This window comes from Rana temporaria, chromosome 7 (assembly GCF_905171775.1).
Source record: "Rana temporaria chromosome 7, aRanTem1.1, whole genome shotgun sequence".
Classification (NCBI taxonomy): Eukaryota; Metazoa; Chordata; class Amphibia; order Anura; family Ranidae; genus Rana; species Rana temporaria.
Genome location: NC_053495.1, coordinates 205,206,120 through 205,267,336, shown reverse-complemented (window position 1 = coordinate 205,267,336; position 61,217 = coordinate 205,206,120). Strand labels below are relative to the sequence as shown.

Sequence of the window (61,217 nt, the reverse complement as noted above, 5' to 3'; positions counted from 1 at the left end):
AAATGCGTCCAGCGCCATTCACGAACGTCTTACGCAAACGACGTAGAATTTAAATTTCGACGCGGGAACGACGGCCATACTTAACATGGCTTAAGAGAACTAGGGCTCAGCCCTAGTTTTACGCGGCGTAACTCGACGTAAACGACGTAGATTTAGAGCGACGGGCCCGTCGGAACGTTCGTGGATCGCCGTAAGTGTTCATTTGCATATTTTAGGCCGGCCGCAATGGCCTCGCCACCTAGCGGCCGGCCTAGAATTGCATCCTTAAGATCCGACAGTGTAATTCAATTACACATGTCGGATCTTCTGCCTATCTATCGTAAACTGATTCTGTGGATCAGTTCCAAAGATAGAAACAGGGATACGACGGTGTATCCCTTTTGTGGATTACCCCCTTGTATTTTTTGCTTTTATATGTCCTCTGGAGCCCAATATTTGGTTCCTATATTTTTGAGTGCAGCACTTCACTTTTTATTTTTTATCACTATTTATATTCAACACTATTCAATTGTACTTTTTGGGAGTAGCGCGGATTGATCTGTGCCTTTAGGGTTGGCTGTACTGCCTGGTAAGCAGCCTTGCAGAGGGGATCCTAGCCTCTGAGAGCAAAAGAGCGCTCCATATTCCATATTCTATATTCCATATTTTGAGCACAAGCGGTGAAGGAATTTGGAAAATTGCATTGGAATATCTTTTTGGTGTTGTGATTATATCACATTTGACTCTAATACAATTTAAATTTCACTTTTCACTTTGTGTTATCATATTGTATTTAAGTGCCATACCTTTATTATGTTTATCAGTGCCGGGACAAGATCAGCCAGTGCCCAGGGCAAAGATGGCAAATTGCGCCCCCCCCCGCCATTTATTATGTGTGAGCTTATGAAGAGGAGGGGGAGAGAGAGCACAGCCCACACCTCCTCCCGTCTCTCTCCTCCTCTCCATGATGCTTTCAGTGCCGGTCTGACAGAAGTAGTGATTCCGCTGTCACTACTCCTGCCGTCCCTTCTGCCCACCCCTTGTCCCGGGCCTGATGTTTATGTTATACGTGGATTCATTCCATCTAAAGGGGCAGCTACATTTTATATATTTTCAGATTCTATATTTTATAATTAGGCGCCATACACTGGTTTAATATTATTTCACTTTATTAGGAATAAAATTTGCTATAAATAAGATTAATCATCATAAATATCGGGTGCCATGTCCAGACATGTTCCCATAATTTCACAAAGATACATGGTATAAAATATATATATAAAAATAAAGTCAAGCTTTAAAAAATAAATAAAAATACATTCGCTAAGTAAACACATTCAATAAATGAGTATTATAGTTAGGCAGCATTGTGTTACATTAAAAAGGAAAAAATACGTATATCAGAATACCGATCATTGGCTGCATTCGTTTTTTTTTTAGGCTTTTTTCCCTGCAATAGGCGTATGACCTTAATAGAAAGAAAAAGTGCATAAATAAGGCATTTACTGCCACCTGAAAAAGAACCACTGCTCCTAACTGTCCATAGGCACCCAGGTTCATAGGCATGCGCACAGGGTGTGCCGAATGTGCCTTGGCACACCCTAATCTGGGGCTCTATAACCCATCAATCACAGTCTACACGTCAATTACGGGCAGGTTTTTGCACTTGTGTGACTGGTAGGGTGCCGGTCTTCAGGCCCGCCTTAAAAAGTCTTGGGAGGGGGTGGACATGGCCTTCTGGCTTGGTTTGCCCTCTCTCATGGGGTCTCCCTTCGGGGGGAGCCCCACCTAGTACTTGGGTGGGTCTCTTTCGGCTTTAAAAAAAAAAGAATTACGGGGAGGTAATGGGTCCTTCCCAACCCCCAGAATTTTTGGGTGGGTCTCTTTCGGCAGACCCTCCAGAGAAAGGGGTCTGTCTGGTTTCGGCCAGATGGACCAAGTGTAAAGTATCCTTGTCCCCATCTGGAGCCTAATGCCCCGGGGGGATTCAGGGCAAGGCCCTCTGATTTTAGAGGGCTTTTGTACACCCGTTGCGCGTTTTTTGTGTCACCTCTTTATGTTGTGCAAATTTTTTTGGCACCGGGTGAAGTTTTTGAGTGTGCTTCACACGCCATGAGCTTTAAAAAATAAATTACAAAAAATGAATTACGGGGAGGTAATGGGTCCTTGCCAACCCCCAGAATTTTTGGGTGGGTCTCTTTCGGCAGACCCTCCAGAGAAAGGGGTCTGTCTTGTTTCGGCCAGATGGACCAAGCGTAAAGTATCCTTGTCCCCATCTGGAGCCTAATGCCCCCAGGGGGATTCAGGGCAAGGCCCTCTGATTTTAGAGGACTTGTGTACATTCGTTGCATGTTTTTTGTGTCACCTCTTTATGTTGTGCACATTTTTTTGGCACCGGGTGAGGTTTTTGAGTGTGTTTCACACGCCATGAGCTTTTAAAAAAAAAAAATTAATTACGGGGAGGTAATGGGTCCTTGCCAACCCCCAGAATTGTTTTTATATTGTAAAGAATTATAAAAAAAAGAAAGCTGGAGACTGCTTTGTGCTTTTATGTATAGGGCAGAGCTGCATTCCTTTGCAGAGCAGCTGAAACGCGTTGTCATACGAGGACAGGATAATAATTCAGATTGGGGGGGGGGACAGGATCACCAGGTAAACATATTAAGGCTTTCAACAATGAGCATACTGTCAGTGTACACAAAAGTTTGCCAAGGATAGCTTATAATTTTTTTGGCTGGAAAAACACGTCAAGCTGTTCCTAGCGGTGCCCTGGATCTCAACCAGGCTGAGTAATTAGACAGATTCCGTCTGTACTGATATACATGAGTCTTTTTCCACCGCAAAGAGTGGCGTAGGAGGTAAAGTTCAGTGCATTTCCATTTTTCATAAATATGTCCGGTGTGCCGGAATTCCAGCAGGGATGACAGAATTGTAAACAGATCCACCACATGGCTTCATTATTGGTGACCCCTGCAGGGTGGCTAAGGGATGACAGTATAACAGTTTCTTTTTGCACGTGGCCCCCGGATAAAGTTCAGACATTCTGATTTCTCCCAGAGTATTCCGATGAGGCCGGTGGTCTTGGGCTAGTAGGTTGGTCTATCTGGGTAGATTATACCTTCCAGTCTGTGAAAAGAGGAAATCATTAATAGGTGTGGGGGAAAAAAATACCAGTTCTGCCGAAACAAACCCATAAAAAATACGGTAAGTTTTAGGGGTCTAGGTACTTAGGGGTTCATACAATTCAATGACACGATCGTGGGACACCTGCGGACATCGAGTCTATGTGTCCCGGAGCTCGCGGCGGGGGCGCACATGCCACCGGCGCAAAATTCAAAGCAACGTATATATACGTTGCTTTGCGCAGCCGTGCCATTCTGCCGACGTACATGTTTGTGACATGGTCGGCAAGCTGTTAAGGCAAGGATTCTACCTCCCAGAACAGCTTGACGAATCCTAGAAGTGTGTGACAATTTGGAGGCAAAGGGTACCAGATTGTATCTACCTGTGTATGGCCAGCCGGCTAGCTATGTAGAGAATGGTGGCCTAGATATCGAAGGCTGTGAAACCTGTTTCACCGCTGGCTTTACCTTCCTGGAATAAGCTTATTGCAGGAAAGTAAAGCCAGCGGTGAAACAGGTTTCACAGCCTCACAGCAGATTTCGTAGCCTCATTTCTCCTCCACCAAATAAGGGTCTCGCCTCAGTTGCTGCAGGCCTGTGTTCTTGACCTATGGGTAGTTCTCTTCCCCCTACCTTTTGTTACAATAAGAGCCTCTGATCTTCAAAGATGCCCTTTTCACCAGATTGGGGGGTATCTTTGGGAATGTGTGCCCATTTGTAAAGTCAGGTACTAACGTTGGATAAAAAGACCTGGCTTACAATCGTTGTTCCAGTTCATCCCAAAGGTGTTCAGTAGAGTTGAGGTCAGGGCTCTGTGTAGGATACATGAGTTCCTCCACGCCAAACTGGTCACAACACGTCTTTATGGAGCTGGCTTTGTACACAGGGAACAGTCAGTCATGGTGGAACAGAAAAGGGTCCTTACCAAACTGTTACCACAAAGATGGAAGACCTTGGGGGTACTGATGTTGGATGAGAAGATCTGGCTCGCAATCAGCATTTTAATTCATCCCAAAGGTTTTCAGTAGAGTTGAGGTCAGGGCTCTTTGTAGGACACACAAGTTCCTCCACACCAGACTGGTCACACCCATCGGCGTCCGCTCCATAGGGCAAGGGGGGGCAATTGACCCCCCCCCTGGAAAATCGAGAAGGTGTTGAAGAGTCTTGCGGCCATGGGCTGTCTGAGTGTTCCCGGGCCGGATGTCACACAGACACAGCGAGCAGAGTGAAGCTGCCTCCCCCTCCAGTGTTTATGTGTACACAGGGGGAGGGAACCTGCTGTGACCCGGCCGTGCTGATGGCTGATCTGAGGTACTGAATGGGATGGGGGATGGGGAGGTGTGTCTGTGCTGAAGGGGGGGTTTGTGCTGAATGGGGGTCCATCTGTGCTGAATGGGGGGTCTGTGCTGAATGGAGGGGTCTGTGCTGAATGGAGGGATCTGTGCTGAATGGAGGGGTCTGTGCTGAAGGGGAGTCTGTACATTCTCTAGGCTATATTTATATGGGCATGGATTGAAGCTGAATTATCTCAAGAGCTATTTCACACTGCCAACTGCCCGCGTTATCGGTAAAGCGCCGCTAAAAAGTGCCGCTTTACCATCGTTTTAGCTGCGCTATTCGGCCGCTAGTGGGGAGCTTTTAACACCTGCTAGGGTTAAATGAGTATCGCCGCTGCGGAAGCGCCCCCCCCCCCCTGAAAAAAATTCAGTGGACGCCCCTCTTTATGGAGCTGGCTTTCTACACAGGGGACAGTCATGGTGGAACAGAAAAGGCTCTCCACCAAACTGTTACCACAAGGTTGGATGAGCACAAGAAAAGGGTCTGTGGTGCAGGTCTGCATAGAAACCAATCAGCTTCCAGGTATTTTGTCAAAGCTTAATTGAACAAGCTGAAGTTAGGAGCTGATTGGCTACCATGCAGAGTTGCACCAGATACTGGGTGTTCCAGCTTTAGCAACCCCCCCCCCCCGTCTCACCAGTGAGCCCCCTACAAATATTGTATATGGGACTAAATGCAGTCCATACACTTTGATCAGTCAATTTATAACCCACTCAGCATGTGCAAATTCTAAATTTAAAGATAAAATGAGTCTTGTTACCCTGGATGTTGGCATTCGCAGTTCGAAATGTCGCAGCCTCATTCCAGTCTCTGGAAAGTTATATAACGGGACCTCTCTTGGAACGAAGGTGGCAAAAAATCCCAATTTGGCTACCTGTGGAATAAAAATTGACGAGGGTGAGCGAGCAAAACAAATTGTATAAAGTTGTACAAACTTCTAAAATTTCATAATTAATTTGCGTGCATATGCGAACGCATACTTGAGCAGCGCCGCATATGAAAACAGTGTTGAAACCACACATGTGAGGTATCGCCGAGATCGGTAGAGGGAGAGCAATAATTCTAGCCCTAGACCTCCTCTGTAACTCAAAACTTGCAACCTGTAGAATTTTTTTAAATGTCGCCTATGGAGATTTTTAACGGTAAATGTTTGATGCCATTCCACAAGCGGGCGCAACTTTAAAGCGTGACATGTTGGGTATCAATTTACTCGGTGTAACATTATCTTTCACATAATAAAAAAAAATTGGGCTAACTTTACTGTTGTCTTATTTATTTTATTCAAAAAAAGTGTATTTTTTTTAAAACAAAGTGCGCTTTTGCGCAATAACCACCAATTTATTCTCTAGGGTGTTAGAATTTTTTTTATAATGTTTGGGGGTTCTAAGTAATTTTCTAGCAAAAAAATTGTTAGACAAAAGACATATGATTTTTTATTTTTTCAATACATTTTTTTCTATGTAGTCTGTATAGGGAAATGAGAAGCTACTTTGAGATAAGGTCCAAATTAGCGATATTCTAGCAAAATCTACCGTATTTATCGGCGTATACCGAGCACCTTTTTCCCCTTAAAATCAGGGGAAAATCATAGGTGCGCAATATACGCCGATCCCCGCTGTCTCTCCGAGAGCCAAGCCGAGCCGAGTGTACTGCGCACTTGGCTAGGCTCGGCCACGCTCGGCTCCGCCCGCCCGCCGCAGCCTTGAGCCGACCTGAGTGTACTGCGAACTCGGCTAGGCTCGGGTCCACCCGCAGCCATGCGAGAGGAGCCGAGAGAAGCCGAGAGGAGCCGAACACACAGGAAATCCGGCTCCTCTCGGCTCGCGCCAAAATCCAAAAACGAACACCGGACACGCTCACCTGGATGGAGGCCGCAGACGGACACGCTGGACGGAGACGGACACCTGGATGGACACCTCCAAAGACGCAGACGGACCCCGCGCAAGGAAGCAAGGAAGCTGCAGACGGACACCCACAAGGCCGCAGACGGACGCCGGACAAGGCCGCCGATAGACGCAGGGCATAAATTTAAGTTTTCTTTTTTTTCCTTTTTTACCTTGCTAAGCTTGGGGTGCGCGGTATACGCCGGGGCGTGGTATACCCCGATAAATACGGTATTTTGTCTAAATCACTGTAGTACACACTACCGGTACACACTACCGGTATGTGCCATACCGGAATGTTGACACTTACCAGATATGCCACTATGGGTATGGCAACCATCACAACAGCTATCACTGCAATGAGAGCAATAGCATAACCTGGGATAGATCCAGATATACCACTTCCAACAGTTTGTGCTAGATGGGAAAAAATAGAAAAAAAAAAGTTGTGTTAAGTCTTATACAAAGAGACATTTTAAAAAGACCTATTTATGAAAAAAAAAAATACAAAACCGTTTTATATTTTGTTATAAAATTTTGCAAACAGGTAATTTTTCTCCTTCATTGATGTACACTGATGAGGCTGCACTGATAGGCACTGATGGGCACCGAAAGGGTGGCACTAAAAAGGCGGCACTGAGAGGCGGCACAGGTGGGCACTGATCGGCAGCATTGGTGGGCATTGAGAGGTGACACTGAGAGGTGGCACTGATGGGTTGCACGGAAGGGCATTGATAGGTGGCACTGGTGGGCACTGAGAATTGGCACTAATAGGTGGCACTGATCGCTTGCAGTGATGGGCACTGATAGGTGGCAGTGATGGGCACTGATCATCACTGGCAGGTGAGACTGATAGGCAGCACTGCTAGGTGGCACTGATGAGGCACTGACTGGAACCACTGGTGGGCATTGATAGGTGGCAGTGATGGGAACTGATAGGTGGCACTTTATTGCACTTGTGGACACTGGAAGGGGGTACTGACAGGCGGTACTGGTGGGCAGTAATGAGGCTGATGTGCCTCTTCCATTGGGGACCGATGTCCCTTACACAGGAGCCGGTGATCGGCTTTTTTTTTCTCCTCGCGCTATAAAAAGATTACAGAGCTTTGTTTACATCACGTGATCAGCTGTCATTGACTGACAGCTGATCACGCGGTAAGGGGTCGGATCTGTGATCACTCAAGTCTCAGTGACTCGGGTGATCCCAGCGCGCTTGCGGGGGGCGCGCGTGCAAAGAGGAGGACGTCCCGGCATTTGGGGTCCGCACTGTGGCCTGTTATTCGGTTATAGCGCGGATTCCTAGTGGTTAAATTATTGACACCCCAAAAACTGATTCCAAAACGCAATACAATTGTAAGAATTGGGTCACATGGGTGTGAACACCCCATGCAATCCGATTCCGGTGCAGAAAACAAAAACAGAAAAAGACGCCTGCCCATTTTTCGTGCAGTGCGGTGTGAATTGAGCCCATCCAAAATGAATTTGCTCAAATCGCACTGCAAAGAATAGCATGTGATTTCAATAGGAATTGGTGTCTGAATCACAAGCGGTGTCCGGAACCGCATATGTGTGTACCAAGCCTAAGGAAAGCCCACTCCTCGGTTCAGCTTCTACCAGGTACTTGACATAGTCATTTTAATGCTATATGAGATTCTAGTGATCGGGTTAAGATCTAGAATTGGAGAAAACTGCAAAGAGTGGCAACACTTCATTAGGTGGTGCTGCTCTGTGCGGCATTTAGATCTGTCCACCACTGGTGGGAGAAAAGGATGGAGAGGACCGGTGACATTGTGAGCAAAGGCCGCGTACAGACGAGCATACATGTACGATGAAACCGGTCCGCCGGACCGTTTTCACCGTACATGTCTGCTCGGGGATTTCTGTATGGTGGCTGTACTCACCATCATACAGAAATCCGCACGTAAACAATACGCGGGGCGTGTCCGCGCCGTCGCCGTGACGATGACGCGGCGACGTGGGCGGCCCTGCCAGTTTAATGCTTCCACGCATTCGTCGAAGTCATTCGACGCATGCGAGGGATGGCGGGCGCTCGGACATGTACGGTAGGTCTGTACAGACGACCGAACATGTCCGAGCGGGCAGGATTCCAGCGGGCTGTTTTAAAACAAGTCCAGAAATATTTGCCCGCTGGAAAAAGGCCCGGCGGGCAAATGTATGCTGGAATCCTGTCCGCTCGGGCCTACACACGACCGAACATGTCTGCTGAAACTGGTCCGCGGCACATGGAAAAAGGTTTGTACTGTATGGGAGTTTTATTTTTTTATGAGGTACAGGGGTACGTCTATGAGGAGCAGGGATAAACAGCAAAATAAATCCTGAGCCCAATTTTGGGTTTAACTCACTGACAATAACTCCATCATACAATACACTGCTTACTACAAACTGTATCCACATACTGTACATGTTCTAAATGAGGGTGTGGGACAAACCAAAGGGTACCTTGTGTAGTAGTGTTTTGCGATGTTGCACTGGCTACAGTTGTATTGGCAGAAGTTGTGCTTGCTCCCGATACTGCTGTACTCGATCCAAGTGTTGTACTAGATCCAGGTGCTGTACCGGTTCCTGGAGTTGTGCTGGTTCCAGATGTTGTACTGGTGTTTGGTGTTGTACTGGCTTCTGGAGTTGTACTGGATAAAGGAATTGTACTGGCTTCCAGAGTGGTACTGGATCCAAATGTTGTACTGGTTCCTGGAGTTGTACTGGTTCCAGGTATTGTATTGGATCCAGGTGTTGTATTGGACCTGGATGTTGTACTGGCTTCTGGAGTTGTACTGGTTCCTGGAGTTGTACTGGATTGAAGTGTTGTACCGGCTACTGGAGTTGTACTGGGTTCAGGTGTTGTACTAGTTAATGGAGTTGTACTGGATCCAGGTGTTGTACTGGCTCCTGGAGTTGTACTGGATCCAGGTGTTGTACTGGCTCCTGGAGTTGTACTGGATCCAGGTGGTGTACTGGTTCCTGGAGTTGTACTGGATCCAGGTGTTGTACTGGATCCAGGTGTTGTACTGGCTACTGGAGTTGTACTGGATTCAGGTGTTGTACTGGCTCCTGGAGTTGTACTGGATTCAGGTGTTGGACTAGATCCAGGTGTTGTACTGGTTTCTGGAGATGAACTTAATCCAGGTGTTGTGCTGGTTCCTGGAGATATACTGGATCCATGGGTACTGGTTTCTGGAGTGATACTGGATTGAGGTGTTGTACTGGCTGCTGGAGCTGCACTGAATCCAGATGTTGTGCTGGTTTCTGGATTTGTACTGGATCCAGGTGTTGTACTGGCTTTTGGAGTTGTACTAGATCCAGGTGTTGTAGTCGATTCAGGTGTTATACTGGCTTCTGTAGTTGTACTGGATCCAGGTGTTGTACTGGTTCCTGGAGTAGTACTGGATCCGGTTGTTGTTCTGGCTTCTGGAGTTGTACTGGATCCAGGTGTTGTACTGGTTCCTGGAGTTGTACTGGATCCAGGTGTTGTACTAAATCCAGGTGTACTGGTTCCATGTGTTGCACTGGCTTCTGGGGTTGTACTGGATTCATTTGTTGTACTGGTTCCTGGAGTTGTACTGGTTCCTGGAGATGTACTGGATATAGGTGTTGGACTAGATCCAGGTGTTGTACTGGCTCCTGGCATTGTACTGGATCCAGGTGTTGTACTGGTTCCTGGAGATGTACTGGATCCAGGTGTACTGGTTTCTGGTGTTGTACTGGCCTCTGGAGCTGTACTGAATCCAGGTGTTGTAATCGTTCCTGGAGCTGTACTAGATCCAGGTGTTGTACTGGTTTCTGGCATTGTACTAGATCCAGGTGTTGTACTGGCTTCTGGAGTTGTACTGAATCCAGGTGTTGTACTGCTGCCTGGAGTTGTCCTGGATTCATTCGTTGCACTAGTTCCTGGAATTGTACTGGATCCAGGTGTTGTACTGGCTCCGGGAGTTGTACTGGATCCAGGTGTTGTACTGGTTTTTGGAGTTGAACTGGATCCAGGTGTTGTACTGCTGCCTGGAGTTGTCCTGGATTCATTCGTTGCACTAGTTCCTGGAATTGTACTGGATCCAGGTGTTGTACTGGCTCCGGGAGTTGTACTGGATCCAGGTGTTGTACTGGTTTTTGGAGTTGAACTGGATCCAGGTGTTGTACTGGCTTCTGGAGTTGCACTGAATCCAGACGTTGTACTGGATCTGGGGGCTGTACTGGATCCAGATGTTGTACTGGCTCCTGGAGTTGTACTGGATCCAGGTGTTGTACTGGTTTCTGGAGTTGTACTGGATCCAGGCGTTGTACTGGCTTCTGGAGTCGTACTGAATCCAGATGTACTGGATCTGGGGGCTGTACTGGATCCAGGTGTTCTGGCTTCTGGAGTTGTACTGAATCCAGGTGTTGTACTGGTTCCTGGAGATGTACTGGATCCAGGGGTACTGGCTCCTGGAGTTGAACTGGATTGAGGTGTTGTACTGGCTTCTGGAGTTGTACTGGATCCAGGTGTTGTACTGGCTGCTGGAGTTGCACTGGATCCAGGTGTTGTAATCATTCCTGGAGTTGTAGTGGATCCAGGTGTTGGACTAGATCCATGTGTTGTACTGGTTCCTGGAGTTGTACTAAATCCAGATGTACTGGTTCCATGTGTTGTACTAGTTCCTGAAGTTGTACTGGATCCAGGTGTTGTACTGCTGCCTGGAGTTGTACTGGATTCATTTGTTGCACTAGTTCCTGGAATTGTTCTGGATCCAGGTGTTGTACTGGCTCCTGGAGTTGTACTGGATCCAGGTGTTGTATTAGTTCCTGGAGTTGTACTGGATCCAGGTGTTGTACTGGTTTCTGGAGTTGTACTGGATCCAGGTGTTGTACTGGCTTCTGGAGTCGTACTGAATCCAGATGTTGTACTGGATCCAGGGGCTGTACTGGCTCCTGGAGTTGTACTGGATCCATGTGTTGTACTGGTTTCTGGAGTTGTACTGGATACAGGTGTTGTACTGGCTTCTGGAGTCGTACTGAATCCAGATGTTATACTGGATCCGGGGGCTGTACTGGATCCAGGTGTTCTGGCTTCTGGAGTTGTACTGAATCCAGGTGTTGTACTGGTTCCTGTAGATGTACTGGATCCAGGAGTACTGGTTTCTGGAGTTGAACTGGATTGAGGTGTTGTACTGGTTGCTGGAGTTGCACTGGATCCAGGTGTTGTAATCATTCCTGTAGCTGTAGTGGATCCAGGTGTTGGACTAGATCCATGTATTGTACTGGTTCCTGGAGTTGTACTAAATCCAGATGTACTGATTCCATGTGTTGTACTAGTTCCTGGAGTTGTACTGGATCCAGGTGTTGTACTGCCTTCTAGAGTTGTACTGGATCCAGGTGTTGTACTAGATCCAGGTGTTGTACTGGCTTCTGGAGTTGTACTGGATCCAGGTGTTGTACTGCTGCCTGGAGTTGTACTGGATTCATTTGCTGCACTAGTTCCTGGAGTTGTACTGGATCCAGGTGTTGTACTAGTTCCTGGAGTTGTACTGGATCCAGGTGTTGTACTAGTTCCTGGAGTTGTACTGGATCCAGGTGTTGTACTAGTTCCTGGAGTTGTACTGGATCCAGGTGTTATACTGGTTTCTGGAGTTGTACTGGATTCATTTGTTGCACTAGTTCCTGGAATTGTTCTGGATCCAGGTGTTGTACTGGCTCCTGGAGTTGTCCTGGATCCAGGTGTTGTACTGGTTTCTGGAGTTGTACTGGATCCAGGTGTTGAACTTGTTCCTGGAGTTGTACTGGATCCAGGTGTTGTACTGGCTTCTGGAGTCGTACTGAATCCAGATGTTGTACTGTATCCGGGGGCTGTACTGGATCCAGGTGTTGTACTGACTTCTGGAGTTGTACTGAATCCAGGTGTTGTACTAGTTCCTGGAGATGTACTGGATCCAAGGGTACTGGTTTCTGGAGTTGTACTGGATCCAAGTGTTGTACTACTGGCTGGAGTGGTACTGGATCCAGATATACTGGTCCCATGTATTGTACTGGTTTCTGGAGGTGTACTGATTTCATTTGTTGTTCTAGTTCCTGGAGTTGTACTGGATTCAGGTGTTGTACTGGCTTCTGAAGTTGTACTGGATATAGTTGTTGTACTGGCTTCTGGAGTCGTACTGAATACAGATGTTGTACTGGATCCGGGGGCTGTACTGGATTCAAGTGTTGTGCTGGCTTCTGGAGTCATACTGAATGTAGATGTTGTACTGGTTCCTGGAGTTGTACTGGACCCGGGGGCTGAACCGGATCCAGATGTTGCTATGGTTGCTATAGTGGTGGGTGTGGACTCAGCAGCTGTTGTTGCTGTCGTGGTAGTGGTTGGGGATTCCCTACTGGTTGCTATAGTGGTGGTTCTGGACTCAGCAGCTGTTGTTGCTGTCGTGGCAGTGGTTGGAGTTTCACTACTGGTTGCTATAGTGGCGGTTGTTGACTCAGGAGCTGTTGTTGCTGTCATGATAGTGGTTGAAGTTTCGCTACTGGTTGCTATAGTGGTGGCTGTAGACTCGGCAGCTGTTGTTGCTGTCATGGCAGTGGTTGGAGTTTCACTACTAGTTGCTATAGTGGCGGTTGTGGATTCAGGTGTTGTACTGGCTTCTGGAGTTGTACTGGATATAGGTGTTGTACTGGCTTCTGGAGTCGTACTGAATACAGGTGTTGTACTGGATCCGGGGGCTGTACTGGATCCAGGTGTTGTGCTGGCTCCTGGAGTAATACTGAATCCAGGTGTTGTACTGGTTCCTGGAGATGTACTGGATCCAGAGGTACTGGTTTCTGGAGTTGAACTGGATTGAGGTGTTGTACTGGCTTCTGGAGTTGTACTGGATCTAGGTGTTGTACTGGCTGCTGGAGTTGCACTGGATCCAGGTGTTGTAATCATTCCTGGAGCTGTACTGGATCCAGGTGTTGGACTAGATCCATGTGTTGTACTGGTTCCTAAAGTTGTGCTAAATCCAGATGTACTGGTTCCATGTGTTGTATTAGTTCCTGAAGTTGTGCTGGATCCAGGTGTTGTACTGGTTTCTGGAGTTGTACTGGATCCAGGTGTTGTACTGGCTTCTGGAGTCGTATTGAGTGTTGTACTGGATCCAGGGGAACTGGTTTCTGGAATTATAATGGATTGAGGTGCTGTACTGGCTTCTGGAGTTGTACTGGATCCAGGTGTTGTAATTGTTCTTGGAGCTGTACTGGATCCAGGTGTTGGACTTGATCCAGGTGTACTGGTTCCTGGTGTTGTACTGGATCCAGGTGTTGTACTGGCTTCTGGAGTTCTACTGAATTCATTTGTTGTACTAGTTCCTGGAGTTGTACTGGCTTCCTGAGTTGTACTGGATCCAGGTGTTGTACTGACTTCTGGAGTTTTACTGGGTCCAGGTGTTGTACTGGCTTCTGGAGTCATACTGAATCCAGATGTTGTACTGGATCCGGGTGTTGTACTGGACTCGGGGGCTGAACTGGATTTAGGTGTTGTACTGGCTTCTGGAGTTGGACTGGATCCAGGTGTTGTACTGGCTTCTGGAGTCGTACTGAATGTAGATGTTGTACTGGTTCCTGGAGTTGTACTGTATCCGAGGGCTGTACTGGCTCCTGATGTTGCTATGGTTGCTATAGTGGTGGGTGTGGACTCAGCAGCTGTTGTTGCTGTCGTGGTAGTGGTTGGGGTTTCACTACTGGTTGCTATAGTGGTGGTTCTGGACTCAGCAGCTGTTGTTGCTGTCGAGATTGTGGTTGGAATGTCACTACTGGTTGCTATAGTGGTGGCTGTAGACTCAGCAGCTGTTGTTGCCGTTGTGGCAGTGGTTGGAGTTTCACTACTGGTTGCTATAGTGGTGGTTGTGGACTCCGCAACTGTTGTTTCTGTCGTGGCAGTGGTTGGAGTTTCACTACTAGTTGCTATAGTGGCGGTTGTGGACTTAGCAGCTGTTGCTGCTGTCATGATAATGGTTGAAGTTTCGCTACTGGTTGCTATAGTGGTGACTGTAGACTCTGCAGTTGTTGCGGTCGTGGCAGTGGTTGGAGTTTCACTACTGGTTGCTATAGTGGTGGCTGTAGACTCTGCAGCTGTTGTTTCTGTCTTGGCAGTGATTGGAGTTTCACTACTGGTTGCTATAGTGGTGGGTGTGGACTCAGCAGCTGTTGTTGCTGTTGTGGCAGTGGTTGGAGTTTCACTACTGGTTGCTATAGTGGTGGTTGTGGACTCAGTAGCTGTTGTTTCTGTTGTGGCAGTGGTTGGAGTTTCACTACTGGTTGCTATAGTGGTGGTTGTGGACTCAGTAGCTGTTGTTTCTGTTGTGGCAGTGGTTGGAGTTTCACTACTGGTTGCTATAGTGGTGGTTGTGGACTCAGTAGCTGTTGTTTCTGTTGTGGCAGTGGTTGGAGTTTCACTACTGGTTGCTATAGTGGCGGTTGAGGACTCAGTAGCTGTTGTTTCTGTTGTGGCAGTGGTTGGAGTTTCACTACTGGTTGCTATAGTGGTGGGTGTGGACTCTGCAGTTGTTGTTGCTGTTGTGGCAGTGGTTGGAGTTTCACTACTGGTTGCTATAGTGGTGGGTGTGGACTCAGCAGCTGTTGTTGCTGTTATGGCAGTGGTTGGAGTTTCACTACTGGTTGCTATAGTGGTGGGTGTGGACTCTGCAGTTGTTGTTGCTGTTGTGGCAGTGGTTGGAGTTTCACTACTGGTTGCTATAGTGGTGGGTGTGGACTCAGCAGCTGTTGTTGCTGTTATGGCAGTGGTTGGAGTTTCACTACTGGTTGCTATAGTGGTAGCTGTAGACTCTGCAGTTGTCGTTGCTGTTGTGGCAGTGGTTGGAGTTTCACTACTGGTTGCTATAGTGGTGGTTGTGGACTCAGTAGCTGTTGTTTCTGTTGTGGCAGTGGTTGGAGTTTCACTACTGGTTGCTATAGTGGTGGCTGTAGACTCAGTAGCTGTTGTTTCTGTCGTGGCAGTGGTTGGAGTTTCACTACTGGTTGCTAAAGTGGTGACTGTAGACTCTGCAGTTGTTGCTGTTGTGGCAGTGGTTGGAGTTTCACTACTGGTTGCTATAGTGGCGGTTGAGGATTCAGTAGCTGTTGTTTCTGTTGTGGCAGTGGTTGGAGTTTCATTACTGGTTGCTATAGTGGTGGTTGTGGGCTCAGTAGCTGTTGTTTCTGTTGTGGCAGTGGTTGGAGTTTCACTACTGGATGCTATAGTGGTGGGTGTGGACTCTGCAGCTGTTGTTGCTGTTGTGGCAGTGGTTGGAGTTTCACTACTGGTTGCTATAGTGGTGGCTGTAGACTCTGCAGTTGTTGCTGTTGTGGCAGTGGTTGGAGTTTCACTACTGGTTGCTATAGTGGTGGCTGTAGACTCTGCAGTTGTTGCGGTCGTGGCAGTGGTTGGAGTTTCACTACTGGTTGCTATAGTGGTGGTTGTGGACTCAGTAGCTGTTGTTTCTGTTGTGGCAGTGGTTGGAGTTTCACTACTGGTTGCTATAGTGGTGGCTGTAGACTCAGTAGCTGTTGTTTCTGTCGTGGCGGTGCTTTTAGTTTCACTACTGGTTGCTATAGTGATGGCTGTGGACTCAGTAGCTGTTGTTGCTGCCGAGGCAGTGGTTGGAGTTTCACTACTGGTTGCTTTTGTGGTGGCTGTAGACTCTGCAGCTGTTGTTGCTGTCGTGGCAGTGGTTGAAGTTTCACTACTGGTTGCTCTAGCGGTGGCTGTAGACTCAGCAGCTGTTGTTTCTGTCCTGGCAGTGGTTGGAGTTTCACTACTGGTTGCTATAGTGGTGGGTGTGGACTCAGCAGCTGTTGTTGCTGTCGTGGCAGTGGTTGGAGTTTCACTACTGGTTGCTATAGTGGTGGCTGTAGACTCTGCAGTTGTTGCTGTTGTGGCAGTGGTTGGAGTTTCACTACTGGTTGCGATAGTGGCGGTTGAGGACTCAGTAGCTGTTGTTTCTGTTGTGGCAGTGGTTGGAGTTTCACTACTGGTTGCTATAGTGGTGGGTGTGGACTCAGCAGCTGTTGTTGCTGTTGTGGCAGTGGTTGGAGTTTCACTACTGGTTGCTACAGTGGTGGCTGTAGACTCTGCAGTTGTTGTAGCTGTTGTGGCAGTGGTTGGAGTTTCACTACTGGTTGCTATAGTGGTGGTTGTGGACTCAGTAGCTGTTGTTTCTGTTGTGGCAGTGGTTGGAGTTTCACTACTGGTTGCTATAGTGATGGCTGTAGACTCAGTAGCTGTTGTTTCTGTTGTGGCAGTGGTTGGAGTTTCACTACTGGTTGCTATAGTGGTGGCTGTGGACTCAGTAGCTGTTGTTGCTGCCGTGGCAGTGGTTGGAGTTTCACTACTGGTTGGTATAGTGGTGGTTGTGGACTCAGTAGCTGTTGTTTCTGTCGTGGCAGTGGTTGGAGTTTCACTACTGGTTGCTTTTGTGTTGGCTGTAGACTCTGCAGCTGTTGTTGCTGTTGTGGCAGTGGTTGGAGTTTCACTACTGGTTGCTATAGTGGTGGCTGTGGACTCAGTAGCTGTTGTTGCTGCCGTGGCAGTGGTTGGAGTTTCACTACTGGTTGCTATAGAGGTGGTTGTGGACTCAGTAGCTGTTGTTGCTGCCGTGGCAGTGGTTGGAGTTTCACTACTGGTTGGTATAGTGGTGGGTGTGGACTCAGTAGCTGTTGTTTCTGTCGTGGCAGTGGTTGGAGTTTCACTACTGGTTGCTATAGTGGTGGTTGTGGAGTCAGTAGCTGTTGTTGCGGTCGTGGCAGTGGTTGGAGTTTCACTACTGGTTGCTAAAGTGGTGGCTGTAGACTCTGCTGTTGTTGCTGTTGTGGCAGTGGTTGGAGTTTCACTACTGGTTGCTATAGTGGTGGCTGTGGACTCAGTAGCTGTTGTTTCTGTTGTGGAAGTGGTTGGAGTTTCACTACTGGTTGCTATAGTGGTGGCTGTAGACTCAGTAGCTGTTGTTTCTGTTGTGGCAGTGGTTGGAGTTTCACTACTGGTTGCTATAGTGGTGGGTGTGGACTCAGCAGCTGTTGTTGCTGTTGTGGCAGTGGTTGGAGTTTCACTACTGGTTGCTATAGTGGTGGCTGTAGACTCTGCAGTTGTTGTAGCTGTTGTGGCAGTGGTTGGAGTTTCACTACTGGTTGCTATAGTGGTGGGTGTGGACTCAGTAGCTGTTGTTTCTGTTGTGGCAGTGGTTGGAGTTTCACTACTGGTTGCTATAGTGGTGGGGGTGGACTCAGCAGCTGTTGTTGCTGTTGTGGCAGTGGTTGGAGTTTCACTACTGGTTGCTATAGTGGTGGCTGTAGACTCTGCAGTTGTTGCGGTCGTGACAGTGGTTGGAGTTTCACTACTGGTTGCTATAGTGGTGGTTGTGGACTCAGTAGCTGTTGTTTCTGTCGTGGCAGTGGTTGGAGTTTCACTACTGGTTGCTATAGTGGTGGTTGTGGACTCAGTAGCTGTTGTTGCTGCCGTGGCAGTGGTTGGAGTTTCACTACTGGTTGGTATAGTGGTGGGTGTGGACTCAGTAGCTGTTGTTTCTGTCGTGGCAGTGGTTGGAGTTTCACTACTGGTTGCTATAGTGGTGGTTGTGGACTCAGTAGCTGTTGTTGCTGCCGTGGCAGTGGTTGGAGTTTCACTACTGGTTACTATAGTGGTGGGTGTGGACTCAGTAGCTGTTGTTGCTGCCGTGGCAGTGGTTGGAGTTTCACTACTGGTTGCTATAGTGGTGGTTGTGGACTCAGCAGCTGTTGTTGCTGTCGTGGCAGTGGTTGGACTTTCACTACTGGTTGCTATAGTGGTGGTTGTGGAATCAGTAGCTGTTGTTTCTGTCGTGGCAGTGGTTGGAGTTTCACTACTGGTTGCTAAAGTGGTGGCTGTAGACTCTGCAGTTGATGCTGTTGTGGAAGTGGTTGGAGTTTCACTACTGGTTGCTATAGTGGTGGTTGAGGACTCAGTAGCTGTTGTTTCTGTTGTGGCAGTGGTTGGAGTTTCACTACTGGTTGCTATAGTGGTGGGTGTGGACTCAGCAGCTGTTGTTGCTGTTGTGGCAGTGGTTGGAGTTTCACTACTGGTTGCTATAGTGGTGGCTGTAGACTCTGCAGTTGTTGTTGCTGTTGTGGCAGTGGTTGGAGTTTCACTACTGGTTGCTATAGTGGTGGCTGTAGACTCAGTAGCTGTTGTTTGTGTCGGGGCAGTGGTTGGAGTTTCACTACTGGTTGCTATAGTGGTGGCTGTAGACTCTGCAGTTGTTGCGGTCGTGGCAGTGGTTGGAGTTTTACTACTGGTTGCTATAGTGGTGGTTGTGGACTCAGTAGCTGTTGTTTCTGTTGTGGCAGTGGTTGGAGTTTCACTACTGGTTGCTATAGTGGTGGTTGTGGACTCAGTAGTTGTTGTTTCTGTTGTGGCAGTGGTTGGAGTTTCACTACTGGTTGCTATAGTGGTGGCTGTAGACTCAGTAGCTGTTGTTTCTGTCGTGGCAGTGGTTGGAGTTTCACTACTGGTTGCTATAGTGGTAGCTGTAGACTCTGCTGTTGTTGCTGTTGTGGCAGTGGTTGGAGTTTCACTACTGGTTGCTATAGTGGTGGCTGTAGACTCTGCAGTTGTTGTTGCTGTTGTGGCAGTGGTTGGAGTTTCACTACTGGTTGCTATAGTGGTGGCTGTAGACTCTGCAGTTGTTGCGGTCGTGGCAGTGGTTGGAGTTTCACTACTGGTTGCTATAGTGGTGGCTGTAGACTCAGAAGCTGTTGTTTCTTTTGTGGCAGTGGTTGGAGTTTCACTACTGGTTGCTATAGTGGTGGTTGTGGACTCAGTAGCTGTTGTTTCTGTCGTGGCAGTGGTTGGAGTTTCACTACTGGTTGCTATAGTGGTGGGTGTAGACTCTGCAGTTGTTGCGGTCGTGGCAGTGGTTGGAGTTTCACTACTGGTTGCTAAAGTGGTGGCTGTAGACTCTGCAGTTGTTGCTGTTGTGGCAGTGGTTGGAGTTTCACTACTGGTTGCTATAGTGGTGGGTGTGGACTCAGCAGCTGTTGTTGCTGTTGTGGCAGTGGTTGGAGTTTCACTACTGGTTGCTATAGTGGTGGCTGTAGACTCAGTAGCTGTTGTTTCTGTCGTGGCAGTGGTTGGAGTTTCACTACTGGTTGCTATAGTGGTGGTTGTGGAATCAGTAGCTGTTGTTGCTGCCGTGGCAGTGGTTGGAGTTTCACTACTGGTTGCTAAAGTGGTGGCTGTAGACTCTGCAGTTGTTGCTGTTGTGGCAGTGGTTGGAGTTTCACTACTGGTTGCTATAGTGGCAGTTGAGGACTGAGTAGCTGTTGTTTCTGTTGTGGCAGTGGTTGGAGTTTCACTACTGGTTGCTATAGTGGTGGGTGTGGACTCAGCAGCTGTTGTTGCTGTTGTGGCAGGAGTTTCACTACTGGTTGCTATAGTGGTGGCTGTAGACTCTGCAGTTGTTGTTGCTGTTGTGGCAGTGGTTAGAGTTTCACTACTGGTTGCTATAGTGGTGGGTGTGGACTCAGCAGCTGTTGTTGCTGTTGTGGCAGGAGTTTCACTACTGGTTGCTATAGTGGTGGCTGTAGACTCTGCAGTTGTTGCGGTCGTGGCAGTGGTTGGAGTTTCACTACTGGTTGCTATAGTGGTGGTTGTGGACTCAGTAGCTGTTGTTTCTGTTGTGGCAGTGGTTGGAGTTTCACTACTGGTTGCTATAGTGGTGGTTGTGGACTCAGTAGCTGTTGTTTCTGTTGTGGCTGTGGTTGGAGTTTCACTACTGGTTGCTATAGTGGTGGCTGTAGACTCAGTAGCTGTTGTTTCTGTCGTGGCAGTGGTTGGAGTTTCACTACTGGTTGCTAAAGTGGTGGCTGTAGACTCTGCAGTTGTTGCTGTTGTGGCAGTGTTTGGAGTTTCACTACTGGTTGCTATAGTGGTGGCTGTAGACTCTGCAGTTGTTGTTGCTGTTGTGGCAGTGGTTGGAGTTTCACTACTGGTTGCTATAGTGGTGGCTGTAGACTCAGTAGCTGTTGTTTCTGTTGTGGCAGTGGTTGGAGTTTCACTACTGGTTGCTATAGTGGTGGGTGTGGACTCAGTAGCTGTTGTTGCTGCCGTGGCAGTGGTTGGAGTTTCACTACTGGTTGCTATAGTGGTGGTTGTGGACTCAGTAGCTGTTGTTGCTGCCGTGGCAGTGGTTGGAGTTTCACTACTGGTTGCTAAAGTGGTGGCTGTAGACTCTGCAGTTGTTGCTGTTGTGGCAGTGGTTGGAGTTTCACTACTGGTTGCTATAGTGGCGGTTGAGGACTCAGTAGCTGTTGTTTCTGTTGTGGCAGTGGTTGGAGTTTCACTACTGGTTGCTATAGTGGTGGGTGTGGACTCAGTAGCTGTTGTTTCTGTCGTGGCAGTGGTTGGAGTTTCACTACTGGTTGCTATAGTGGTGGCTGTAGACTCAGTAGCTGTTGTTTCTGTCGTGGCAGTGGTTGGAGTTTCACTACTGGTTGCTATAGTGGTGGTTGTGGACTCAGTAGCTGGTGTTTCTGTTGTGGCAGTGGTTGGAGTTTCACTACTGGTTGCTATAGTGGTGGCTGTAGACTCAGTAGCTGTTGTTTCTGTCGTGGCAGTGGTTGGAGTTTCACTACTGGTTGCTATAGTGGCGGTTGAGGACTCAGTAGCTGTTGTTTCTGTTGTGGCAGTGGTTGGAGTTTCACTACTGGTTGCTATAGTGGTGGTTGTGGACTCAGTAGCTGTTGTTTCTGTTGTGGCAGTGGTTGGAGTTTCACTACTGGTTGCTATAGTGGTGGCTGTAGACTCAGTAGCTGTTGTTTCTGTCGTGGCAGTGGTTGGAGTTTCACTACTGGTTGCTATAGTGGTGGCTGTAGACTCTGCAGTTGTTGTTGCTGTTGTGGCAGTGGTTGGAGTTTCACTACTGGTTGCTATAGTGGTGGTTGTGGAATCAGTAGCTGTTGTTGCTGCCGTGGCAGTGGTTGGAGTTTCACTACTGGTTGCTATAGTGGTGGTTGTGGAATCAGTAGCTGTTGTTGCTGCCGTGGCAGTGGTTGGAGTTTCACTACTGGTTGCTAAAGTGGTGGCTGTAGACTCTGCAGTTGTTACTGTTGTGGCAGTGGTTGGAGTTTCACTACTGGTTGCTATAGTGGTGGGTGTAGACTCTGCAGTTGTTGCGGTCGTGGCAGTGGTTGGAGTTTCACTACTGGTTGCTATAGTGGTGGTTGTGGACTCAGTAGCTGTTGTTTCTGTTGTGGCAGTGGTTGGAGTTTCACTACTGGTTGCTATAGTGGTGGTTGTGGAATCAGTAGCTGTTGTTGCTGCCATGGCAGTGGTTGGAGTTTCACTACTGGTTGCTAAAGTGGTGGCTGTAGACTCTGCAGTTGTTACTGTTGTGGCAGTGGTTGGAGTTTCACTACTGGTTGCTATAGTGGCGGTTGAGGACTCAGTAGCTGTTGTTTCTGTTGTGACAGTGGTTGGAGTTTCACTACTGGTTGCTATAGTGGTGGGTGTGGACTCAGCAGCTGTTGTTGCTGTTGTGGCAGGAGTTTCACTACTGGTTGCTATAGTGGTGGCTGTAGACTCTGCAGTTGTTGTTGCTGTTGTGGCAGTGGTTAGAGTTTCACTACTGGTTGCTATAGTGGTGGGTGTGGACTCAGTAGTTGTTGTTTCTGTCTGGGCAGTGGTTGGAGTTTCACTACTGGTTGCTATTGTGGTGGCTGTAGACTCTGCAGTTGTTGTTGCTGTTGTGGCAGTGGTTGGAGTTTCACTACTGGTTGCTATAGTGGTGGTTGTGGAATCAGTAGCTGTTGTTGCTGCCGTGGCAGTGGTTGGAGTTTCACTACTGGTTGCTATAGTGGTGGCTGTAGACTCTGCAGTTGTTGTTGCTGTTGTGGCAGTGGTTGGAGTTTCACTACTGGTTGGTATAGTGGCGGTTGAGGACTCAGTAGCTGTTGTTTCTGTTGTGGCAGTGGTTGGAGTTTCACTACTGGTTGCTGTAGTGGTGGCTGTAGACTCAGTAGCTGTTGTTTCTGTCGTGGCAGTGGTTGGAGTTTCACTACTGGTTTCTATAGTGGTGGTTGTGGAATCAGTAGCTGTTGTTGCTGCCGTGGCAGTGGTTGGAGTTTCACTACTGGTTGCTAAAGTGGTGGCTGTAGACTCTGCAGTTGTTGCTGTTGTGACAGTGGTTGGAGTTTCACTACTGGTTGCTATAGTGGTGGCTGTAGACTCTGCAGTTGTTGCGGTCGTGGCAGTGGTTGGAGTTTCACTACTGGTTGCTATAGTGGTGGGTGTGGACTCAGCAGCTGTTGTTGCTGTTGTGGCAGTGGTTGGAGTTTCACTACTGGTTGCTATAGTGGTGGGTGTGGACTCAGCAGCTGTTGTTGCTGTTGTGGCAGTGGTTGGAGTTTCACTACTGGTTGCTATAGTGGTGGGTGTGGACTCAGTAGCTGTTGTTTCTGTCGTGGAAGTGGTTGGAATTTCACTACTGGTTGCTATAGTGGTGGCTGTAGACTCAGTAGCTGTTGTTTCTGTCGTGGCAGTGGTTGGAGTTTCACTACTGGTTGCTATAGTGGTTGTTGTGGACTCAGTAGCTGTTGTTTCTGTTGTGGCAGTGGTTGGAGTTTCACTACTGGTTGCTAAAGTGGTGGCTGTAGACTCTGCAGTTGTTGCTGTTGTGGCAGTGGTTGGAGTTTCACTACTGGTTGCTATAGTGGTGGGTGTGGACTCAGCAGCTGTTGTTTCTGTTGTGGCAGTGGTTGGAGTTTCACTACTGGTTGCTAAAGTGGTGGCTGTAGACTCTGCAGTTGTTGGTGTTGTGGCAGTGGTTGGAGTTTCACTACTGGTTGCTATAGTGGTGGTTGTGGACTCAGTAGCTGTTGTTTCTGTCGTGGCAGTGGTTGGAGTTTCACTAGTGGTTGCTATAGTGGTGGCTGTAGACTCAGTAGCTGTTGTTGCTGTCGTGGCAGTGGTTGGAGTTTCACTACTGGTTGCTATAGTGGTGGTTGTGGACTCAGTAGCTGTTGTTTCTGTCGTGGCAGTGGTTGGAGTTTCACTACTGGTTACTATAGTGGTGGCTGTAGACTCTTCAGCTGTTGTTTCTGTTGTGGCAGTGGTTGCAATTTCACTACTGGTTGCTATAGTGGTGGCTGTAGACTCAGTAGCTGTTGTTTCTGTCGTGGCAGTGGTTGGAGTTTCACTACTGGTTGCTATAGTGGTGGTTGTGGACTCAGCAGCTGTTGTTGCTGTCGTGGCAGTGGTTGGACTTTCACTACTGGTTGCTATAGTGGTGGTTGTGGACTCAGTAGCTGTTGTTTCTGTTGTGGCAGTGGTTGGAGTTTCACTACTGGTTGCTATAGTGGTGGCTGTAGACTCAGAAGCTGTTGTTTCTGTTGTGGCAGTGGTTGGAGTTTCACTACTGGTTGCTATAGTGGTGGTTGTGGAATCAGTAGCTGTTGTTGCTGTCGTGGCAGTGGTTGGAGTTTCACTACTGGTTGCTAAAGTGGTGGCTGTAGACTCTGCAGTTGTTGCTGTTGTGGCAGTGGTTGGAGTTTCACTATTGGTTGCTATAGTGGTGGTTGTGGAATCAGTAGCTGTTGTTGCTGCCGTGGCAGTGGTTGGAGTTTCACTACTGGTTGCTAAAGTGGTGGCTGTAGACTCTGCAGTTGTTGCTGTTGTGGCAGTGGTTGGAGTTTCACTACTGGTTGCTATAGTGGCAGTTGAGGACTCAGTAGCTGTTGTTGCTGTTGTGGCAGTGGTTAGAGTTTCACTACTGGTTGCTATAGTGGTGGCTGTAGACTCTGCAGTTGTTGTTTCTGTCGTGGCAGTGGTTGGAGTTTCACTACTGGTTGCTATAGTGGTGGCTGTAGACTCTGCAGTTGTTGCGGTCGTGGCAGTGGTTGGAGTTTCACTACTGGTTGCTATAGTGGTGGTTGTGGACTCAGTAGCTGTTGTTTCTGTTGTGGCAGTGGTTGGAGTTTCACTACTGGTTGCTATAGTGGTGGCTGTAGACTCAGTAGCTGTTGTTTCTGTCGTGGCAGTGGTTGGAGTTTCACTACTGGTTGCTATAGTGGTGGTTGTGGACTCAGCAGCTGTTGTTGCTGTCGTGGCAGTGGTTGGAGTTTCACTACTGGTTGCTATAGTGGTGGTTGTGGACTCAGTAGCTGTTGTTTCTGTTGTGGCAGTGGTTGGAGTTTCACTACTGGTTGCTATAGTGGTGGCTGTAGACTCAGAAGCTGTTGTTTCTGTTGTGGCAGTGGTTGGAGTTTCACTACTGGTTGCTATAGTGGTGGTTGTGGACTCAGTAGCTGTTGTTTCTGTTGTGGCAGTGGTTGGAGTTTCACTACTGGTTGCTATAGTGGTGGTTGTGGACTCAGTAGCTGTTGTTTCTGTTGTGGCAGTGGTTGGAGTTTCACTACTGGTTGCTAAATTGGTGACTGTAGACTCTGCAGTTGTTGCTGTTGTGGCAGTGGTTGGAGTTTCACTACTGGTTGCTAAATTGGTGACTGTAGACTCTGCAGTTGTTGCTGTTGTGGCAGTGGTTGGAGTTTCACTACTGGTTGCTAAATTGGTGACTGTAGACTCTGCAGTTGTTGCTGTTGTGGCAGTGGTTGGAGTTTCACTACTGGTTGCTATAGTGGCGGTTGAGGACTCAGTAGCTGTTGTTTCTGTTGTGGCAGTGGTTGGAGTTTCACTACTGGTTGCTATAGTGGTGAGTGTGGACTCTGCAGTTGTTGTTGCTGTTGTGGCAGTGGTTGGAGTTTCACTACTGGTTGCTATAGTGGTGGGTGTGGACTCAGCAGCTGTTGTTGCTGTTATGGCAGTGGTTGGAGTTTCACTACTGGTTGCTATAGTGGTGGGTGTGGACTCTGCAGTTGTTGTTGCTGTTGTGGCAGTGGTTGGAGTTTCACTACTGGTTGCTATAGTGGTGGGTGTGGACTCAGCAGCTGTTGTTGCTGTTATGGCAGTGGTTGGAGTTTCACTACTGGTTGCTATAGTGGTAGCTGTAGACTCTGCAGTTGTCGTTGCTGTTGTGGCAGTGGTTGGAGTTTCACTACTGGTTGCTATAGTGGTGGTTGTGGACTCAGTAGCTGTTGTTTCTGTTGTGGCAGTGGTTGGAGTTTCACTACTGGTTGCTATAGTGGTGGCTGTAGACTCTGCAGTTGTTGTTGCTGTTGTGGCAGTGGTTGGAGTTTCACTACTGGTTGCTATAGTGGTGGTTGTGGACTCAGCAGCTGTTGTTGCTGTCGTGGCAGTGGTTGGACTTTCACTACTGGTTGCTATAGTGGTGGTTGTGGAATCAGTAGCTGTTGTTGCTGTCGTGGCAGTGGTTGGAGTTTCACTACTGGTTGCTAAAGTGGTGGCTGTAGACTCTGCAGTTGTTGCTGTTGTGGCAGTGGTTGGAGTTTCACTACTGGTTGCTATAGTGGCAGTTGAGGACTCAGTAGCTGTCGTTGCTGTTGTGGCAGTGGTTAGAGTTTCACTACTGGTTGCTATAGTGGTGGCTGTAGACTCTGCAGTTGTTGTTTCTGTCGTGGCAGTGGTTGGAGTTTCACTACTGGTTGCTATAGTGGTGGCTGTAGACTCTGCAGTTGTTGCGGTCGTGGCAGTGGTTGGAGTTTCACTACTGGTTGCTATAGTGGTGGTTGTGGACTCAGTAGCTGTTGTTTCTGTTGTGGCAGTGGTTGGAGTTTCACTACTGGTTGCTATAGTGGTGGCTGTAGACTCAGTAGCTGTTGTTTCTGTCGTGGCAGTGGTTGGAGTTTCACTACTGGTTGCTAAAGTGGTGGCTGTAGACTCTGCAGTTGTTGCTGTTGTGGCAGTGGTTGGAGTTTCACTACTGGTTGCTATAGTGGTGGGTGTGGACTCAGCAGCTGTTGTTTCTGTTGTGGCAGTGGTTGGAGTTTCACTACTGGTTGCTAAAGTGGTGGCTGTAGACTCTGCAGTTGTTGGTGTTGTGGCAGTGGTTGGAGTTTCACTACTGGTTGCTATAGTGGTGGTTGTGGACTCAGTAGCTGTTGTTTCTGTCGTGGCAGTGGTTGGAGTTTCACTACTGGTTGCTATAGTGGTGGCTGTAGACTCAGTAGCTGTTGTTGCTGTCGTGGCAGTGGTTGGAGTTTCACTACTGGTTGCTATAGTGGTGGTTGTGGACTCAGTAGCTGTTGTTTCTGTCGTGGCAGTGGTTGGAGTTTCACTACTGGTTACTATAGTGGTGGCTGTAGACTCTTCAGCTGTTGTTTCTGTTGTGGCAGTGGTTGGAGTTTCACTACTGGTTGCTATAGTGGTGGGTGTGGACTCTGCAGTTGTTGTTGCTGTTGTGGCAGTGGTTGCAATTTCACTACTGGTTGCTATAGTGGTGGGTGTGGACTCAGTAGCTGTTGTTGCTGCCGTGGCAGTGGTTGGAGTTCCAATGCTGGTTGTTTCCTCCTGGGTGCTGGTTGTTAATTCATCCGTTGTCATCGCAGAGGTCATATCTGACGCCGTCCACGTTGATGGGTCCATTGTTGTAGATACATCTATTGTTTCAAAATAAAATGTTAATAAATAGTTTTCATCTATACTTTCTTTTGTAACATAGAAACACATACAATGCAGTATTTTCATATTATTTTGTTACATCATGAAGTGATACTTTGTACTTTCTTTGAGGTTTTTGGTGGTCATTATCTAAACGAACATACTGAGCACAGCTCTCCCTTAAATGAACGTTCCCATCTTTTCATGGATGCTGTACAAAAAAATCCAATGATCCTGCCAGAAATGCAGGCAGCTGCTAACTTTCTGCAGTGGCCTGACACCAATTCCAATGTTGCACAGAAACAGTAGGACTGATTGGGGGAACAGCAGACCACTGGTATGGAAGGGAGTGCTGAGAGTGTAAACCTGGAGAAGTTATGGAGATGAGGAGTTGTGGAGAAGTTCTGGAGATGAGGAGTTGTGGAGAAGTTCTGGAGATGAGGAGTTGTGGAGAAGTTATGGAGATAAGGAGTTGTGGAGAAGTTATGGAGATGAGGAGTTGTGGAGAAGTTATGGAGATGAGGAGTTGTGGAGAAGTTATGGAGATGAGGAGTGGTGGAGAAGTTATGAAGATGATTAGTTGTGGAGAAGTTATGGAGATAAGGAGTTGTGGAGAAGTTATGGAGATGAGGAGTTATGGAGAAGTTATGGAGATGAGGAGTTGTGGAGAAGTTATGGAGATGAGGAGTTGTGGAGAAGTTATGGAGATGAGGAGTTGTGGAGAAGTTATGGAGTTGAGTTGTGGAGAAGTTATGGAGATGAGGAGTTGTGGAGAAGTTATGGAGATGAGGAGTTGTGGAGAAGTTATGGAGATGAGGATTTGGGAGAAGTTATGGAGATAAGGCGTTGTGGAGAAGTTATGGAGATGAGGAGTTGTGGAGAAGTTATGGAGATGAAGAGTTGTGGAGAAGTTATGGAGATGAGGAGTTGGGGAGAAGTTATGGAGACGAGGAGATGGGGAGAAGTTATGGAGATAAGGAGTTTTGGAGAAGTTATGGAGATGAGGAGTTGGGGAGAAGTTATGGAGATGAGGAGTTGTGGAGAAGTTATGGAGTTGAGTTGGGGAGAAGTTATGGAGATGAGGAGTTGTGGAGAAGTTATGGAGATGAGGAGTTGGGGAAAAGTTATGCCTAGGAAGCTACTGCGCATGTGTCAAAGTCATTTCGAGCATGCACGGGTTTCCACGGCCACAGGTAAGTATACACACGCTCGGGTTTCTCGGCAGGAAAACTGCCGAGAATCACGACGAGAAAATCGAGAGCAGGATCTTTATTTTTCTCGTCTAGATTTTAGGCAGTTTTCTTGCCGAGAAACCTGAAAGCCTCGTACACACGCTCGGTTTACTCGGCAAGAAAGCTCTGCCAGCAGTTTTCTTGCTGGTTCTTGCCGAGTAAACCGAGCGTGTGTACAAGGCTTTATGGTCTGTGTGTGGGGATACATGGACAGTCTCTGGTTGAAAAAAAAAAAGACACCATCTAGTTCAACCAATAGAGAAGTAAAATAGAGAAAATGAAAAATATGAAAAACATAGAAAAAATAAAAAAGGGGGAAAAGGATAAAACAATTAAAATTAAATAGGGAAAAAATAGAAATAGAAACAAATATATGTGCGCCACATTGGCAGGAAAGGGTTAAAGCCAGAGAGAGAGAGAGAGGGAGAGAGAGAGACAGAGAGAGAGAGAGAGAGAGAGAGAGAGAGAGATAACTGGACTTATGATCTGTGTGAGGAGATACATGGACAGTCTGGTTGAAAAAAAAAAAAAGACACCATCTAGTTCGACCGATAGAGAAAATAAAGTAAAATAGAGAAAAAAGAAAAATATGTAAAACATAGAAAATAGAAAAAAAGGGGGAAAAGGATAAAAAAAATAGAAAAAAAATATATGCGCCAAATGGTTAAAGCCAGAGAGAGAGAGAGAGAGAGAGATAACTGGACTTATGGGCCCGGATTCAGAAAGGAGTTACGACGGCGTATCTCCGGATACGCCATCGTAACTCTGAGTGTGCGGGCCGTCGTATCTATGCGACTGATTCGTAGAATCAGTTACGCATAGATTTCCCTAAGACCCGACCGGCGTAAGTCTCTTACACCGTCGTATCTTAGGCTGCATATTTACGCTGGCCGCTAGGTGGCACTTCCGTCGATTTACGCAAGGAATATGCAAATTAGGTAGATACGCCGATTCAGAAACGTACGTCCGCCCAGCGCATTTTTTTACGTCGTTTACGTTAGGCTTTTTCCAGCGTAAAGTTACCCCTGCTATATGAGGGGTATCCTATGTTAAGTATGGACGTCGGGCCAGCGTCAAATTTTTCGACGATTGCGTCGTTTGCGTAAGTCGTTCGCGAATAGGACTGGGCGTAATTTACATTCACGTCGAAAGCATTGGCTTTTTGCGTGTTAATTTGGAGCATGCGCACTGGTATACGTTCACGGACGGCGCATGCGCCGTTAGCCAAAAACGTCATTTAAGTGGGGTCAGCCATCATTACCATACAGCACGCCCACTGCATGGAGAATTTGAATTCCGTGGTCTTACGCCGGACCACATACGCTACGCCGCCTTAACTTAGGGCGCAAGTTCTTTCTGAATACGGAACTTGCGCCCTAATTTACGGCGGCGTAACGTATCTTAGATACGTTACGCCCGCCGATAGATACACAATTGTATCTGAATCCGGGCCATGGTCTGTGTGTGGGGATACCAATAGAGAAGAGAAAGTAAAATAGAGAAAAAGACAAATATAAAAAACATAGAAAAAAGGGGGAAAAGGATAAAAAAATTTAATTAAAATAGGGAAAAAAATTGAAATAGGAAAAAAAATATATGCGCCACATTGGCAGGAAATGGTTAAAGCCAGAGAGAGAGAGAGAGAGAACTGGACTTATGGTCTGTGTGTGGGAATACCGATAGAGAAGAGAAAGTAAAATAGAGAAAAAATAAAAATATGAAAAAGAGAAAAAGAGAAAAAAAATAGGGAGTAAAAGAAAAAGAGAATTTCTCTTTTTCTTTTCTCCTCTATTTTTCAATTTTTTCAATTTCTTTTTTTCCCCCTAATTTTTTATATCCTTTTCCTCCTTTTCTTCTATTTTCTATGTTTTTCTTATGTTTCTTTTATCTCTATTTTACTTTATTTTCTCTATTGGTTGAACTAGATGGTTTATTTTCTCGAACTAGACTAGAAAAAAAAAGAAAATAACAACTAATTACTTTACTTAAATATCTTCTTTTTGAGTTTTCCTCTGTACGTGCCTTTTCCAACCGTCATATTTTTTTTCTGTATGATCTGGTGCCCATTCATCAGCTAAAAATCTGAGCTATGTGTTATCACGTTGCCCATATAATCCTGTGGCGCCCTCTGGTGTATGCTGCCATTGTTGCATTGTGTGGTTCAAAGCAGGAAACGCTCCCAATAGGGGATATAACAAATTAATGTCAGTGGGGTAGATTCAGTAAAGAATTACGCCGGCGTATCCATAGATACGCCGCGTAATTTCAAAGCTGCGCCGACGTATCTACTTTCTGTATTCAGAAAGCTAGATACGCCGACATTAGCCTAAGATACGACTGGCATAAGTCTCTTTCGCCGTCGTATCTTAGGGTGCATTCTCCCGCTGGCCGCTAGGGGAGCTTCCATTGTTGTCGGCGTAGAATATGAAAATTAGCTAGATACGCCGATTCACAAGCGTACGTACGCCTGGCGCAATTTATTTACATCATTTACGTTAGGCTTTTTCGGCGCAAGGTTGTTCCTGCTATTAGGAGGCGCAGCCAATGTTAAGTATGGACATCGTTCCCGCTTCGAAATTTAAATTTTTTACGTCGTTTGCGTAAGTCGTTCGCGAATAGGGCTCGACGGCGTACTCGGGAGCAATGCACACTGGGATATGTACACGGATGGCGCATACGCCGTCCGTACAAAACGTCAATCACGTCAGGTCATCACACATTTACATAAAACACGCCCCCCTTCCACATTTGAATTACGCGCGCTTATGCCGGCCCCATTAACGCTACGCCGCGCAACTTACGGAGCAAGTGCTTTGTGAATACTGCACTTGCTCCTGTAAGTTGCGTTGGCGTAGCGTAAATACAATACGCTGCGCCGCCGTAACTATGCGCGCCCCTACCTGAATCTAGCCCAGTAAGCCTTTATACCTGAATAGGTCGCACTGTCTGCCTCGATTTGTATTAAATGCCAGTATATTCATGGTGAAAACTAAATTAATTTACTTCTTGAATTGACATTCAAAGCATCAAATGCAAGATTCTCACTGGAGATATTAGACTTTTTTTTTTTTTTTTATAAAGGAAACCTTGAAATTAATTAAAATTTTCAGGTCTCAGGGAGCCCCTGCTAAAAAAAAAACTTTTATATCTACAGCTCATTGTTCATTAGTGCAATGAATAGGTTGTAGATAAAAAGATACATATTAAAAAAAAAAGTAAAGAATATGGAATGTGCCATATTTAGCGTATTTGATACCATAAAGTGTATACACCCAATAAGACAAAAAGATTTTCAGGAATAATCATGCAATTAAAAAAAAAGTATAATACGGAGACAATAGAGCCTTCCTTACATTGGGGGTCATTGCACATTAGTGGTCTGTGTAGAACCCCTAATACCTTTAATGATGAATGGAGAACTGCCCCCTTATAATAATGGTGAGTGGGGATGGGAATGTGAGCCTATCAACGGAGCCTGTGGACACTTGTGGATACTTTGTTGTTGAAGAAGGGCACATGTATATTAGTGGTCAGTAGAAGGCAGGGCTGCTATTAGAAATCATGGGGCACCATACAGCCTTCCTGATGGGGCCCCTAGATGGGGCCCCTTCAACCCTGCCTACACCACCCCGGGATGCAGTGGAACAGCGGCACTGACGTTATCCACCTATACCCCAAAAATTAAAAAAATGTCCCTCTGCTGTTCCACATCTTGGGTCCCTTTGTTGACCTGATGGGGCCCAGGGAGATGTAATTTAAGCTCTGGTTAGCAAGTAGAAATGGGGGTGTGGTCTAGTAAAATCCATTTATTAATTTGGGAAGAAACGAAGAATAAAGCTGCCCTGGGCCCCCCTGTTTAGTTGATGGGGCCTGGGCCCAGGGCCGATCCTAGGGTCACAGGCGCCTGGGTGCAGAAATATTTCTGGCGCCCCCACATGGGAGTCGTCATTTTACTAACTCCTCCCCTTTACAAATGTTTCTATGGCAATGACTCAACCACAGAGATGCTCCCCCACGAAGTCTTCATTACCCTGGGATCCTTACATGATCTCTTAACAATAAACAAAATACAGGAAGAGAAGCAGAGTACTTTATTGGGACCTGGAGGGGGGCCTCTCTGATGGACACAGAGAGGGCTTCTGTTAGAGAGTCTGTTAGATGTTCGGCGCCCCCACCTCTGCAGGCGCCTGGGTGCAATGCACCCTGCCTAGGATCGGCCCTGCCTGGGCCTAGTACAAGAGGACAGGTTGTACTGCATTATCAGCATCCCTGGTAGAAGGACCCCTTTACATTTGTCATGAGTGGAGAAGGGAGCCCTTACATTGGTGATCAGTAGAAGTGCCAACCGTCTGTACGCTCCATCGGACAACTGTTTTCGGTTTTTCAATGGAAAAGCATTCGTTGCGCATGCTCTCAAACTTTCCGGCAACAAATGTCCGATGGAGGATCACCTGATCGCGTCTACACAAGTCCATCGAACTAAAGTTCAAAGCACAAACACGCATGCTCAGAACCCATGCTAAAGATCAGACAACGATAGCAGAAGTTTCCCAAAGGGTGGCGGTAAAGAGCTGAAAAAACAGGTGATTTGGTGAAAGTTGGCTAAAAATGTTCTGCCGTCTGTATGCAGAACAAGTTCACGGCCAACGCCCCTTCGGAGCAAAATCCATGGAAAAGTCGGATGGAAGTCCAATCCTGTGTATGAGGCTTAACAGACTTTTTAGTGTGTTTGGATGTTGGACACCGGCGCTGTAATACCCAATACAATGTCTGGATTGCTCATCTGTGCGTTTCAACAGTTTATTACATTCTTTACACAGCAAACTTTCTCCTATAATCACACCTGTAGTATTCCAATTCAGTATAATCTACTGGACTTCATCTTACCTGATGATGTAGATTCAGCCACAGCTCCTGTGACCACCACACCTAGGACTGAATGTTAAAAAAAAAAAAAAAAAAAAGCAATTAGAAGGAAAATACACAACTACCCCCCCCCCTTACATTGGTGGTCATTGCAAAAAGGGTTTGCCCCCCCCCCCCTTACATTGATGCTGAGTGGAGAAGGGTCTCCTTACACTTATGTAATAGTGAGTGGAGTTGAGATATTTACATTAGTGGTGAGTGGAGAAGGGGCCCCTTGCATTGGGGGGTCATTATATAAGCCAACAATAAGCTGGTTCCCAAATATATAGCTTGACAAAGAGGTGGTACTGCCCCGAAACATGTTGCCACACCCCCTTTGCGTGTTGCATGTGGTGTCATCATTAGCTCAGGAGTGCCAGTCGCTTCCCCCCCATCACTCTCCAGTCGCTTCCCCCCCATCGATCTCCAGTCGCTTCCCCCCATCGCTCTCCAGTCGCTTCCCCCCATCACTCTCCAGTCGCTTCCCCCATCACTCTCCAGTCGCTTCCCCCCATTACTCTCCAGTCGCTTCCCCCCATTACTCTCCAGTTGCTTCCCCCCATTACTCTCCAGTCACTTCCACCCATCACTCTCCAGTCGCTTCCCCCCCATCACTCTCCAGTCGCTTCCCCCCCATCACTCTCCAGTCGCTTTCCCCATCACTCTCCAGTCGTTTCCCACCCATCACTCTCCAGTCGCTTCCCCCCCATCGATCTCCAGTCGCTTCCCCCATCACTCTCCAGTCGCTTCCCCCCGCCCATCACTCTCCAGTCGCTTCCCACCCATCGATCTCCAGTCGCTTCCCCCCATCGATCTCCAGTCGCTTCCCCCCATCACTCTCCAGTCGCTTCCCCCCATCACTCTCCAGTCGCTTACCCCATCACTCTCCAGTCGCTTCCCCCCATCACTCTCCAGTCGCTTCCCCCCCATCACTCTCCAGTCGCTTCCCCCCCATCACTCTCCAGTCGCTTCCCCCCCATCACTCTCCAGTCGCTTCCCCCATCACTCTCCAGTCGTTTCCCACCCATCACTCTCCAGTCGCTTCCCCCCCATCACTCTCCAGTCGCTTCCCCCATCACTCTCCAGTCGCTTCCCCCCATCACTCTCCAGTCGCTTCCCCCCCATCACTCTCCAGTCGCTTCCCCCCCATCACTCTCCAGTCGCTTCCCTCCTATCACTCTCCAGTCGCTTCCCCCCATCACTCTCCAGTCGCTTCCCTCCCATCACTCTCCAGTCGCTTTCTCCCTATCACTCTCCAGTCGCTTCCCCCCCCATCATTCTTCAGTCGCTCCCCCCCCCCCCATCACTCTCCAGTCGTTTCCCACCCATCGCTCTCCAGCCGCTTCCCACCTATCACTCTACAGTCGCTTCCCCACCCATTACTCTCCAGTCGCTTCCCCCCCATAACTCTCCACTCTCAACCTACAGCTCCCAGATGGCAACAGACTTGTGTGTGACTATCCCAGTTACTTGGGGAGCCACAGCCCAGTCTGACAAAATGTGTCCGGTTTTCAGTCTGCCTAGAACCCGGACACATGATTCAAAACCTGGACTGTCAGGGTGAATCCTGGACAGATGGCAACCCTACACGATATTGGACTTTTTAAGAACTTACACTGTGTTTAGGTTTAGGACATGTTGGGATATACCACTCATTGTTGCGCCATAGTTGTGATAAAGTTGGGACGTACGCTCCGGGCAGAGTTCATTTACAGATTTTGGGTGTGAAGCAGAATTACGGCAACTAGAACATTTGTAGGAATAGAGGGACATTCTTAGTAATAATCTCTGTACTTACCTATTAGGAGAAGCAGCCGACTGGCTTGTGACTTCCAGTTCATTCTGAGATCGCAGTCTCGGGGGAGGTGTTTCCGGCCCCCCAGGATCTGTGGGTAAGCAGAGGGAAAGAAGAACACATAATAGTCACTTCAGAACTTAGAGCAGCTCAGGGTTCAAACATTTCCATTAAAGTGTTTTCGTAAACCTCTGAAATGAAAAACTAACAAAGCATTTCCTTCTATAACAGTGGTGGTCAACCTTCTTGGCATTGGGAGCCTTATGTGCGGCCCTCGACACCACCAAAGGGCCACCAATAAAATTCAAGAAACGTGCCAAAGACAGCAGACACACAACAAAATATAGTCAAAGACTAATGGCATAATACAGAAGATGGTCAGAGACTGCAGACATGATACAAGAGATGGTCAGAGACTGCAGACATAATACAGGAGATGGTCAGAGACTGCAGACATGATACAGGAGATGGTCAGAGACTGCAGACATGATACAAGAGATGGTCAGCGACTGCAGACATGATACAGAAGATGGCCAGAGACTGCAGACATGATACAGAACATAGTCAGAGACTGCAGACATAATACAGGAGATGGTCAGAGACTGCAGACATGATACAGAAGATGGCCAGAGACTGCAGACATAATACAGAACATAGTCAGAGACTGCAGACATAATACAGGAGATGGTCAGAGACTGCAGACATAATACAGGAGATTGTCAGAGACTGCAGACATGATACAAGAGATGGTCAGAGACTGCAGACATGATACAGCAGATGGTCAGAGACTGCAGACATAATACAGGAAATGGTCAGAGACTGCAGACATAATACAGGAGATGGTCAGAGACTGCAGACATAATACAGGAGATGGTCAGAGACTGCAGACATGATACAGCAGATGGTCAGAGACTGTAGACATGATACAGGAGATGGTCAGAGGCTGAAGACATAATACAGGAGATGGTCAGAGGCTGCAGACATGATACAAGAGATGGTCAGAGACTGCAGACATGATACTGCAGATGGTCAGAGACTGCAGACATGATACAGGAAACGGTCAGAGACTGCAGACATGATACAAGAGATGGTCAGAGACTGCAGACATGATACAGGAAACGGTCAGAGACTGCAGACATGATACAAGAGATGGTCAGAGACTGCAGACATGATACAGGAGATGGTCAGAGACGGCAGACATGATACAGGAGATGGTCAGAGACTTTAGACATGACACAGAAGATGGTCAGAGACTGTAGACATAATACAAGAGATACAAAAAAAGAAAGAGCGAGCCGTCCCCTGGTGCAACACTGTTTAATGAATGGAAATACAAAGTAACAAGAAAACACTTACATTGAGTAAAAGCGTCAGGGGTTCTGCTGTAATGTAGCTCCGGCACACAGTGCTCCAGGCAGGGTCCGGACCGAGCGGTGGTGAATAGTCCCAGTGGGATGGCGTGCAGCCACCAACAAGCTGTACGTGAGCCAACCGCTCACAGCGAAAGTCCTTTGGTGATGAGAGAACCCGACTGACCTCCAAGGACACCTGATGCACAGGTTGGAACAGCTGAAAAGTGATGCTGGTGGTTGCTTTGACAGAGGGCGTGGCCTCCTTCCTCAGGTCTCAGAGACTGCAGAAATGATACAAGAGATGGTCAGAGACTGCAGACATACTACAGGAGATGGTCAGAGACTGCAGACATGATACAGGAGATGGTCAGAGACTGCAGACATACTACAGGAGATGGTCAGAGACTGCAGACATGATACAGGAGATGGTCAGAGACTGCAGACATACTACAGGAGATGGTCAGAGACTGCAGACATGCTACAGGAGATGGCCAGAGACTGCAGACATTATACAGGAGATAGCCAGAGACTGCAGACTTACTACAGGAGATGATCAGAGACTGCAGACATTATATAGGAGATGGTCAGAGACTGCAGACATGATACAGGAGATGATCAGAGACTGCAGACATGATACAGGAGATGGCCAGAGACTGCAGACTTACTACAGGAGATGATCAGAGACTGCAGACATTATATAGGAGATGGTCAGAGACTGCAGACATTATATAGGAGATGGTCAAAGACTGCAGACATGATACAAGAGTTGGTCAGAGACTGAAGACATGATACAAGAGTTGGTCAGAGAATGCAGACATGATACAGGAGATGATCGAAGACTGTAGACACAGGGCCGCCATCAGGGGGGTACAGGCATTACACCTGTAAGGGGCCCGATGGTCCTCAGGGTCCCGGGTGCAAACCCCCCATTTTTATTTATGTTTGACCCCCCAATTCTAGAAACTTGCGGCAGGGGCCCACCCCCCTCCCTCTTTTTTTTTTTTTTTCTCGTCTGACCCCCCACCTTTAGCAACTCGTGGCAGAAGAGATGAGGCCCCCCCCCCCCCGGTTCTCTGCTCCAGGGGGGCCCTGCCTAAAGCTGTGTAAGGGGCCCCAAGATTTGTGATGGCTGCCCTGTGCAGACATGATACAAGAGATAGTCAGAGAATGCAAAGGTGATAGAAGAGATGGTCAGAGACTAGAGACATGATACAGGAGATGGTCAGAGACTGAAGACATTATACAAGAGATAGTCAGAGACTGCAAAGGTGATACAGGAGATGGTCAGAGACTGTTAACATGATACAAGAGATGGTCAGAGACTGTTAACATGATACAAGAGATGGTCAGAGATCATAGACATGATATATGAAATGTTGGAGACTGAGGACATGCTTCAGGAGACAGTCGTTGACCGGAGACATATTACATAGGACTGCTAGAAATCACTGCTATAAAAGGGCAAAAGGGAAACACAGATTAGTGTCTGCAGGACCCCTGAGGGCTGCACAAAAGATGCCAAAGGGCCACAGGTTTGGCACCAGGACTCTATGGTGTGTACTTTCTTAAAATCCAAAGCACCATGTGTGATTCCTATCAGATCTTTCCTCTCTCTTCTATCTGTCTGAGTCACTTGTATGTTAACCTCTGAGACTGGAAGTTCATCCCTTCGTTCTACAAATGGATGAAACTGAATGTTGAATATTCCTTTGTATGTCTCTATCTTCTGTCTGATCAATGTTTATAAACAATGTTACTTTATATATCTCTATCCCATCTGAACAATGGCCCAGATTCAGGTACCACTTGCGCATTATTTGCGGAGGCACAGGGCAACGATTTTGCCCTACGCCCCCGCAATTAATTTGCGCTGCCCTCGATTCACGGAGCAGAAGCTCCGTAAATTGCGCGGGCGCGCCGGCAAAATGCCCGGCGCAAGCGCGCGCAATTTAAATTATCCCATAGGGGGCGGGAATCATTTAAATTAGGCGCGTTCCCGCGACGATCGTAGAGCGCATGCTCCGTCTGGAAACTTTCCCGACGTGCATTGCGGCAAATGACGTCGCAAGGACGTCATTTGCTTCAAAGTGAACGTGAATGGCGTCCAGCGCCATTCACGAATCACTTACGCAAACTACGTAAAATTCAAATTTCGCGACGCGGGAACGACGGGTATACGTAACATTGGCTGCCCCTGCTAATAGCAGGGGCAGCCTTACGCAAAAACCGCCGTACGGAAACAAAGTAAATTGCGTACGTAGGGCTCGCGCAACGTTGTGAATCGGTGTTAGTATGCAATTTGCATACCATACGCTGAGCACAACGGGAACGCCACCTAGCGGCCATCGCAAGAATGCAGCCTAAGATATGCGGGCATAAGAGCCTTATGCCGCGCAGATCTTAGGCTGCAGTCGGCGTTAGGATGTTCCTGAATCAGGAGCACTCGTTACCCCGGGGCAAGTAAGCAATTGCGCTGTGTAACCTATGGTTACACAGGCGCAATTGCTTCTTGAATCCACCCCATTGTTTATAAACAATGTTACTTTATATATCTCTATCCCATCTGAACAATGTTTATAAACAATGTATCTCTCTCTATTAAAGGTCCAGAAGATATTACCACTGCTGTATTGACTCAGCTGTTTTTTTTTTATAACCAGCAATTTCCTGAGGAGGAGAGCGGAGGCCGGGCAGGACAGAAAATACTTGAATTGTTGTGTACTTTGGGTATGTGTAGGATGTCCAGTTTCCATAAATGATTAAACTACATTTTTTCTTCTGTTATTTTACACCATTTAATGGCCTGTCGCAAATATCTCCTCTATTCCTTGCTGTTGTTTAGTGAATTGCTGTGAGTAGAAGACAAGGGTGACAACATATATGCAGCAATCGTAAAAAAATAAAAATAAAATCCTTTGATCACATGTGATTGGGGTTTAACCAAACTGGTATGTGGGGCACCCTTTTTTACACCCCGTGTCTGCATGATTGTAAACTGAATGTAAACAAACAAAAAAGCTGAATGCAAACAAAAAAAGCTAAATGTAAATAAAAAATAGAATGTAAACAAAACAAAAAAGAATGTTGTAACGGTCACCACCGTTTACGATATTCCCATTCCATCAACCACGACAGCTTATCTGACACTCCAACCATCCAACAGACACGATCCATACCAATTCCCCAGAATAACCGAGACTCACACAGCTCTGGTACTGGTTTCAAAATGAATGAACGCTTTAATGGTATCTTAGCTTTCTTATATACAGTCCAAGCATATTAAAGTTAATCACATGGACAAAGTAACTCTCCACCCACACAGCACACAATGGGGGGGCTTCAATACACCTTCTCTTAGACAATGACATCCAGTTGAGCTAATCATTAGTCATCCTCCAGACGTCCCGTCTCCGCAATTAGAGGAGGTAATTACTACAGCTCGACAAGTCACATTCCACATACAAAACAGTGGCCCGGATTCAGAGAGAATTTACGCTGGCGTATCCATAGATACGCCGCGTAAATTCAAATCTGCGCTGGGGTATCTACTTTCTGTATTCAGAATGCTAGATATTCCGACATTAGCCTAAGATACGACTGGCATAAGTCTCTTACACCGTCGTATCTTAGGGTGCATTCTGACGCTGGCCGCTAGGGGCGCTTCCGTTGTTGTCGGTGTAGAATATGCTAATTACCTAGATACGCCGATTCACAAACGTATGTATGCCCGGCGCAATTTATTTACGTTGTTTACGTTAGGCTTTTTCGGCGTAAGGTTGTTCCTGCTATTAGGAGGCGCAGCCAATGTTAAGTATGGACGTCGTTCCCGCTTCGAAATTTGAATTTTTTACGTAGTTTGCGTAAGTCGTTTGCGAATAGGGCTGGACGTAATTTACGTTCACGTCGAAACGTCGAAATTTATAATTAATATTTCCCAGTCACCCTATGCCCAAAAGGGGCACAGGATGACCCTAGACCCAAGAGTCATTAGTGACGCTGGCACAGGAGTACCCTCCATCCTTCAAAAGTCTCTGGTTGTCAAGGGTCATTCCATTACAAATGATTAAGTCTAATTAAACCGATCTCTCCTACTACTCTCTTGTCACGTAGACACCCGAAGTGACAGATAAGACGAACGATGCAAACCAAAATGACATGGATCCACCCTTGGCACTTGTCTGTCTATACCGGGAGCTAGGATCTTGTTGGCACCTCGGTCTGCTTTGTTCCTGTGCCAACCCGAACCCGTACACTACTGCTTGATTGTGATTACATATTTAGATAACTATGGAGGAGAATCAGGAAGGAAACTCCTATCACTTACAAGTTGTTGTGGATGTTGACCGAGTGTAAATGTGCTAAACACGTTCCAGGTGCAACAAATCAAAAGGTGTGCAAAGCCTTTCAGTTCCTATTCCTTGGAAAGCAGCCACAGCCTGGTTAGAAAAGTCTACTACCCTGCCAGCATTGCTCTCTGTGTGGAAGCAGTGGTTTCTCTGTAGAGGTCCTACACACTTACTGCTGAGTCAAATGTATAGTCAGTCGTTAAAGCGTATGCCCCCTGCTGGTTGTAGAGCTCTAAATCATCAGGAGGTGTGTTGGTTCTCTCTATAGAGACTATGGTTGCACCAATACACATCAGTGGCGATACCGAGCATTTGCCCGAGTGCTTGTACTCAGGCAAATGCTCCGATGCTTGATCCGATACCTGGGCAGTCAGGGGGTGATCGGTGCAGAGGTGGGGGGGAGTTACAAACACCGATCTCCTTGTATAGATTTCAATAAAGCAGCTGACAGTCGCTTCTCCTCCTCTCCCTCCCACGGCTTTAAGCTGCTTTAGTGAAATCTATAAAATCGGATATCGGTGCTTGTAACTTCCCCCCACTGCTGCACCGATCACCCCCTCTGTGCTCCACTCCGTTACCCCCTTTGTGCTCCGCTCCGGTCCCCCACCTTACTCCGCTCCTGTCCCCCTCCGTACTCCGCTCCTGTCCCCCTCCGTACTCCGCTCCTGTCCCCCTCTGTACCCCGCTCCTGTCCCCCTCCGTACTCCGCTCCTGTCCCCCTCCGTACTCCGCTCCTGTCCCCCTCCGTACACCGCTCCTGTCCCCCTTCGTACTCCGCTTCTGTCCCCTTCCGTACTCCGCTCCTGTCCCCCTCCGTACTCAGCTTAGGTCCCCCCTCCGTATTCCGCTCCGGTCCCCCTCCGTACTCCGCTCTTGTCCCCCTTCGTACTCTGCTTCGGTCCCCCCTCCGTACTCCACTCCTGTCCCTCTCCGTACTCCGCTCACGTTCCCCTCCGTACTCCGCTGATGTCCCCCTCCGTACTCCGCTCCTGTCCCCCTCCGTTCTCCGCTTCTGTCCCCCTCCGTCCTCCGCTCCTGTCCCCCTCCGTACTCCGCTCCTGTCCCCCTCCGTCCTCCGATCCTGTCCCCCTCCGTACTCCAATCCTGTCCCCCTCTGTACTCCGCTCCTGTCCCCCTTCGTACCCCACTGCATTCCCTCTCTGTGCCCCGCTCCTGTCCCCCACCTTACTCCGCTCCTGCCCCCCTCCGTACTCCGCTCCTGTCCCCCTCCGTACTCCGCTCCGGTCCCCCTCTGTACCCCACTCTGGTCCCCCTCCATACTCCTCTCCTGCCCCCCTCCATGCTCTGCTTCTGTCCCCCTATGTACTCTGCTCATGTCCCCCTCCTTACTCCGCTCCTGTCCCCCTCCGTACTCCCCTCCTGTCCATCTCCGTACTCTGCTCCTGTCCCCCTCCATATGGCGATTCTGTCCCCCTCCGTGCTCCGCTCCTGTCCCCCTCTGTGCTCCGTTCCTGTCCCCTTCTGTGCTCCGCTCCTGTCCCCCTCCGTGCTCTGTTCCTGTCCCCCTCTGTGCTCCGCTCCTGTCCCCCTCCGTACTCCACTCCTATACCTCCTCCGTACTCCGGTATCCCTTTGTACTCCGCTCCGGTCCCCCTATGTGCTCCACTCCTGTCCCCCTCCATACTCCGCTCCGGTCCCCCTTTGTACTCTGCTCCGGTCCTCCTCTGTGCTCCTGTCCCCCTCCGTACTCCACTCCTGTCCCCTCCGGACTCCGTTTCGGTCCCTTTTTTTTTGATCTGTCAGGTTGAGGAGCAGAGGAAGGAGCCGGTAAATCTGTCATTTACCAGCACCTTCCTTTTTCAAATGAACAGAGACAAAGGTCACTGCCTCTGTCCATTCATAACTGAGCATTGTAATCTGTGTTTATAAATGGAGAGGAGCCTCTGTCTCCTCTCTATTCATCTCCATTGTATGAAGGGGGAGGAGCCTCTGTCTCCTCCTTTCCATACATCTCCAGTGCAGCTGAGGCTGCTGAGAAAAGGACTGGGGAATCTGTGTCCTCCGTCCCTTTCCCTGCCTCAAAAGGGGAGATGCCAGGGGTCTGTTAAGACCCCTGATATCTCAACAAAGTTACCCCCCAACAGGGATAATAAAAAAATAAAGAATGGTAATAAATTAATGTTTTTTTTTTTAAACGTATGTAACATGCTACGTTATTAATGCTGTTCCTTGTCTTTACCTTTCATTCCCTGGAAGAGGAACAACTGCCTTTTGATTGTTCCTAAAGCAATTCCTATTGTTTTCCTATTCTGTGAATTTACAATGGGCCAGATTCTCTAAGATTGTGCGGCGGCGTAGCGTAAGCCATTTACACTACGCCGCCGCAACTTACTGGAGCAAGTGCCGTATTCCTCAAGCACTTGCTCCGTAGTTTGCGGCGGCGTAGTGTAAAAGGCCCGGCGTATCCCTGCGTAATTCCAAGGGGGCGACTTGTATTTAAATTAAGCGCGCCCCCGTGCCGTTCTAACTGCGCATGCGCCGGGCTTATAATAGCCCAGTGCGCATGCTCCAGTTCTCGACGGAAAACGTCAATGATGCCGACGTGTGCGTCATTGACGTAGAGTCGTATTCAAGAACGACTTAGGAAAACGACGTACCTGACGGGAAAAGACGACGCGGACCCGGTGCCATACTTAACATGGCATACGGGCGTAGGGTTACCCCTCATATAGCAGGGGTAACCTTACGCTTACGCAAACGACGCAAATTAGTTCGGGAATCGGCGTATCAGGCTCATTTGCATAAACAAATGAGACCTGAACGTAAACGCCACCTAGCGGTCGACGTAGTATTGTATTTAGGATCCAACGGTGTAAGTGACTTACACTAGTCGGATCCTAGCCTAAATCCGGCGTATCTTGTTTTGTGAATACAAAACAATGATACGCCGGCGGGAAATTCGAATTACGCCGGTGTATCAGTAGATACACCGGCGTAACTTGTTTGAGAATCTGGCCCAATCTCATTGTATCTGTAGCACATTTCTTAAATAAAAAAAATAAAAAAACTTGTTACATTTTTGCGCATAAATGTGCCGTCTCTCCATATTCGTAAAACAGTACCATGAAAGTGCGGACATTTCTCTGTAAAATATGGACTCGTGATTTGTCTTCCTAGGTCACCTGGAGGTTAGAGGAAAGTGGAATCCTCGGGGCTTTTACAAAGCAAAGTATGTAAATAAAACGGAGATGAACGTATTCTTTCCATAGAGTTTGCATGCCTTTTCATCAAGTTACTCATGCAATTAGAAAAGAGAAGACAAACACTGTTTAGCTAGCCTGTGATTTAATTTCCATTGATGCTTTTGTCGGATGCACCACAAAGCATTTGTATGTATTCATGAAAACCTTGCATAGCTTTTTGTCCATTGAAAAGGCATGTACATTTGTAAATAGGGCCAAATTGAATGTTCTCAGGCTTTATTCTCTACAGATTTAATGCTATTAAAAAAAAAAAAAAAACAGCTTGAACAGGGAAATTCTGCATTATGGCCTCTAGATGGCACTGAGTATCATAGTAAATAAGTATGCACCTCAGCTCCTTCTAGTGGTCATAATGTGGTATTTACTCCATTCACATTGAATAATACTGGCCCGGATTCAGAGAGAATTTATGCCGGCGTATCCATAGATACGCCGCGTAAATTCAAATCTGCGCCGGCGTATCTTCTTTCTGTATTCAGAAAGCAAGATACGCCGACATTAGCCTAAGATACGACTGGCATAAGTCTCCTACGCCGTTGTATCTTAGGGTGCATTCTCACGCTGACCGCTAGGTGGCGCTCCCGTCGTTTTCAGTGTAGAGTATGCAAATTACCTAGTTACGCCGATTCACAAACGTACGTAGGCCCGGCGGTAGTTTTTTACGTCGTTTGCGTAAGTCGTTTTCGTCGTAACGTTGCTCCTGCTATTAGGTGGCGCAGCCAATGTTAAGTATGGACGTCGTTCCCGCTTCGAAATTTTAATTTTTTACGTCGTTTGCGCAAGTCGTTCGCGAATAGGGCTGGACGTAATTTACGTTCACGTCGAAACCAATACGTCGTTGCGCCGTACTCGGGAGCAATGCACACTGGGATATGTACACGGACGGTGCATGCGCCGTTCGTACAAAACGTCAATCACGTCAGGTCATCATCGATTTACATAAAAAACGCCCCCCTTCCACATTTGAATTCCGCGCGCTTACGCCGGCCCCATTTACGCTACGCCGCCGCAATTTGCGGAGCAAGTGCTTTGTGAATACTGCACTTGCTCCTGTAAGTTTCGTTGGCGTAGCGTAAATACAATACGCTGCACCGCCGTAACTTAAAGCGCAGCTACGTGAATCTACCCCACTGTATCTAATTGGCAGAGAATATAGCCCCATGCAGTGGCGGCCCGTCCATTAGGGGCATCCAGGGGCGCCCCCCCCCCCGTCCATGCTTCCGACCCCCTAATCTAAATGCAGGGCGCCAGATGCATTTGATTCCGATAGGGGGGGGTTGAAATTTGTATGTATCCGAATTAGAATAGTTACAAATTTAAACGAATCCGCAAAACAAAATTTGTCCGAAACTCGAATTAGAATTGAATTCGAAAACTAATTTGAATTCAAAATTGAATTAGAAAAAAATAATAAAATAAGAAAGAATAGAATCAAATATAATAGAAAACAAATAAATAAAATAGAAAAGAATAGAATAGAATCAAATATAAAATATAGAAATAAAATAGGAAAGAATAGAATAGAATCAAATATAATATAAAATAAAGAAGTAAAATAGAAAAGAATAGAAAAGAAAAACACAGGAGGTGAGCCAATGAAGAGATAAAAGGGGAGGGCCCAGCTACAGCTCTGTGTGTGAATGGACACACAAAGCCGCAGCTCGGGAGTGAGCCTACTTGGGTGCCCTCATTGTAAGCCCAATAACCATAGGAATCTATTTATAAAAAACAATGCTTACCATTCACATAGTCATTATGAATAACTGCCATGTTGTGTCTATTTTTTTTCTATGATCATCAGCTCCATCTAGTGGCCATAATACTGTATTTTTCTGAAATGCCTAAATTAAGAAAATACTGCTTTATGGCCACTAGATGGTGCTGACAATAATAGGGAATAAGCACATTAGACACATTACAGGCATATTTGCACAGCAAGGCCCGGATTCAGAAAGAATCGCGTAAGTTTGGGCGGGCGTAGCGTATCTCATATACACTACGCCGCCGTAACTTAGAGACGCAGGTACTGTATTCAGAAACAACTTGCGTCCTAAGTTACAGCGGCGTAGCGTATTTGGGCCGGCGTAAGCCCGCGTAATTCAAAGTAGGTTGGCAGTGGGCATGTTTTATTAAAATGAACCGTGACCCCATGCAAATGAGGGGCCAAGCGAACGGCGCATGCGCCGTCCGTGGACGTATCCCAGTGCACATGTGCAGAATCACGTCGCAAATACTCAATTCTTTCGACGTGAACGTAAACTACGCCCAGCCCCATTCACGTACGAATTACGCAAACGACGTAAACCACGTAAAATTTGACGCTGTTCCGCCGTCCATACTTAACATTGGCTGCGCCTCATATAGCAGGGGTAACTATACGCCGGTCATACGCCTTACGTAACCGACTTATATTGATACGCCAGGCGCAAGTACGTTTGTGAATCGGCATATCTTACACATTTGCATATTTTTAATGGGAACGCCGAATGCATCCAGCGTATGTGCCCACGATACGCCGGCGTAGGCAAGTTACATCGGACGGCTGAAGCCATGTTTTCAGGCGTATCTCTCTTCCTGAATCGGCGTAAAGATGCGACGGCGCACATTTTAAATTACGGCAGCGTATCTGGAGATCCGCCGCCGTAAATCGTTTCTGAATCCGGGCCCAAATGTTTATAAATAGGCCCCATCAAAACATATCATCCAATAAACACACAACTTTCTAAAGAAATGCTACATCGGAGGAAGGCAATACAGTACACAGAATGGAAACCTTTGAATATATTGGTATAATTCCATTGTAATAGCAGAAGCTCTGCATATTATCTATACCACTAAACAGATTATGAAGGATACAAGTAAATGTAGAAGTATCTATACAGGGCTGTCCAGGCGCCACCATCTATATTTATGAATGTCCATATGAGTTCTCCTGTCATTACCTGGGAATTCCCGAGAAGGAGTCACAATCAGATCTTTCTGAGGACTGACGTGCCAGGACAAGGACAGGGGCTCCTGTAAATAGCGTTCAGAACATTAACTGGATTTGTTTGGAAGAATGTCCCTATTTGCATGTGTGTCATTTTACATTGTCCTCATGCAAAACTCCAGAAACCTGAATTAAAGTGAACTTGTCAGCACAGGGTCACCTCTACATACGACAACATACCTGCTAGAAGAAGAAATAATATATAGTACTTTTCTGGTGGTCAATTTGTTATAATGACTCCATTTTGCTTCACCCTGGCTGCTACAAGTATGCAAGCAATCATAGGTGTGCGCAGCCTATTGGATTAGGGAGTGCACCCTAAAGCTCAAACACATGCTACCAATCACTGACGGTGTTCACTCAAAAAGGGAAGGGGCCAGTAATTCACATATTTACCGGCCCCTTCCCCACTCATTGTAAAACATCCCCCTGTGTGTGCCCACAGCAGCAGCTGGTGGGAGAGGAGGGAAGCCGGCAGCACTGTGGGGGAAGGGGCGGCCAGGGCAGTAGAGAGAATCTGTGGGATTGGGGGATTGGTAGGTTGTTTGGGAGACTGGGGGATTTGGAGGATGCTTGGGAGACTGGGGGATTGGGAGGATGCTTGGGAGACTGGGGGATTGGGAGGATGCTTGGTAGACTGGGGCATTGGGAGGATGTTTGGAAGACTGGGGGGATTGGGAGGGTGTTTGGGAGACTGGGGGATTGGGAAGATGTTGGAAGACTGGGTGATTGGGAGGATGTTTGGAAGATTGGAGGATTGGGAGGGTGTTTGGGAGACTGGGGGATTGGGAGGATGCTTGGGAGACTGGGGGATTGGAAGGGTGTTTGGGAGACTGGGGGATTGGGAGGGTGTTTGGGAGACTGGGGGATTGGGAAGATGTTTGGGAGACTGGGGAGTTGGGAGGATGTTTGGGAGACTGGGGGATTGGGAAGAGTCTTGGGAGACTGGGGGATTGGGAAGATGTTTGGTAGACTGGGGGATTGGGAGGATGTTTGGGAGACTGGGGGATTGGCAGGATGTTTGGGAGACTGGGGGATTGGGAGGATGTTTGGGAGACTGGGGGATTGGGAGGGTGTTTGGGAGACTGGGGGATTGGGAAGATGCTTGGGAGACTGGGGGATTGGGAGGGTGTTTGGGAGACTGGGGGATTGGGAGGGTGTTTGGGAGACTGGTGGATTGGGAGGATGTTTGGGAGACTGGGGGATTGGGAAGAGTCTTGGGAGTCTGGGGGATTGGGAGGATGCTTGGGAGACTGGGGGATTGGGAGGGTGTTTGGGAGACTGGGGGATTGGGAAGAGTCTTGGGAGACTGGGGGATTGGGAGGGTGCTTGGGAAACTAGGGGATTGGGAGGCTGTTTGGAAGAATGGGGGATTGGGAGGATGCTTGGGAGACTGGGGGATTGGGAGGGTGTTTGGGAGACTGGGGGATTGGGAGAATGCTTGGGAGACTGGGGGATTGGGAGGGTGTTTGGGAGACTGAGGGATTAGGAAGATGCTTGGGAGACTGGGGGATTGGAAGGGTGTTTGGGAGACTGGGGGATTGGGAGGGTGTTTGGGAGAGTGGGGGATTGGGAAGATGCTTGGGAGACTGGGGGATTGGGAAGAGTCTTGGGAGACTGGGGGATTGGGAGGGTGTTTGGGAGACTGGGGGATTGGGAGGATGCTTGGGAGACTGGGGGATTGGAAGGGTGTTTGGGAGACTGGGGGATTGGGAGGATGTTTGGTAGACTGGGGGATTGGGAGGATGTTTGGGAGACTGGGGGATTGGGAGGGTGCTTGGGAAACTAGGGGATTGGGAGGCTGTTTGGAAGAATGGGGGATTGGGAGGATGTTTGGGAGACTGGAGGATTGGGAGAATGTTTGGGAGACTGGGGGATTGGGAGGGTGTTTGGAAGACTGGGGGATTGGGAGGATGTTTGGGAGACTGGAGGATTGGGAGAATGTTTGGGAGACTGGGGGATTGGGAGGGTGTTTGGAAGACTGGGGGATTGGGAGGATATTTGGGAGACTGGGGGATTGGGAGGGTGTTTGGGAGACTGGGGGATTGGGAGGGTGTTTGGGAGACTGGGGGATTGGGAGGATATTTGGGAGACTGGGGGATTGGGAGGATGTTTGGGAGACTGGGGGATTGGGAGGATATTTGGGAGACTGGGGGATTGGGAGGATGTTTGGGAGACTGGGGGATTGGGAGGATATTTGGGAGACTCGGGGATTGGGAGGATATTTGGGAGACTGGGGGATTGGGAGGATGCTTGGTAGACTGGGGGATTGGGAGGATTTTTGGGAGACTGGGGGATTGGAAGGATGCTTGGTAGACTGGGGGATTGGGAGGATGTTTGGGAGACTGGGGGATTGGGAGGATTTTTGGGAGACTGGGGGATTGGAAGGGTGTTTGGGAGACTCGGGGATTGGGAGGATATTTGGGAGACTGGGGGATTGGGAGGATATTTGGGAGACTGGGGGATTGGGAAGATGTTTGGGAGACTGGGGGATTGGGAGGATATTTGGGAGACTGGGGGATTGGGAGGATGTTTGGGAGACTGGGGGATTGGGAGGATATTTGGGAGACTCGGGGATTGGGAGGATATTTGGGAGACTGGGGGATTGGGAGGATGCTTGGTAGACTGGGGGATTGGGAGGATTTTTGGGAGACTGGGGGATTGGAAGGATGCTTGGTAGACTGGGGGATTGGGAGGATGTTTGGGAGACTGGGGGATTGGGAGGATTTTTGGGAGACTGGGGGATTGGAAGGGTGTTTGGGAGACTCGGGGATTGGGAGGATATTTGGGAGACTGGGGGATTGGGAGGATATTTGGGAGACTGGGGGATTGGGAAGATGTTTGGGAGACTGGGGGATTGGGAAGATGTTTGGGAGACTGGGGGATTGGGAAGATGTTTGGGAGACTGTGGGATTGGGAGGATGCTTATCTGTAACACCCCGGTTGCCAGGCTTCAGTAGAGGCACTACCTGAATCGGTGGCTCTATGTGGGTCACTCTTGACATTCAAGGCCATTATTCATCTCTTCCCATGACAGAGCTATGTTGAGCATGACCACTGCCTTTCTCAACCTTTGCAACACCCTTAAAATAACCCTTAAATCATTGAAATAATTTTCTGGTGTCAGGGAACCCCTGCTAAAAATTACTATATCTACAACTCATGATACATTAGTGTGATGGTCGTGATAAGAATGATCCTTCCACTTGTAGTCATTGGAAAGTATTACCCTCAAATGCCACGTACAAACGATCGAAAAATCGGACAAAAAAAAAAGTGATTTTTTTTTCTGACGGAATTCGAATTTGGATTGGCCAAAAAATGATCAAGCAATTTGAATTCTGTGTGAAGGATAGCTGGTTGTTAAGCAGCGGGCCAGGAAGCCAGCCGCCACATCCTTAACAACCGATGGCTCATCAGCTGTCAGGGGGCTTCCCCATCAACATGTGGACAAGGTGTTTTGGAATGGCACCCCCCCCCCATGTTGAGGGCATGTGGCCTGGTATGGTTTGGGGGGGGGGCTCTCGCTCACCCTCCCCTTTCTTGACCTGCTGAGCTGCATGCTCAGAAAAGGGTCTAGTGTGGATTTTGGGGGGACCCCACACTGTTTTTTATTTTACATTATGGTGTGGGGTTCCCCTTAGTATCCATAACCCGAATCTCTCCTCTCCCATACACCTCCTTGCACCTAACTCCATGTAAATGGCAGCAGATTTTAAATGTTTATTCTCTTCTTTAACCACTTGACCTCCAGAAGATTTATCCCCTTCATGACCAGGCCATTATTTGCTCTACGGCTCTGCGTTATTTTAACTGACAATTGCGCGGTCACGCAATGCTGTACATAAATAGAATTAGCGTTATATTTTCCCCACAAATAGAGCTTTCTTTGGTGGTATATTTTTTTCCCGCTATAAACAAAAAAGAAGAATTGAAAAAAAAAACAATATTTTTCTTTTCTTTCTGCTATAAAACCTATCCAACAATAAAATAAAAAAATCGAATTTCTTTATAAATTTGCTAAACCACTTCATGACCAGGCAATTATTTTGCGGTACGGCACTGCGTTATTTTAACTGAAAATTGTGTGGTAAATGCAACGCTGTATATAAATGAAATGTATGCCATTTTTTATTTCACAAATAGAGATTTATTTTGGTGGTATTTGATCACCTCTGCAATTTTTATTTGTTGCATTATAAACAAAGAAAAAAAGGGAATATTGAAAAAAAAAATATATATATATTTTACTTTCTGCTATAAAACCTATCCAACAAAAAAAATAAAACAAAATAGAATTTCTGCTACAATGTTGCCCCTGACATCACCAAAGGGCCACACATAATGTTCAGTATACACTATATAACCGCAAGTATTGCCTTTACACAATAAAATCTCATTAAGTATATTAATTGGTTTGCGCAAAAGTTATAGGGCCAGATTCACAGTGAGAGTACGCCAGCGTATCTGCTGATACTCCGGCGTACTTTCAAATTTGCCGCGTCGTATCTTTAGTTTGAATCCTCAAACCAAGATACGACGGCTTTTAGCTTCGATCCGACAGGCGTACGGCTTCGTACGCTTTCGGATCGTAGATGCAATACTTCGGCGCCCGATGGGTGGAGTTTGCGTCGTTTTCCGCGTCGGGTATGCAAATGAGCTTTTTCCGACGATCCACGAACGTACGCGCGGCCGTCGCATTCTCTTACGTCGTCTCTAGTCGGCTTTTTCCGGCGTATAGTTAAAGCTGGCATTTTGCGGCCTATAGATAGACTTGCCATGTTAAGTATGGCCGTCGTTCCCGCGTCAAAATTTAAAAAAAAATTTTTTGCGTAAGTCGTCCGTGAATAGGGATGGACGTAACTCACGTCTAAGTTAAAAAAATTACGTCGTTGCGACGTCATTTCGCGCAAAGCACGGCGGGAAATTTCTGAACGACGCATGCGCAGTTCATTCGGCGCGGGGACGCGCTTCATTTAAATGAAACCCGCCCCCTGATCGCCGATTTGAATTCCGCCGCCAGAAATACACTACGCCGCCGTAACTTACGGCGCGAAATCGTTGAGGATTCGAAATTCCGCCAGGTAAGGTACGGCGGCGTAGCGTATCTCTGATACTCTGCGCGGATCCAATTCTCTGTGGATCTACCCCACTGTGTTTTACTTTTTGCTATAATAAATATCCCCAATCTTTTTTCAAAAAACTATACAATAACAATAAACGTATAGTGATTGGAATGCGCAAAAGTTATAACGCCTACAAAATAGGGGATAGATTTATGACATTTTTTTTTTTTTTTTTTTTACTAGTAATGGCAGCGATCTGCAATTTTTATCAGGACTGCGATATTGCAGCGGACACATCGGACACTTTTGACACTATTTTGGGACCATTGACAATCATACAGCGATCAGTGCTATAAAAATGTACTGATTACTGTGCAAATGACACTGGCAGGGAAGGGGTTAACCACTAGGGGGCGATCAGGGGGTTAAATGCGTTCCCTGGTGTGTGTTCTAACTGTAGGGAGGATGGGACTGACTAGGAAGAGAGAGAGATCGGTGTTCATACTTCGTATGAACACACGATCTCTCTTCTTTCTCCCCTGAGAGAACTGGGATTTTTGTGTTTACACACACAGATCCCGGTTCTCGCTCCGTCACGAGCGATCGCGGGTGCCCGACGGTCATCGCCCCTGCTGGGCACTCGCATCGGCTCCGGGTACACGCTGCGGGCCGTGCCATTCTGCCGCAGTAAAACTGCGGCGGCTGGTCGGCAAGTGGTTAAAGGGTTAAATGTGTGCCTAGCCAGTGTTTTTTATGTGCTATGTGTGCTGCTTTTACTAAGAGGATGTAATGGATTTTATTCCCTGCTTTAGGCCCCTTTCACACTGGGGCGGGAGCCGCAGTGGCGGTATAGCGCCACTAAAAATAGCGGCGCAATACCGTCGGATTTGCCGCGGGATTCGGACGCTAGCGGTGTGGTATTAACCCCCGCTAGCGGCCGATAAAGGGTTAATACCGCGGTTTCCCATTGTTTTAAATGGGAAGGAGCGGTATACACGCCGCTCCTCTCACCGCTCCAAAGATGCTGCTGGCAGGAGATTTTTTTTCTCTCCCGCCAGCGCATTGCCTGCAGCCCCTCAGGCTTTCACATTGAGTATGCAGTGCAGGAGTTTTTCAGGCGGTATAGCAGCGCTGAAAAACTCCTCAGTGGGAAAGGGGTCCTACAGGGAAAGGGAATCCATCACATCCCTCTTGTCAGAATGGAGATCTGAATTGACGACGATCAGCAGGTGTCGGCAGACATCGATTGACCGGCACCCGCTGATGGGTTTTCTGCTGTGACTAATAACATTATAAGTCGGGGCGCCCCCTAGGTGGCAGTGCAGAATCACGAATATTTACACAGAACGGCCACCGTGTGGCAGTAGATCTGCTATGGGGCGTTTGGGAAGTGGTTAAGAGGACGTAGACTCGCCTGTCTTCAGCTATGACTAAGACCTGGAGTTGCTGAAATGCGTAAGCACGGCGTACTATTTTTCCTAAACAGTTGAATAACCAGATACACTACGTCATGGAAAGCACATTTCTCAAGGTTATTATGTATAAACCTTGCACAATTCTGCTGCACCTGTTTATGAATGGTTCCCTGATTATTCAAAAGTTCAAATGATGATTATTAACACCTAAGCAGTTCATTCCAGTTCTGTTACTTAGCGTTTCAACGTTATCACATCTGTATAACGGCAACCACTTAATGGTATTTATAGAAAAATCTACAGATGTAAGTGAAGCCAAAGACAAAGACAGAGTATATAGATCAGAGGTTATCAACTTATGAGCTGAAGGGGGCCTCAAATGTGGCCCCTGACATCATCAAAGGGCCACACATAATGTTCAATATACACTATATTACCAAAAGTATTGGGACGCCTGTCTTTACACACACATGAACTTTAATTGGCATCCCAGTCTTAGTCCATAGGGTTCAATATTGAGTTGGCTCCACACAGCTATAACAGCTTCAACTCTTCTGGGAAGGCCGTCCACAAGGTTTAGGAGTGTGTCTATGGGGATGTTTGACCGTTCTTCCAAAAGCGCATTTGTGAGGTCAGGCTCTGATGTTGGATGAGAAGGCCTGGCTCGCAGTCTGCATTCTGATTTATCCCAAAGGTGTTCTATGAGGTTAAAGTCAGGACTCTGTGCAGGCCAGTCAAGTTGCTCCACCCCCAAACTTGCTCATCCATGTCTTTATAGACCTTGGTTTGAGCACTGGTCCAAATCATGCCAGGGGTCTTTTTTATTTTTAATTATTATTTGTATTATTATTATTATTATTTTTAGTTCAAGGGTCTTCCAGTTGATGATGTCAGAGGTCCTTTTTATATTTATATTGTTTAATTCAAAAAAAAAAAATTTCAAGGGACTTTTTTCTTTTCTTTTCTTTTTTCTTTCAAAGTTCTTTCAGCTGATGATATCAGGGGTTCTTCTTCTTATTATTATTATTATTATTTTTTTCATTCTAAAGTTTTCAAGCTGATGATGTCAGGAGTCCTAAAACAGCAAAAAGGGGAAATTCCTTTCCATAAAACAGGGGACTTTAAAGGCAATGTACTATGACCAATTGTAGATAAAACAAAGATGTAATACATAAAATCAAATCTGATCAAAAAAAAATATTTGTTTTATCTACAATGTAGATAAATGTGACACATTGTAGATAAAACAAATATTTTTTTTTTATCACATTTGATTTTATGTATTACATCTTTGTTTTATCTACAATTGGTCATAGTACATTGCCTTTAAAGTCCCCTGTTTTATGGAAAGGAATTTCCCCTTTTTGCTGTTTTAGGACTCCTGACATCATCAGCTTGAAGACTTTGGAATGAAAAAAAAAAAAAGAAGGACCCCCGAAGAGCCTTGAAAAAAAACAAAAACAATTTTTTCAATTAAAAAAAATACAAATATAAAAAGGACCTCTGACGTCATCAATTGGAAAACCCTTGAAATAAAAATATATATATAAAAAAATATATATATAAAAGGATCCCTGACATCTTCAGGACATCATCAGCTAGAAGACTCTTGAAAAAAAAAATCGTACTTTCCTCTCCTGATTTAAAGAGAAAAAAAAAGGAGAAAAGAAAAAAAAAGAAGAACCCCTAACATTATCAGCCAAAAGACCCTTGAAAAAAAAATGCAATTAAAAAAATATAACTATAAAAAGGAACTCTGACATCATCAACTGGAAGACCCTTGAAATAAAATAAAAAAATAAAAAGGACATCATCAGACCCTTGAAAAAAAAAATCATACTTTCCTCCCCTGAGATATATATACTTGCGACGTCGGGAGTCCATTTTTAATTAATTTATTTATTTGAAGACCTTTAAAAGAAAAAAAAGAAGAACCCCTGACATTATGAGCCAGAAGACCCTTGAAAAATATTTTTATTAAAAAAAGTATAACTATAAAAAGGATCTCTGAGATGATCAACTGGAAGACCCTTGAAATAAAATAAATAAATAAAATAAAAAATAAAAAGGACCCCTGACATCTTCAGGACATCATCAGCTAGAAGACCCTCGAACAAAAAATCATACTTTCCTCCCCTGATATATATATACTTGTGATGATGTCGGGAGTCCTCTTTTTTATGTATTTATTTGAAGACATTTGAAAGAAAAAAAAAAAAGAACCCCTGACATCATCAGCCAGAAGACCCTTAAAAAAAAAAAAGAATTAATTCAAAAAATATAACTAGAAAATGGACCTCTGACTTCATCAACTGGAAGACCCTTGAAATAAAAATAAAATAAAAAAAATACAAAATAAAAAGGACCCCTGACATCATTAGCTAGAAGACCCTTGAAAAAAGAAATCATAATTTCCTCCCTGATATATATATATATATTTGTGATGTTGGGAGTCCTTTTTTTTATTATGTTTTTATTTATTTGAAGACCTTTAAAAGACAGAAAAAAAGAAATACCCCTGACATCATCAGCCAGAAGACCCTTGAATTTTTTTTTAGTTTATTTTAATTAAAAAAATATAACTATAAAACGGACCTCTGACATCATCAACTGGAAGACCCTTGAAATAAAAAACGAATAAAAAAAAAAAAGGACCCCTGACATCTTCAGGACATCATCAGTTAGAAGACCCCTGAAAAAAAATCATACTTTCCTCCCCTGATATATATATATATATATATATATATATATATATATATATATATATATATATATATATATATACATGTGATGTCAGGAGTCCTTTTTTTTATTTATTTATTTAAAGACCTTTAAAAGAAAGAAAAAAGAAGAACCCCCTCACATCATCAGCCAGAAGACCCTTGAAAAAAATATATTTTATTTTAATTTAAAAAATATAACTATAAAAAGGACCTCTGACATCATTAACTGGATGACCCTTGCAAGAAAAAAAAAAAGGACATCATCAACTGGAAGACCCTTGAAAAAAAAAATCGTACTTTCCTTCCCTGATATATATACTTGTGATGTCAGGAGTCCTTTTATTATGTATTTATTTATTTGAAGACTTTTACAAGAAAAAAAAAGAAGGAAAAAAAAAAAAAAAGAAGAACCTCTAACATTATCAGCCAGAAGACACTTAAATTATTATTTTATTTTTTTATTAATTAAAAAAATATAACTATGAAAAGGACCTCTGACATCATCAACTGGAAGACCCTTGAAATAAAAAATAAATACATTTTTTTTTTATAAAAAGGACCCCTGACATCGTCAGGACATCATTAGCTAGAAGACCTTCAACAAAAAAAATCGTACTTTCCTCCCCTGATATATATATATATACATGTGATGTCAAGAGCCCTTTTATTATTTATTTATTTGAAGCCCTTTGAAAGAAAAAAAAAAAAAGAAGAACCTCTAACATTATCAGCCAGAAGACACTTGAATTTTTTATTTTTTTGTATTACCGTAATTAAAAAAATATAACTATGAAAAGGACCTCTGACATCATCAACTGGAAGACCCTTGATATATATATATACTTGTGATGTCAGGAGTCCTTTTATTATTTATTTATTTATTTGAAGACCTTTGAAAGAAAAAAAAAAGATGAAAAAAAAGAAGAACCATTATCACCGGGGCGGTGTACAACAATCTGTCACAGTGTTACATTTTCTAAGCAAATCTCATTTCCTCTTTTTCTCATATCAAACAAACCGAACTTTCCCTGAAATGCTCATGGATGAGAGTTCCTGGCCAGGCCATTCATTTCAGCCATCACCTCACATGCGCACTCTACGTACTTTACATATATTAGTGGCTCCACTCTGTAGACTGCTGCTGGGTGCCGCCATCTTGGATGTGATGTCAGTGGCCCCATCAGAGGCCCCCGTCAGACCCAGAGCCGTCACTCTCCTCACTCCTTCCTGCAAAGCTTCATAAAAGGACGTGTAGAAGGGCGAGGGGAGGGGTGGAGGAGCTGGGCCAGCACAAAGAGCAATCAGAAACTCCCAAAAGAGGGAAGGGCTGTGATGTGCAAGGAGGGAGGGGGCTGTGCTAGGGAAATAAGTCGTCAACATTTCTAGGACCGCCCATTACCTAGTAATGAATCACGTGCCTGCCCTTCCCCATGCTTCCCTTCCCAAGTTTCCCTTCCCAAGTTTCCCTTCCCTAGCGGCCATGCTACACTGTACCAGTGGCGTCACTAGGGTTGGTGTCACCCGGTGCAAAAAAAATTGGTGTCACCCCCCCCCCCCCACCAACTATAGTCCTCCCCTCAGTACAGACCCACCTCCCGTAGTATAGACCCCCCTCCACTAACTACAGGCCCCCTCCCGCAGTGCAGACCCCCTCCACTAACCACAGACCCCCCTCTACTAACTACAGACCCCCTCCCGCAGTACAGACCCCCCTCTACTAACTATTGACCCCCCTATTGCAGTACAGACCCCCTCCACTAACTACAGACCCCCTCTACTAACTATAGACCCCCATCCCGCAGTACAGACCCCCTCCACTAACCACAGACCCCCCTCTACTAACTACAGACCCCCCTCCTGCAGTACAGACCCCCTCCACTAACCACAGACCCCCCCTACTAACTACAGACCCCCCTCCCGCAGTACAGACCCCCTCCACTAACTACAGACCCCCTCCACTAACTATAGACCCCCTCCCACAGTACAGACCCCCTCCACTAACTACAGACCCCCCTCCTGCAGTACAGGCCCCCCTCCACTAACTAAAGACCCCCCTCCCACACTACAGACCCCCCTCCACTAACTAACGACCCCCCTCCCACACTACAGACAACCCTCCACTAACTACAGACCCCTCAACTAACTAAAGACCCCCCTCCTCAGTACAGACACCCCCCAGTGCATACCCCCCAGCATTACAGACCCCCCTCAGTACAGACCCCCCTCAGTTAATTCCCCCCTCCACTTACTACAGACACCTCCACTAACTAAAGACCCCCCTCAGTACAGACACCCCCCCTAGTGCATATCCCCCAGCATTACAGACCCCCTTCAGTACAGACCCCCCCTCAGTACAGACACCCCCCTGGTGCAGACCCCCCAGCATTACAGACCCCCCTCAGTACAGACACCCCCCTAGTGTAGACCCCCAAGCATTACAGACCCCCCTCAGTACAGACCCCTCCCCCTTCAGTAGTACAGACCCCCCCAGCAGTATAGACGCCCCCCCTTACATACCTTTAGAACAGCGCTGCGCTACACACACACTCCTCCTCCTCTGTGGATGTAAACAGAGAAGGAGGCGGCTTCGGTCCACGCCGCTGAGGTACACAGCTAATCAGGGGCAGTGGGGGCCGCACCACCGACTGCCGCAATGCACGCCCCACGCGCGCACGGCGGCTGTTATTCTGCTGGAGGTCATATGACGCCCAATCAGGATAACTGAACCACCACCCGGCCGTCATTCTGCTATAGGCCGGGCGGGAAGTGGTTAAAGTAGTGCAATGCTGAATAGCAAAAAATGGTCTGGTCAGCAAGGGGGTAAAATCTTCCGGGGGTCAAGTGGTTAAACGTGAAACAGCAAAAGGTTTACCTTGCCCATTCAGGGTGTGGAAATAACTCATCCAAGAGGAAGAAAGTGTAGAAATGACTTTGACACAATGACGTCTCCACCCATACAATGGGTATCAGTGGAGATCGCTGTGCCAAGATCTGGAACTCATCAAACCAGTCGGTGACTTTTCATGCCCCGGAGTGATGGAACCCATAGAAGACTTTCCTTCCACAAATACATGTCATAACAAGTCAGAGATCAGAGACAAGGATGAGCGTCACATCTGATGCTCCATAGAGCCGGCACAACCGGTTCCCGACGACACCCGAGTCCTCCGCTGCAACCTCGTCCGTTGTCACCTGGAGACTAAGGGCTGGAGATTCAGAGAACAGTTACGCCGGTGTATCAGTAGATACGCCGTCGTAACTCTGACTCTACGCCGTCGTAAATTTAAGCGTATTCTGGAAACCAGTAGGTAGATTCACGTACATAGGCTTATCTTTAAGACGGCCTAGCCTAGCCTGTTTAGGCTACACCGCCGTAAATTAGTTAGGCTAGTAGTGATTTTCAAACCACTTACCTGCTAATCTACGGCGGCGTAGCCTCAAACGAGCGGGCGTAAGGGCGCCTAATTCAAATGACTTGGAGGGGGGCGTGTTGTATGGAAATGAGGCTTGACCTCACATTTTTTGACGTTTTTTGACACTGCGCATGCGCCGGGCGACTACATTTCCCAGTGCGCATTGCGGCTAAGTAGGCCGTACGGGCCTATTGATTTCGACGCGGACGTAAACGACGTAACTCCCGATTCACAGAACGACTTACGCAAACGACGTAAAAAAATCGAACCTCGCGGCGGAAACGGCGGCCATACTTTAACATTGTTATTCCACCTCATAGGTGGAATAACTTTAGGCCGCCTAAGGCCTTACGAAAACAACGTAATTCGACGGCGTAGGCCTGGCGTACGTTTGTGAATCGGCGTATCCCCTCATTTACATATTCTACGCCGAGCGCAATGGAAGCGCCATCTAGCCGCCATCAGAAACATTGCAAGCTAAGATAGAACGGCGCAAGCCGGCCTATCTTAGCTTTGTTTAAGCGTATCTCTGTTTGAGCATACGCTTAAACAAACGCCGGCGTAGATTCAGAGTTAGGTCGGCTTATCTACTGATAAGCCGGCCTAACTCTTTGTGAATCTACCTACAGATACGCTTGAATTAGGCTAAGATACGAGCGGCGTAAGTCTCCTACGCCGTCGTATCTTAGGGTGCATATTTACGCTGGCCGCTAGGTGGCGCTGCCGTCGATTTCAACGTAGAATATGCAAATGAGCTGGATACGCCGATTCAGAAACGTACGTGCGCCCGGCGGATTTTTTTACGCCGTTTGCGTAAGGCTTTTTCCGGCGTAACGTTACTCCTGCTATATGAAGCATAGCCAATGTTAAGTATGGACGTCGTTCCCGTGTGGAATTTTGAAAATTTTACGTCGTTTTCGAAAGCATTGACTATTTGCGACGTTATTAGGAGCATGAACACTGGGAAACTTTTGCGGCCGGCGCATGTGCCGTTCTTAAGAAACGTCATTTACGTGGGGTCATATTTATTTACGTAAAACACACCCACCTCTTGACAATTTGAATTCGGCGCGCTTACGCCGGCAGATTTACGCTACGCCGCCGCAACTTACGGAGCAAGTGCTTTGTGAATACTGCACTTGCCTCTCTTAATTGCGGCGGCGTAGCGTAAATAACATACGCTACGCCCGCACAAACTTACGTCCCCCTACCTGAATCTAGCCCTAAATCTTTCCCCCGATGAATCAGGGAGAGCGACATGAAAACGCGGGTGTGGAGTGTTCCCCCCGATTAGAATACAACGCCGGCACCCGTCTCAATGACACGACTTTCCTGCCTACTTAGATCCTCTTTTTATCAACAACCATGTGAGTTGCTAAATGTTGTACCTTCATTATATATAACCATATTGCTACACTTAGAGGCGCCTCTCTTCTTTTTTTTTTACTCAGTTGTGACATGACGCTACTTGTACATCAAGACATCGCTTGTATATCAAGTCGAAATTGATTTTAAAAAAGTTGCTTGTCTTGCAAAACGCTCTCAAACCAAGTTACTCGCAATCCAAGGTTTTCCTGTATAAAAAATGCAACACGTGACATTTCATTAACCGTTTGCCGACTGCTCACTGTCGACTGACGGCGGTAGAATGGCACTCCTGTGCGAATTGCCGTAGCCGTACGGCGGGCACTTTAAGGAGTATAGGGGGCACGTGTGTGCGTTCGCCCGCCGCGTCCCTAAGGAGCCGATGCACATGGCTCCTTAGGGACTCCTGACAGAGCGAGAGTGGGGATTTGTGGGTGTAAACCACATTCTGTCAGGGGAGAGGAGACTGATCTGTTGTTCCTAGTATATATGAACAGCGATATGTCTCCTCCCCAAGTCAGTTAGAACACACGCTGAGAGCCCATTCACACAGGGACGACTAACCCTAACCCCTACCCC

The 61,217-nt window shown here is 47.0% G+C and overlaps 1 protein-coding gene across 1 annotated transcript; it reads right to left on the bottom strand.

Annotated features, from left to right (window-relative positions):
• Nucleotides 1–1,130: 1,130 nt before the first annotated feature.
• Nucleotides 1,131–26,808, bottom strand: LOC120946254 (pneumococcal serine-rich repeat protein-like). Its single transcript, XM_040361083.1, has 4 exons — nt 8,783–26,808; nt 6,633–6,739; nt 5,200–5,313; nt 1,131–3,105 (listed from the first exon to the last, which is right to left on the bottom strand). Exons 1-4 carry the CDS (start codon nt 26,796–26,798, stop codon nt 3,079–3,081), a joined length of 18,264 nt encoding a protein of 6,087 aa, XP_040217017.1. The 5' UTR covers nt 26,799–26,808; the 3' UTR covers nt 1,131–3,078.
• Nucleotides 26,809–61,217: the final 34,409 nt, after the last annotated feature.

Bases quoted from the DNA above. Each gene is read 5' to 3' on its own strand.
- LOC120946254 (XM_040361083.1), bottom strand. From the start codon at position 26,798: ATGGACCCATCAACGTGGACGGCGTCAGATATGACCTCTGCGATGACA. The intron at 6,740-8,782 runs GTACCCTTTGGT...TTTCCCATCTAG, and splicing joins GCAAAACACTACTACACAAG to CACAAACTGTTGGAAGTGGT. The intron at 3,106-5,199 runs GTAACAAGACTC...CTCTTTTCACAG, and splicing joins TGCGAATGCCAACATCCAGG to ACTGGAAGGTATAATCTACC.